This window comes from Equus caballus, chromosome 12 (genome assembly GCF_041296265.1).
Source record: "Equus caballus isolate H_3958 breed thoroughbred chromosome 12, TB-T2T, whole genome shotgun sequence".
Classification (NCBI taxonomy): domain Eukaryota; kingdom Metazoa; phylum Chordata; class Mammalia; order Perissodactyla; family Equidae; genus Equus; species Equus caballus.
In genome coordinates, this window is record NC_091695.1 from 37,824,296 (window position 1) to 37,894,263 (window position 69,968).

General features: G+C 53.0%; 2 protein-coding genes across 7 annotated transcripts; one reads left to right on the forward strand and one right to left on the reverse strand.

Moving 5' to 3' along the window:
- Window positions 1-2,426: 2,426 nt before the first annotated feature.
- Window positions 2,427-24,704, forward strand: CD5 (CD5 molecule). The gene is made up of 11 exons (XM_005598215.4): window positions 2,427-2,583; window positions 14,312-14,350; window positions 16,885-17,208; window positions 17,702-17,764; window positions 18,034-18,366; window positions 20,464-20,754; window positions 21,411-21,536; window positions 22,374-22,427; window positions 23,044-23,163; window positions 23,709-23,800; window positions 24,225-24,704. The coding sequence occupies exons 1-10, from the start codon at window positions 2,532-2,534 to the stop codon at window positions 23,795-23,797; spliced, it is 1,491 nt and encodes a 496-aa protein (XP_005598272.2). The 5' UTR covers window positions 2,427-2,531; the 3' UTR covers window positions 23,798-23,800; window positions 24,225-24,704.
- A 3,263-nt stretch (window positions 24,705-27,967) lies between these two features.
- On the reverse strand, window positions 27,968-55,386 carry VPS37C (VPS37C subunit of ESCRT-I). Of its 6 annotated transcripts, none has more exons than XM_023654151.2 (6): window positions 55,117-55,364; window positions 54,164-54,213; window positions 35,181-35,279; window positions 31,933-32,104; window positions 31,075-31,157; window positions 27,968-30,317 (listed from the first exon to the last, which is right to left on the reverse strand). In XM_023654151.2, exons 2-6 carry the CDS (start codon window positions 54,182-54,184, stop codon window positions 29,595-29,597), a joined length of 1,098 nt encoding a protein of 365 aa, XP_023509919.1. In that variant the 5' UTR covers window positions 54,185-54,213; window positions 55,117-55,364; the 3' UTR covers window positions 27,968-29,594. The 6 variants fall into 6 exon arrangements, with proteins under 6 accessions (XP_023509919.1, XP_070084871.1, XP_070084873.1 ...); XM_070228770.1 differs by having other exon boundaries at window positions 54,003-54,213; window positions 55,117-55,190; XM_070228772.1 differs by having other exon boundaries at window positions 54,063-54,213; window positions 55,117-55,181.
- Between the last annotated feature and the right edge of the window lie 14,582 nt (window positions 55,387-69,968).

The following is a 69,968-nucleotide window of genomic DNA, read 5'->3' on the forward strand; positions in this document are numbered from 1 at the left end:
CAGCGCTCAGCTCCTCCTTCCTTCCCCAAGCATCCCCGGTGGCCCCTTTGCCCCAGCGAAGAGGGCAGATCTTGGGGGCGCTGGGGAGTCACGGAGCCCAGAGGGGCTGCGGCAGCGCGGGGCTGACGGACTGACAGACACACGCGCCCCCGTGGTTACCTGGTTGCGGGCCGGGGCAGCGCAGGCAGGCGCCTCTCCGGCGGAGGCCGAGGAGGTTCTGAGCCCGGCCCTGGGGGCTGCCACCCCCTCCCCACCCCCACCTTCGGCCTCCACCCAGGCCGGGGCTGCTGGAAAACCCAGCCCGAGCTCAGGTGACTTCCTCTTGTGTCATGGAAAGTGCGCGTGAGGAGGACAGGAAACTGCCAGCAGGGATCTGGGGTCTGAGAGGGGACAGGGGCCTGGAGGCCAGGAGGGGGGAGGGGAGAGGCACCTAGTCGGGGTGGGCGGCAGGGAGGGAGGGAGGCAGCTATAGGGGTGTGGGGACCCTGTCCACTGGGATGGCGACAGTTGCCACCTGAGGCGCTGAGCTGCTTTCAATTTTCCAAAAGCTAACAGACAGAAAGGAGTCGGAACCATCCCCCTGCCTGTGACAAACACTCCGAAATCAAATAAAAAGTCCAAGTTTGGGTTTGTTTTCTCTGCTTTTGGTAAGCTGGGGGTGGGGGCAGCGGCCAGGGATGTGGAGGGAGAGAAACGCGGGTTCAAGTCTTAGTTTTGATCTCCGGAGGCCAATGGGTTCCTCTCTGAGCCTCAGTTTCCTCATCTGTGAAATGGGAAACTCCACCCACTTCCCACGATGGATGGGAAGATGAAAAGAGGCCACGCCCCTGGTGCACGGAAGTGCTTGATAAAAATCCCTTTGCCCTTTCTGGCGGAGTCTGTCAACTGAGTGTGGAGACAGGGGCCGCTTAATACACACATCTGGTGTGACTTGTAAAAGCCGTCTAAACACTGAGGCTTTAAGAGAAAAATATCCAGAGGAGACCTTGGAGTGTAAGCATGTCTGTCTCCTTCATCTCTGCATCCTTGGTGCTTGGCATGGGGCAAAGATTTTTTGAACGAATGATGGAAGGCATGAAAAGTCTGGGATTTCCGGAGTCACGGGATGGGAAGGGTGGCTGTGAGGGCAGGGGCAGGACTGTGTGGCTTCTGGGGAGGGGAGGAGCCACCCCCCGAATCTGGCATGAGCTGGTGGGTGTGCCCCCCACTCACACCTATTAGGGAGCCTTCGTTCCTTGACCCAGGCCCCATCCTTCCCTCTGGCAGATGGATTCAGGCACCCCAGGCATCCGAGGCTCAAGTCAGAGGAGACGGGGAGTTTGAATGCTGGGGAGCTAAGTGGATGCTGTTGGGCAGCTGCTGAGACAATCTGACCAGCCCAGGGAGGGACCCCCGCAGCCCTGGAGGACCTGGGCGGGGTGGGCGGTGAAGATGGGGGAGGGGTGCGGATGGGAGGCCGGGCTCAGACCCTTATCCTGCGACACGTCACACTCAGCTCTCTGCACATCCCTGAACTGCTTCAGGCTTGCCTGCAATGGCCTGGATTACTTGAAGCGCCAAGGACTGGGTTTGGGCCTCAGTTTACCCTGTGCTGGAGCACAGAGGCTGTGAGGAAGGGACTGAACCCACCCCAGGCTGCGGCCCCTGCCAAGAGCCTGGAGCCCCTCCGATGACCCAGCCTCCGCCCTCGCCTCGCCGTTGCAGGTTCCCATGGCCCTGCCTCCTCCTCCACAGGCCAGGGGTTGATCCCGTCCCCTCTGGGGGCAACATCGACAAAACGGGGCTCTCACACACCTACACGGAGATCATGCCATCGACACAGAGACCTCACACACTGACACGACATCACACACACACACACACACACACACACACACACACACACACACACGGCCACGACCCCAGCCTGCACGGAAGAGCCATCTCCTGCACTTGTCGGGAAAATATCACCTGTGCACCTCAAATTCCCACCTCACCCCCGTGAGAGCAGGTGGAGGGTGTCATTTGGCTTTTCATCACTGAGCCTGCAGCAAGAGCTGGTGTGATGCGCCCCACTTCCCACCTCTCACCGCCCCCCCACCCCACCCCCACACAGCTCAGAGCTCTCTCGGTGGGACCCCAACTTCAGGGACTTGTCCCCTGTGCCCCTCCATCCCCTCGGGCCTGCCCTCAGGGAGGCCAGGCCTGCTCCCTCCCGTCAGCCCGGCTCAGGGCTCCCCACACGGTGGCAGCCCTGTCCCAGCGTGGCGTGGTGGGGGCACTGCCCCGGCCCCGGGCACCTCAGGCAGGAAGCTGGCAGAAGCCAGGGCCGCCATTCGAACTGGGGCAGATGGTTTTACAGGGAGGAAGTTGACAGTTCAACTTCAAACACGGGTGACGCAGGCCCCACACTGCCTGCTTCCTCGTCCTGTCCCATCCCTGCCCACGCCCGCCCGCCCCGCCCCTCCTCCCCGAGAGGGAGACACGGAGCCAGACATCCTCACCCACGGGGGCCGCGCTCACTGAGACTGAGGCAGAAGGAGGCCGCGCCCATGGGGTCTCAGCAACCGCCGCTGGCTGCCCTGTACCTGCTGGGGGTGCTGGGTGAGTACCCTTCTGGGGCGGCTGCCAAGGGACCTGGGCTAGGGGTGCAAGGAAGGAGATGCCAGTTCTCCCCTTGGTCTGACTCTGGGCCTGCATGTCACCTCTCCAGAGGGTCACGAAAGGTTGGGGCCTCCAGGATCCCTGTCTGCTCCTCCAGCCCCAGCTCAGCTCTCAGCCCTGCTTGTCCCTACTTGTGCCCCAACTCTCTTCTCTTTTGCACTGCGGGAGCCTTGCTGTGCGCTTCCAGGGGAGAGCCACCCTAAAACCAGACTCTCAGCCTAGAAATCGTATCGTCCAGCTCCCCTACGACACAGGCTTCCCTCTGCAGCTTCCCCGACCCCAGGAGCATCCAGCCTTTGTTTGGATGCCTCCAGGGACGGGAAACTCACCATCTCCTGGGCAGTTGGGACAAAGCTCAGGACACAGTGGGCTGAGGCAGGGTGGGGACCACCTCTGAGATGCAGCTGAGCATGTCAAAACCACACGCCTCAGTTCCTGGTTTCTCTGCTTTCATCCCTGAGAGGCCCTGGCCAGGCTTGCCAGCCAAGGTGCGAGCCCACGCTGGGTCTCCAGGCCCGGAGCGGGGGGCTCCAGAACTTATCGTGTTTCTCCTGCCCCAGGACCACCGTGGAAATGCCCCAGGGTCTCTGGAGAAGCTGGCTGGGGATATGGTTAGGGGTGGGGTGGGTCTGGGGCCTTCGGTTTGCTGGGGAGAAGATGGTGCAAGCTGAGGGCTCTCCATCCCACGGGCCTTGGGACACTGGCTTAGGACCAGAACCCTGCTGCTGGGGCAGTCCCCGACACTGGGAAGGGGTGAGGATGCTGGGCCAGCTGGGGGCGGGGGCTGGGCACGGGGGACAGGGTGCACTGCGGCCTGAGGCCTGGGTTCTAAGCCTGGCCATGTATGACCTTGGATGCATCCCTGTGCCTCTCTGGGCCTTTATCTCCTCATTTATAAAATGCAGAGGTGGGAACTGGGTGAGATCTGACCACTTTTCGGGGTGGGGAAGGTGAGGCAGGGTGACAGAGGGCTTGCCTTCAGGGCGGGACAGGTGGGAGAAGGAGGGGGCCTGTGGCTTCCACTTTGGAAGGAAAGGACTAAGGCCTGAGCAGGGAGCCTCCGTCCCTGCCAGAGAAGCTGGTGTGTAAGTGTGAATATGAGTGTGTGAGTAGATGTGAGTGTGTGTGTAAGTCGGGGTGTGTGTGCTTTCATGGGCCGAATGTGGCCTCCAAATGTAGTCTTCCCTCCCCTGTGCATGTGAGAATGGCACTTGCACACACATGTTCACATGGCTGTTCTTAGATAGACTGCAAGAGGCACAAAATGCCTTCTGTCCCCGGAGCAGAGGCCCAGAGACGGGCCGCCGGATGCCTTCCGGGACCCTCCTGGGAGCTGCTGTGGCCTCCTTGGCTTGGGGATTCCTAGGACGAGGCCCTTCAACCCCCGACTACCCCTACCTGTGGCCTCTGACCCCACTGGCCAAGGGGGGCTGGCCAAGCTCCCAGCTGGGTGTGGGAGTGGGGATCCCGCTCTATGGGCCCCCCACCTGAATCCCAACATGGGCCGAGGCTCCCGGCAGGACTGGGCAGGTCCCATGGCCCAACAGAGCCCAGTGTCAGGAAAGGTTGGAGGCAGCGTGAGAGAACCATCTGGAACCCTGGGAGCACACGGTTTCGAGTGTGTCTGTGTGAACTGGCGGATAATAAATATTCCCATTGTTCCATGGGTCACAGCTCACCAAATACCTTTAAAGACGTTTTCCTCTGTAAGCTTCACAACAGCCTATGAAGTGAGTGGGCCCATGGCCCCATTTTACAGTGGGGAAAACTGAGGCCCGGAAAAGCCAAGTGGCAAGCCCAGGGCGTAGCAGCTAGTGAGCAGAGCCACCCCCAGCGCAGCTCTCTGCTCTCATGGAGGCCCCTCTGTGCCGTTAGCCAAAAGCAAAGACCCACCAAAGCCACACCCAAGAGTAGGAACACAGCCACAGGACACAGCTGCTGCCCGCAGACACACAGCCACCAAGGGCTGGGGGTGCCAAGGGCCGGGGCTGGGGCTGGGGGCAAACAGCACAGGCACCCTTTGAGCCATTCCAAGAAGAGATGTCTTGCTGCCAGAGTCCTGGGGACCCTGCGGCCTCCTGGCTGGCCATGGCGGCTGCGCCTGTGGCTTGGGGACCTTTGGGTCATGAAGATGCCCATGGCGTGCCTGGGGTGACAGTGACCATGGCTTCCCACAGCTGCTCCTCTCTGCCTCTGCCCTTTGCCCCTGCCTGCCTGGGGCTCATCTCCTTCCAGGTGGGATGGGGAGGCAGCCCTGACCAGCACAGCCAGGTCAAGCCCTGCTGCCTGGACTCCAGAAGCCAGTACTGTGGACTCTGCCCTTTGAACGCCTGTCTGCCACTTGCCGCTGGGTGACCTTGGACCCGTTCCGTAAGCTTCGATTTCCTCGTCTGCACAATGGGAATAATCGTCGTACCTGCCCCACTATTTGTAAGGATTAAATGAATCAATGAATTTAGAGCTTTAGTAGGAATGTTGGCATATAGTACAGTAAGTGCTCAATGAACATTAGTAATAACAGTAATAATTGAGCATCTGCTGCATGTGCAGCTCTGTGCAAAGCAGTCGAGACTAGCAGTGAACGAGGCAGGATCCCTCCCCTCGTGGATCTGGTGCTATGTGCCAGGCTAACAGGGGACCTCTTGGAGGACACAAGTGAATGAGCACGCGAAATACTTGCAAATTTCTAAATATTGTGATAAACGCAACGAAGGAGACGGCAATGCTGAGACTCAGTGACCGAGTCCACGAAGGGCTGTCCAGTGGGCTGGGCAGGCAAGGAGGGCCTCTCTGAGGAGGTGACGTCTCATCTGAGACCTGAGTGATGGAAGGAGCCAGCCAGGCAGAGGGAAGAGGGAAGAGTGTCCCATGCAGAGGGGACATCAAGGACAAAGGCAACTGGCAGGACAGGCCTGAGACAGGCTGGCGTCCACGATAGAGGAGAGGAGGGCGCTCCGGCCATCCCAGGCTGCAGAGGCTGAGGCCCTTGCTGGCTGGGGGAGTAAAGAGTCAGGCCCCCAGCAGCCCTGAGCTCTCCACCCTCGGGGGAATGGAGGCACCTGGGGGCTCAGGGCTGGCACTGGCCCTTCTGGTCGTCACTCTGTCCAGCTCCAGTAGTTTGGAGGTATTTTCCCCACAGCAACCAGGGAGGAACTTCAACTCTACCGGACAAAACTGATTGAACACTTACTCTATGTGCGTGAACGTGTGTGCACATGTGTGCATGTGCGTGAGTGAATGTGTGAGCATGTGTGTGTATGCTGTGCGCATGCATGCTGTGTGTACATGTGTGCACGTGTGTCGTGTGCATGCGTGAGCGTAGATGTGCGTGCTGTGCCTATACATCATGAGCGCATGTGTGCATGCATGATACGTGTCATGTGAGTACGTGTGTATGCTATATGCATGCGGGCTGTGCACATGTGCTGTGTGCATGTGTATGCTGTGTGTGTGACATGCGCCATGAGCGCATGTGTGTGTGTGTGTGCACATACACGCTAAGGCCTGCCGATCTGGGGTTGCTTTCTACCTGGCCACTCACAAATGACAAGATCACCTCTCTGAGACTCAGCCTTCCCCTCTATAAAGTGGGGATCCCCACAGCGCCCGGCTCAAAGGATAATTGCGATCATTAAATCTGGTTCGTTCATTCATTCAGACAGCAGGTCTTTCTTGAGCGCCTACTGTGTGCCAGGCACTGTTCTAATGCTGGAGACACAGCAGCGAACTAGCAAAACCCCTGCCCCGGTGGATCCGATGTAGCCCTTGGGGTGTGATGGGGACACAGACGAGAGACAGACTAGGCCAGGGACTATAGGTGGGGGCTAGGAGGTTGTGGGTGGGGTGGGGTGGGCCTGGGAGCGCAGTGTGCCGCGCAGTACCGACGGAAGGTGCAGTGGGTCCCGGGAGAAGACAGTATTTGAGCAAATACTTGTAGCACATGAGTGAGTGCGCCAGGCGGGACTGGGGCCAGCGCTCCAGGCAGAGGGCCGGTCAGCACACCGGCTGCTGGCGAGGGGTCCGAAGGCCTCCGTGAGGACTGGGGCTTCTTCTCTGCGGAACTCCAGCCGTGCGAGTGCCGAGCAGAGGAGAAAGTGTGCCAAGTGCCCTTGAGAGAGACGGGTAACTCAGACCTCTCCAGGCCTGTCTCTTGAACCTTGGGCCGGGCGCATTTGGGAATTGGGAAGCTTTCAGATCGTAGAAGGTGATGCTGTGTGTGTGCTGAGTGCCCATAACACGCCCGACGAGGTCTGGGGCAACGCGTTCCCATTTCTGCAGTGAAAGCCGAATTACTCGCATCTCCACTACCACCATCATCATCCTTATGTACCCGCGTTACGGGGCTTGACTCCCGCCGTCCCCACAGGGACCCTGGGACACAGCTGGGAGAGATGTGGGGGGAGCAGGACAGAAAATTGGTGGCAGTTGGCAGAAGCGACAAGTGTCCTGTGTGCTAGCACAGACTCCCACGGAGGCATCTGGAGTGAGCCCCTCCCTCTCCTCAGCCTCAGTTTCCCCCACCTGTGCGCTGCGGCGAGCAGACTCTGGGGTGTCCCCTGGGGAGTATTAGACTTCCATGGGGCCCCGCCAGGTGATGGAGATAGGGTTTCTGCCCTGACTCTACCACCAGATGGCTGTGTGACCTTGGGCAAGTCACACAGCCTCTCTGAACCTCCATTTCCTGATCTGAAAATGAGGGGTGAGCATGTTCCCTTCCTCACAGGGCTGTGGGTGGAAAGAATGAGCCCCTGTGTGTTCAAGAGCTTTGGGATATGTGAAGCTCTGAACGAAAAGGAGGGCTTGTCACGGTGACAGTGGAGACACACATGTGGCTTGAAACTCATGTGAATCCAATCAGACACACCAGGCCACCAGGGAGAGAGCAGTCACAATTGAGATAGTGAAGGCCATTCTGCCCACAGTCTGCTGGCGGTCAGCTCATTGGCCCAGGCCCTGGCTGAGCGAGATTAGAGACCTAATCAGTTCTGGCTGAGCTGTTTTTCTGGAGGCCCCATTCCCCAGGCCTCTCCTGCCTCCTTTGTCGGTCCTCCATGATTCTCTTCTTGTTTCGCACATAAACTATTCATAAACTACTATTCATAACTACTACTATTCATAAACTAACCACGTCATCTGGTGCTTGCAACCCGAGAAGCAGAATTTGGGGCCTTTCGTGATCTTTGTTTCCCTGAAGCCCTGATACAGATTCAGGTTGGAGACACGGCTCCACGGATGAGTGTCATTTCAGAAAAGAAGGGTTTCTTTTCTTTCTTTCTTTCTTTTTTTGGTGAGGAAGATTGGCCCTGAGCTAACATCTGTTGCCAATCTTCCTCTTTGTTGTTTTTTCTCCCCAAAGCCCCAGCACATAGTCATATATCCTAGTTGTAGGTCATGCTAGTTCTTCTATGTGGGATGCTACCACAGCATGGCTTGATGAGTGGGGTGTGGGTCTGTGCTTGGGATGCGAATCAGTGAACCCCGTGCCACTGAACTGGAGCGCACGAACTTAACCACTTGGCCACAGGGCTGGCCCTGAAAAGAAGGGTTTCTGAGCTTCCCAGTAGAAGATGAGAAGAAGGAAAACCCAGAAGGCCCCCCAAGGGCAGTCAGATGTTCTCATTTACTGAGTTTGCTGTAAATCGATGAGAAGTGTTAGAGGGAATCATTGTTTATGGAAAAAATGGACTATCTGACTTCCAAACCACACTAAATCAGCCCATTGGTTTCCTGACCTGGGAAACATTGATGAGAGGCCCCTCCACTGAGGCTGTTGGGAAGAAATGGGGTCGCCCGTGAAAAACCTTCGCCTGGGGCTTTGCACAGGTTAAGAGCTTCACACGTGTTTGCGATCACTGGTATTATCATCAGTGATGTCCAGGCCCATCCCTGGGATCCCCAGGACCCCCTGGACCCTCAGCAGGCCACACGGTTGCCTCCATTTCCCAGTGCACAGGGGCTGCCAGTGCAGATGCTCACGGGTCCAGGCAGGGCCCGTGAGTGAGGCAGAGGTGGGCAGCCTGGACCAAATTCTGGCTCCGCTGAGTACTGTAAAGTGGACCCACAGACAGGTCCACAGACATTTATCTGCAATTCCCAAACCAGGAAAACGTTTGTAAATTTCTGGCAAACGCATTCGGTGCAAATCCAGACCTGAACGAATAGGAGGCTCTTTAAAATCGCCACCCAAAATAGAGTGAAAATTCATCGATTTTGCTGCAGAAACCATCCTGTGTTTGAAGCTGGGGCTTCCAGACACAGGGTGACAGCAGGGTGCCTGAGGGATGCTGGCAAACCAGAACAGACAGGCCTCTGCCTGAGGTTCATGGTGATGCAGCCTGGTGTGGCCGGAGCATCCCATTTTTCCAAAACACCTGGATCTTGGGGTTTTTTAAAAAGCGAAACAGAACCAAAAGAAACTTTTAAAAAAGTGGCTGCCTCCCAGACTTTAAACAGTGTGCAGAGCAAATAGAACTCATCCGTGGCCTGATGTGGCCTACGGGGTTGCCGGACAGAGAGCCAAAGGAAGAATCATCTGGAATGTTGGGGGGACGAGGATATAAATGACTCAGAGCTGCCTCCAGGAATTCATTTGCTCCTTGCTGAGACCTCATCAGGACAGGCAAGGTCAAAATGATCGAATCTCTGCAAATGTGGAGAAAAAGAGAGGGGCTTGGGAGAGAGAGGGAAAGGCTCTGACTCTCTCTGGCCTTTTTGGCCTTGAGCTTTGCCCAGGCGCGGCCAGTCTAAGCCCTGAACTGTAGGAGCTCCGAGGGGAGGTTGGCTGGGGAAGGAAGGGGCCTTGGGAGAATTTTCGGTCCCTGCCCCAGCTGCTTGGGGTGTGGTGTGGATGAAGGGTTGGGAAATGGCATGATGCTTCCGTGCCTCATGTCCCTTGGTCTTGGGGGTCTCCAGGCTTCCAGATTCCAGGGCTGCCTGCAGGCGCCGGGCTAAGTTGTAGAGAGAGAGGTGGTGATGGAGGTGATGGTGATAGTGGTGATGGTGATGGTGGTGGTGGTGGTGATAGTGATGGTGGTGGTGATAGTGATGTTGGTGATGGTGATGGTGGTGATGGTGGTGATTATGATGATGATGATGGTGGTGACAGTGATGGTAGTGATGGTGATGGTGGTGGCAGTGGTGATGGCGATGGTAATGTTGATGGTGGTGACAGTGGTGATTATGATGGTGATGTTGATGGTGGTGATGGTGATGGTAGTGATGGTGATGGTGGTGACGGTGGTGATTATGATGGTGATAGTGATGATGGTGATGGTGGAGGGAAATTCTGTTCAACTGAGGACAGACAGGCACGCAGAGGGCAGGGGTCAGAGAGCTGCAGAGCGCAGTCTGCAGGGTGAAAGGGAAGGAGGATGTGGGTCTGACCCCTGTGAGAAGCAGCTCAAAGAAGGAAAATAAGTGGTGGACAATCAAAAACTGAACATACCCCTGGAAGATGGTAAGAATAAGCACCTAGGAAACCTCCCTGTCAGGTGTGCATCTGCCCCCCGCCAGCCGCTGAGAGACATCAGGAACTGAAAATTATAGATCACAGAAGTTTGAACCAAGAGTAAGGTGAAGGATTGATCGGGGAATCTAACTTCCTCATTTTCCAGAAGAGGAAACCGAACCCAGAGAGGTTTAGTGACTTGCCAAGATCACACAGGAAGGTCATGGAAAAGTCTTCCCACGCCGTGTTCCACTGCCTGAATGGAATCCCAAGTTTGTTCCCTTTCATCAGATTTGCATGCCAGGAACATGCAGGAATCCGTGAAACACAGGGCAAGTCGTCACAGCCTTCCCTCTGAAGGGAAGCTTAGGCGGCGGGGCCCAGTAGAAGGCACAGACTCTGTGCCAGATGGCCTAGCTTAGAGTCCCAGCTCCAGCACTTGCCAGCTGCTTGGGCAAGTTATTCAATCTCTCTCAGTTTCCTTTGCTATAATAAGGGGCTCGAAATACTAGGACCCACTTCACAGAGCTGTGGTGAGGGTTGAGAGAGTTAATGTATAAAAATGCCAGAGGAAGAGTGAAAACTATAAGAGGTTGATGACAGTGATGGTGATGGCAATGGCGATGACCATGGTGTTGGCTATGATGGTAGTGATGGTGATGGTGATAGTGACGATGGTGGTGATGATGATGGTGGTGGTGATGGCATTGATGGTGATGATGGTGGTGGTGATGGTGGTGGTGATGATGTTGGTGATGGTGGTGGTGGTGATGATGGTGGTGGTGATGGTGGTGGTGATGATGGTGGTGGTGGTGATGATGGTGGTGGTGATGGCATTGAGGGTGATGGTGGTGGTGGTGATGGTAGTGATGATGGTGATGGCGGCAATGATGGTGGAGGGTAACGCTGCTCAGCTGAGGACAGACAGGCACCTAGAGCGAGGCGAAGCCCTAGAATGCCTAGACGCCTCTTCTCAACACAGCGTTTTCCTTTTTAGAACTTTTCTTGGTTCTCCGGCTGGTTCAATCTTTCCTGAGAAGGTTCTCTGAGCAGGGCCTGGGCCGTTCTGTGTGAGATCTGGAAGGAGGCTCATGCCCAGTCCCTGCCCCCAGGGCCCTCAGGGTCTGGCTGCTCGAGCACCTCGGGATACGGGTCTAAGTCGTGTTCATCTCCGCAGCCCCAAAGTTGGCACATTGGAGGCACAATTGGGTGGCAGAGAGCTTGGGTTCGGAAGTCTGACTCGTGGTTCAAATCTGGGCCCTGAAGTTGCTGGCAGTGTCACCCTGGACAGGACACCTGCACTCTCCCGACATCTCTACCATGAATACACTCAACTCACATTGTGGGGCCACGTGGGAGATTAACGATGACCTCTGTAAGGAAGCTCCCCGCGTGCTGAGTACACAGTAGGCGCTCTATAATTGGCAGCTGCTGTTAGGAACAAATGTTGATTGTGGTGACTTTGGGGATACGAGGGTCCCCAGTGGGAAAGGGACATGATGGCCCTTATGATCTGGCTCTCCCAGCATCCCGGAGGGGGATTCCTCCCGCGGGAAAGCTCCGGGCTGGCCTGCGGTCCTGCCCACACCTGCCCCAGGAACAGCCAGCGCCACACCAGGACCACCAGCTCTGAGAAGTGAACACGGGCCAGGAAGGCAGCGGGCTAAGTCCTTCCCATAGATCATTTCGTCTCCTCCTCACAGTGTCACTATAACGCTGGTCCCATTCTTGTCCGCATGCTGCGGATGAGGAAACAGAGGCTCCGAGCGGCTAAGAGACTTGCTTCCCAGGGCCCACAGGTAGGAAGTGGCAGAGCTGGTCTCAGACCCAGAGAACGTTGTCAGTAGCTGAAAACCCATCCTGCGTCGTCTAGCACCAAAAGGTGGATCTTTGCGTCCTCTTTCTCCATAAGTGCCCCTTCCAGCTGCCTCAGCTTTCATGGCTTAGCCAAAGAAATGACTCCCTAATGGTGGACAGCCCCATTCACAATGGGGAGCTGGGACCAAAGGGAGGTGGGAGCGAGAGGTCAGGGGTGAGAGGTGAGGGCAGGACAAAGTGCCTGCTGCCTCCTCATTCTCCATGCTAGCTTGGGCATCTCCACCATGTCCTTCTGAGGCTGCCCTGCCCACTGCAATAGATCTGTTGCCTAATAGCTGGTCGACCTCCTCCCCCGCTAGGCCAGAGCTCTGGCGACTGCTCTGGGCCCGACACGCCCTCTGTATGAGAAATATCTGCCCCTCTGAGGCCTGTGACTCCCAGGGCAACAGTGATGGGCTCTTACCAAGATGGAGGGAACATCTGGGGCTGGCCTGATTGCATAGTGGTTGGGTTCCTGCACTCTGCTTCGGTGGCCCAGGGTTTGCGGGTTCAGATCCTGGGCACGGACCTAGCACTGCTCATCAAGCCATGCTGGGACAGTGTCCCACATACAAAGTGGAGGAGGACTGGCATAGATGTTAGCTCAGTGACAATCTTCTTTAAGCAAAAAAGAGGAAGATTGGCAACAGATGTTAGCTCAGGGCCAATCTTCCTCACCAAAAAAAAAAAAAAAAAAAGATGAAGGGAACATCACAGGGCCTCGACAACTTCTTACAAGGAATCTTGATTGCGGGGAGAGGGAAGGCTGGCAGGGGCACATCTTCCCTTAAAGTTCTACCACCAGTTCAGAACACTCAAGGAAGAACAAGCTTTTAAAAACACACCTCTTTTTTAACACCCAGCAACAATTTCTCAAAAGCAACTTAAACACAACTGCTTGCTATGTAAAGTGGTCTCCCCAACCCAGAGTGTTGCCAGCTCCCCGTCGAGAAGTCCGTCCAGGAGTCAGACAGTTGGCAATCAGACCACCAGCTCCGGGATGGACAAAGCTGGCCGGCGAACGAGGAGGGTGGGCTCTGAGGACACACGGACCCGCCAGCCCATCCCATCCCCACCTAAACCCAACCTCTGCCCCGGCCACGGATGAGTTACCCAGGCTGCTCTGCCACGAGCCCCCGCTCTGCAGTCACACGGGCCTGGGACGAGTCGGAACTTCCCCAATGGCCCACATTCTATCAAATGGGCCTGGGCAGCAGCCGTGCCAGAGGGCAGGCCAGTTCCTACAGACCCACATCCACAGGGCCCGTGGGCTTGGCTGCCTTGCCCACTGGCTGCCCCACCTTGGCAAGGCCCTTTGAATTGAAGTCTCTTTGAGCTTCGATTTCCTCCTCTGGAAACAGGGAGCTGGTAAGGATAAATGTTGTCATTCTTTTGTCCTGCCTTGGGAATACCAAAAAGGAGCAAACCTTGTCTTCCGTTTGTTTTTGTTTTTCTGTTTTTTAAGGTATGCTTTTTTTGGTAAGGAAGATTGGCCCTGAGCTAACATCTCTTGCCAATCTTCTTTTTTTTTTCCTCTCCAAAGCCCCAGTACCTAGTTGTATATCCTAGTTGTAAGTGCTGCTTGTCCTTCTATGTAGGACACCACAACAGCATGGCTTGATGAGCGGTGTATAATTCTTCACCCAGGATCCGAGCCCGCAAACCCCAGGCCGCAAAGCACAGAGCGTGAACTTAACTGCTTGGCCCCGGGGCCAGTCGCCTGTCTTGGGTTCTTTTCCTGGCTCATTTCTTGGTTCTCTAGAACTACGGAGTTCAAACTTTTTTTATTGAAAGCAACACACAGGACATTTTTACGTTGCAACCCAACGCACAAAAAATGACCCTTATCCTCACAACGCATGGTACATTCGGACATTCTCTACTCTAGTCCATTTCAGTTTTTAAAAAAATGGTGGTCGCATGACTACACATTGTTTTAAAATCGATGGATGCTGTCCTGAGTATTACTACAAAGCGACAGCGTGAGGAAATTTTGGGGGGCGATGGAATTATCGTATACCTTGATCGCAGTGGTGATTACACAGATCTATGTCTGAGTTACTCATAGAATTGTGCACTGAAGGAAAACGAATTTTACTGCATGTTCATTTCGAAGGTAAAGTTTTCAAACAAGAAAAAGATTGATTGTTGCAACCCACTAAATGGATTTCATGACCCATCTAGGGGTTTCTACATTTGGTATGAAAATCCTTGCCCCTGAACCCCGCGATGTGGGGGAGGCCGAAAAGGCGCTTGTTGGGGCTGTGGGTGGATGTGAGCGGGCGGCGGGGGTGGGCGTGGGGGAGGGGAGAAGGGAGCTGGAGGGAGACTTCACTTCCTGACCCTCCTCTCTCCTCTCTGCAGTCACTTCCTGCCTCGGAGGGCTCAACTGGGAGGACCCAGGTAAGGACGAACCACAGGGAGGCCCGGGGACGGGGAGAACAGGGCTGCAAGTCCATCCCGCAGGGGGACCTGCCCATTAAGGAGCTGTCACCTTAGCCAGAGTGAATCCCACCCCACAGAGAGAGAGCCCACACACACACACACACACACGCATGCACTCACACACACACATGCACCCATGCACACACACTAAGATGCCCAATTGCAGGCGGATGCTCTCCATGGCCATAAAAAGATGCCCCGATGCCCTCGACAGCCAGCAACACGCAAATGCTAGTTCTCCTGACAATGAGTATTAGGACCCACTCACCACGCACAGAAAACACACTGGCCCATAAAGGCACCTCGCCAAGTCCTGTTTCCTACCGGGTCTTGCCAGATGCTCCCTGGTCAAAGACATTTGTGGCTGAGGCTGCAGTGAGAGGCTGCCCAGGATTGTAAAGTGGGTCAAGTTTCCTACCTGCAAGGTTGGCCTTTAATCCTAGAGGTTAGTGTTTCCTAAAAAGGGTTCCACAGAACCTGTTGGATGAATGGTGGGCCACACCGCATCACCCACTGGAGACTGACAGTGTGCACTGGCCTGGTAAAGGCTCTGAGAAGTCCTGCAGCAAAGAAACCTGTTAAACGTTTTTTTAATTCAGCAGTTCCCGGACTTACATCACCACAGATCTCTCTTCTTCACATTTCCTGAGAGAAAATGATGCTGAATGTATTTTGGGAGAACTGTGGCTGAAGGTTCTCATAAACCCACTGTGCAACCAGGACCTGGAACCCTACAATGGCATCCTAGCTCCGAGCTCTAGCAAGTTGCTTGGCCTCTCTGAGCCCTGTCTCCCCACTTGTAAAACGGGGAGAAAGTCTCCCTGGTGAGGATTCAGTGAGTCAGCTTGCTGGAGGGGAAAATCTATAAAGGTTCCGCCAGTGCCAGGTGTTGGACCAGCCCACTTTCCTCTGACTGGCCAAGTGACCTTGGCAAGCGCCAGCCCTGTGCTCTGGGCCTCAACTGTCCCCATCTGTGGGAAGAAAAATGCAGCCCGACACCAGTTCCCAACCAGAGAAAACCTCTGCTCAGAGTCACTTAGAAGAGCCTCTCATTTCTTTTTTTTAAAATTTCTTGACTAGGTAACACAATTGCCTGGCTCAAAACTTAAAAAATATGCAAAGATCTGGGGCCGGCCCCATGGCTGAGTGGTTAAGTTCATGCACTCTGCTTTGGTGGCCTGGGGTTCACTAGTTCGGATCCTGGGCTTGCACCTACCATGCTCACCAAGCCATGCTGAGGTGGTGTCCCACGTAGAAGAACTAGAAGGACCTACAACTATATACTGGGGCTGTGGGGAGAAAAAAAGAAGAAGATTGGCAACAGATGTTAGCTTAGGGCCAATCTTCCTCACCAAAAAAAAATGAAGAAGAATTTTTTAAAAAGTGAAAAAAGTATATAAAAAGATCTACAGTGAAGACTCTCATTTCCATTGCTGTCTTCCATCTGTCCAGTCCTTCCTCAGGCCCCAAAACCCAGGTCATAACCGCATCCATTCATTTCTTCCATATCCTTCCAGAATCTCTTTATGAAAATACAAATATATATTTTTATTTTTCCCTTCATGGAGCTTTATAAAATCGTGCAAGCCACATCCCTACCTATGACCCAGCAATGCCACTCCTTGGTATTTACCCCAGAGAAACGAGAACACGTGCCCACACAGAGATGAAGATGGGTCCACGAACGTTCATAGTGGCCAAAACCTGGAAACAGCCCACACGGTGAATGGATAAACAAATTGTGACACATCCACACAATGAAACATGATTCAGCAATCAAAAGGAATGAACGACTGAGACAGGGCACGACAGGAGACACCTCAAACACAGCTGAACGAAAAGACCAGACCATGAAACAGGCCACTGGGTTCCACTTATGTGACATTTGAGAACAGGCCAAACGAATCTCTCGCGACAGAAAGCAGATCGGTGGTTGCCTGAGGCTGGATTCAGGGAAATCGAGGGAACTTTCTGGATGATGGAAATGTCCTATATCTAGTACGTGGGGGTGGCGACAGGCATGTACACATTTGTCAAATTCCATTAAATAAGTCCCCTTAAAATGAGTACAGTGCACTGTATGTCCATTGGACCTCAATAAAATTGATTTTAAAAGTTAGAGAGAGAGAAAGAAAAAACAAACAGGTGCCAGGCCCTCCCTCGGATCTACTGAAACAGAATTTCTGGGAGTGGGCGATTCTGCTGGATAGTGGGTGCTGGGGACTCCTCGCCCACGGCTCCAAGTTGCACTCGGCTCTGAGATCTTCAGCTCCATCCTCCCGGGCCCAGCCTCTGGGGGCCGCCTGGGTCAGGAGCAGCCCCCGCCTCAGTTTCTGGGAAGTCTCTGCAGTGCCCCAGAGGGACAGAGCTCAGGAGCAAGAGAGGCAGCCCGGGGGCAGAAGGGAGCCTGGTGGGCATGGGGGCCCAGGTAGGGAGGGCCCCTGGGGAGCACCCCTCCCAGGCTCATCCGTCCCCATCTCTTCGACCCCTAGGGTTCCAGGTGAGGCTGGGAGCCTCCAACTCACAGTGCCAGGGCCAGCTGGAGGTGGAAGTCATGGGCACGTGGCGCACGGTGCACAGCCAGAGCTGGGGCCGCAGCTGGGGCCGTAGCAGGATCCAGAGCCAGTTCCACTGGGAGGACCTCCAGCAAGCCTCGAAGCTCTGCCGGAAGCTACTCTGTGAGGAGGCTTTAGTTCTGGCCCACATCCCTTCTTTCAACAAACCCAACAGACAGATCACCTGCGTGGGACGGCTGGGATCTTTCTCCAACTGCAGCGAAGCAAACCAGAGGGAACCTCTGGGCCTGATCTGCTCGGGTGGGTAACTAGCTGGCCACACGGGTACCCTGGGCCTGGGCACCAGCCCCGAGGAGGCTGTCCAGGGCCTGTGAGCTGGGGCCTGGGCAGGCAGGTGGAAGGGGATCCCTGACTTACAGCTACCACCAGGCCCCAGCAACATCCCCCGGTGGGGAACTGGAAGGGGAGGGCTGAGGGTTGCTGGCACCCTGCCGGAAGGATGGAAAAGGTCCAGAATTTGGGTCTGCTGATTGCTAACTTCATTGTCCCCTTCAAACCTCCATTTTCCCAACTGTAAAATGGGCTGGTACTGACCACTTCACAGGAGGCTTAGAGACAACCTGTGGGTCAAGTGGGCCTAATGGATCTCTTGCTACTTACATTATGGGTTCTAGTTCTTTCTTAACAAGGCCAGTTGCCACCAGCCCTCCCCGCACCCCCCGTTCTTCCCTTCTCCCCTCTCTTCCCTCCCTCCCAGGGTCCCCTGCCCCCTCTCACCAGAGTGTCATTGCAGAGCCACGGAAGACGACACCTCGGCCCACGAGCCCCCCGCCCACAACCACCCCGGAGCCCACAGGTAAGGAGATTCTGAGGCCCCTGGGGGTAGGGTGTCAGCTTTAGCAAATAGAAATACAGGATGCCCAGGTACAACTGAATTTCAGATAAACGTGAAAAGGTTTAATATAAGTGTGTCCTCTGCAATATTTGGGACCTCACCACCTCCCAAGGCCTCGGCCAAGGATTCATTTGTCCACATGTTGGGGCCAAAGAGCCAGGAGTAAGGAAGGCCCCACTACCGGGCTGTCAGCACTCAGGCCTGCCCCTGCCCTCTCTCTCTCCCCGCAGCTCCTCCCAGGGTGCAGCTGGTGGCAGGGCCCGGGGGCCTGCGGTGTGCGGGCATGGTGGAGTTCTACAGCGGCAGCCTGGGTGGCACCATTGGCTATGAGGCCCAGGACAAGATCCAGGGCCTGGGGACCCGCATCTGTGACGCCCTCCAGTGTGGATCCTTCCTAAAGCATCTGCCGGAAGTGGAAGTAGCCACGACACAAGACCCGGGGGAGAGCAGACCCTTGCCAATTCGTTGGGAGATCCAGAATGCGAGCTGTGACTCCCTGGAGGGGTGCTTCAGAAAAGTCCAGCCCCGGATGGGCGGCCAGGCTCTCGCCCTCGTCTGTTCTGGTGAGTGAGCCCTGGCCAAGACCCACGGGGTGTCCGCAGATGGTCTGTCAACACACGTGCCTGGACACCCCTGCGTGTGGCACAGGGCCCCTAGGCATGATGGAGAATGAGAGGGACATGGAGGCTGATCACTGGCCTCTAAGATGTAGGGTGGCAGCAGGGTGGGCAGGCTGCCCTCACACCCGTGCCTTGGGAATCTCTGCAAAGTAACACTGCCCAGCCCAAATGAGCCACTGGCTGGGCTGCCACACAGTGAGGTGGCATCAGCAAGACTCCCAGGAGGAGGCGAGGTCTCCCGGCAGGTTTTGAAGGAGGAGAGAAGCGCGGGTTTGGTGGAACAAAGGAGAAGAGGATTTTTAGGTGGGACTTGTGGCCTTGGATGGGGCGAGCCTGGCAGGAGGGGAGCTTGTAAATCTCAGCGACAGACGAGATCGGAATGATGGCGCGAGGTGGGAAGTCCCCAAGGCCCAGCAGGTGGAGAGAGAGACCAGAGCAGGTCCCCAGGGGGCTTCCGGCAGAGGCTCCGAGCCACAGCATGAGCAGACTGGTGACGCTGGTGTGGTTGATGGCGGGAGGCCGATGAGGCCAGTCTGTGGGACCCCAAAACCAGGACCAATGGGGAAGCTGAAGGGTAATGAGCCCAGAGCCCAGAGTTCAAAATAAGGAGGCATACTCATAGCATCCTGGGGAGCAGTGGGCTCCCGTCACCGGGAGGGTTCTGGTGGAGTCCAGACTTGAAGAATCATACTTTCTGAGTGCTTCCGTTGTGCCAAGGAACATTCCAGGGCATTCTTCCATTTTCACAGCCACCTTAGGAGGTGGGTTCTATTATTACACCCACTTTGCAGATGAGGAAACTGAGGCTCAGAGACACTTTGCTCAGTTTCTTGCCCAATATCATAGACCGCTAGCTGGGCTTTCCACTCCAGAGCCTGTTTCCTAAGCCTTCGCTACTCAAAGCGAGGTCCTGGACCAGCAGCATCAGTTTCATCAGCGGCTGGTTAGAAATGTAGGTTCTCAGGCCCCACCCAGAGCTACTGAGTCAGGATCTGCATTTCAGCAAGGAACCAGGGACTCCTGTGCATAAAGCTAGGGAGCAATGCCCTGGGTCACTGGGCGACCCTGCAGGAGGGGCTGTCCCCAGCCCCCTGGATACCTGGTGCGAGTTAGTAAAGTGCAGCCCCCTGTAGGCAGAAGCAGCCCCCAGGGTCTCTTGGCCTGGTGAAGGAAAAGGAGCTGGCTCTCAGGGCCCCACTCGCCCCTTGGCTAAGAGCTCTCCTGCAGGCTACAACCTGCAGAACCAGACCCCATTTTTTCTCAATGCAAGATTTATTAGGGCTTTGAAGGTGGACGTTGCTATGGAAACTGACCAACACTGGCCGGATCACAGCTCTGCTCTAACTGGAGCACATACAGGCTTCAGCTGTGGATCCCAGCTATGGACCGATCACCCCGCCCCCCCACAGGCCCCACCCTGATGAGCAGAAATGGATTCAGTCTCTGTTGGACCAGGTCCCAGTCGTGAAATCTTGCCCCTCAGGGCGCCGGGCCTGGCCAGCTGGGTTTCTGGGTTCTGCCCCACCTGTGAACTACCAGGACTCAAAGGAGGAGGCAGTTTCCATCCTTGAGCCTCAGTTTCCCCTTTCTGAAAACTCTTCTGCCTTCTAAGGAGCAGCAAGAGAATGAGAGAATGTCTAAGAGGAAAGGGGACCCAGGAGGAGCCCGTTTCCCACTGCTGTTCCCTTAGCACCACCTGGGGGTGGGGGGGTGACTCCCTGCTGGTGTCTGCCCAGCGGCATCCAGGCATCGCCACCCTGCTGGCTTCTTCTCTGAAGGTGCCCATGCTGTGGCATCTCACGATGGGTGCCAGCAGCTGCCCAGAGGTGCCAGGGGCAGAGCGTGATGGGGGAAGCGCTAGAGAGGGTGCCAGAAGGAGGGACAGAAGGGAAGGTGGTCCCACAGGGTACCTAACCCTCGCGAGCTGGGCCCCGCGAGCTTTGCCAGTGGCACGAGGCCCCAGTGCCTGGGCATGCAGGCTTGGGGCCGAGAGAGCTGCCTCCAACCTGTCACCTCACCCCCATTGCTTCCCCTCCCCAGAGTTCCAGCCCAAGGTGCAGAGCCGCCTGGTGGGGGGCAGCAGCCTATGCGAAGGCTCCGTGGAGGTCCGCCAGGGCAAGCAGTGGAAGGCCCTGTGCGACATCCCCTCACCCAAGGGTGCAGTGCGGTGGGAGGAGGTGTGCCAGGAGCAGCAGTGCGGCAAGGTCAACTCCTACGTGCACGAGGCCCCCGAGAAGACCTCCCAGGGGTTCTTCTGTTCCCAGGAGAAGCTGTCCCAGTGCCACCAGCTTCAGGAGAAAAACAGCTACTGCAGGAGAGTGTTTGTCTCATGTGAGTTGGCCACAGCCCACGGCGGGCGGAGGACGGCTCTGGATTTTTCCCTCTAGGAGCCAGTGAGCATGTTTCTGAAGAACTGGCCCCAGGAGCTAGACGGAGAGCCCGAGAACCCTAGAAAAGGATGGAGAGACAGCAAACGGAGGGAACGGGGGCAGGGTGCTCAGACAGCAGTGGGCATGAACCGTAAAGAGGGGACTGGCCATGATGACTAGGCAGCTAATGAATGATAGAACGAACTCTGCTCTTCCAGACTGGAAGATAGAAAAGTGAGATAGAAGATACATATTGGCTAACTAATGGTAACTGAAATACACATAATAGAGAGAAAGGGATGGATGGACGGCTATTAGTATATGATGGCAAGGTGATCACGTATAAGTAATTGGCCAATGGTAGAAAGTTAAATAGTTGATAACGAGAGCGGCAAGTGATAGCTGGATAGTCAATTGTTAGATGGTAAACGGTGGATGGATGAGTGGGTAGCAGAGAATTCCACCAGAGATGGGTGGAGAGACAGCTGGAAAACAGCCTTCTGCACATGCTGGGGAATTGCTGGGGCGAGCCGGCCAGCCAGCAGCTTCCCTCTGAATGGACAGTTTTGATGGTATCCGGGGGCCAGGACTGACGGGATTCCTCTGCCCCCACCCCAGGCCAGGATCCAAACCCAGCGGGCCTGGCCGCAGGCACTGTGATAAGCATCATCCTGGCCCTGGTGCTCCTGGCGGTGCTGCTGGTCGTGTGCGGCCCTCTCGTCTACAAGAAGCTGGTGAAGAGATGTAAGTGCTGGTGCCTGGAACCACCTCCCTTTCAAGCCTCCACCGCGGAGAGGAGATGGCTGCACTCCAGCCTCACGGAGGAGGGTCCCGCCCCCAGAGAGCCAGCTGAGGACCCCTCTGCCTCACCACCCAGCCCCTACCCTCTCCTGCCCACTAGCCTTTCTCTGCCCAAAGTAGCAGAATCATAAAGTCAGGAACATAGGGTTTGCTGATTCGCCCACATCTGGGGCCCAGCTGAGACCCACTCCAAGCCCAAGGGAGGGTGTGGCCATCCTTTAGACTGTGGGGAGCCCAGAGGGTCGTCAACACGGCCTCTGACCTCAGGAGACACACGTTCCAGGTCGGGTTCCGCCACTCACCAGCTGCAGGAGATGCTGACTGAGCACTTCCTCTCTGAGCCTCGGTCTCCTCATCCCCCAAATGGGCAACTGTGCACCTTGTGGATGGAGGAGGGTGGGACCCTTGCCTTGCAGAACTCGGGGAACATTATTCAGAGACAAGGAAGTGAGACAAGACAGGCTGAAAAGAGAAGGCCCAGCAGTGGGCGGTGTCAGATGGGTCCCTAGCACCCTCCCAGGTCTTAATTTTGGTTCTGAGCACCTGCGGTCCTTTCTCCTGGTGAGCCAGCCTCCTCAGCCCGCGCACCCTTTAGCACTAGGTGGTGAGGACCCTTCAGAGCAAGTCAGAAAACTGAGGCCCCAAAAGACTTCAGGGGGCGGAGTCCAGCAGTCCCTCCTTTGGCCACGCCCGCCACCTCCTCCCTCCCTCCCCGGCTCCCTCACCCTCCGTCTACCCCCTCCACGCCCTGCCCTGATGTGCCTTTCCTGTGTTGCCCAGTCCGCCAGAAGAAGCAGCGCCAATGGATTGGCCCCACGGGAATGAACCAGAACAGTAAGTGTCCCCGGAGGCAGGGTCCTCCCTTGGCCTCAGCCGAGTGTTATCATGGAACAACTTTAAAAGGCCAATGTTATAACATTTTGATGCAGCCGGCCCGACCCCCAGCCCCAGGCTTCATCCTCTCTCCTTCAGTCCACAGCCAGGGCCACCCTCATGGATGAAACCACAGCTCTCCCCCTGCCTCCCTCTCTACATTCTTCCCCCTTTACAAGCAAGGGCTGAATCCTTCCAGAAGGCTCTGTGATGTTGAGCCTTTTTTCACAAAATAAAGGCCCTCAGCTCCAGGGCGGCAGGGAGTATATCTGCCCTATCAAATGTATTCCAATTCCCTGCTGAATACCTGCTTGATGACTGACTAACTGACCCACAGAAGGCCCACCCCGCCAATCGGCTTCCTGGCCAACCCAAAGCTGCTCCAAAAGTCTGACCCCTGGTAGTATGAAATGCCCCAGGAAGAAAGGAAAAGAGGGCTGTGTTGAAGGAGCTGTGGGTGCCTCTGCCTCTCCCCCATTACACGATGGGAACAGGAAATTAAGGTTCTGGGCTGGTTGGGAAGGAGGAGGAAGACAGAGCAGCAAGTCTAATGACACCATCTCCTGCACCTGCTCAGTGTCTTTCCATCGCAACCACACGGCGACCGTCCGGTCCCAGGTTGAGAACCGGCCAGCCTCACACGTGGAGAACGAATACAGCCAGCCTCCCAGGAACTCCCACATCTCGGCTTATCCAGGTAAGCCCCTAGGATCCTGGGGATGGTGCAGGGCTGGAGCGGAGGTCACGTGATTGCCCAAAGCGAGAAAGGAGGCGGCAGGGGAGAGGGGGATCAAACTGCCCCTTTGACAGCCGGGCACAGCAGGATGGAAAGGATACAGCCTTCAGAGGCCACTCAACTAGACAGAAGAATGTGCTGGGATGCCATTAACTCCAGCATTGCTGTGACCTAACGGGCTGTTTCTCTGCAGGGCCTTGTGGGCAGGATGGTAAATGAGGCCCCTCAGATTCCTTCGAGGCAGAACAGAGCCATCCGGTGGCCTGCAGGAGCCCTGTATTGAATGCTCCCTGACTGGCGCTGACAATTAAGCCACAGGGAGCCTGGCGTTCAGCCTCATTAGTGGACACTGGCTGATTTGATCAAAACAGCTATGGGCTATCGAGCCACCAGCTCATAAAGCCCCTGTGATCTTCCGACCCCGCGGGGCTCTCGGCTCTGAGGGGCTCTCTCTGTGTCCCCTGGAGGAATAACCCCACTTCAAATGGCCTCCTTTCTTTCCGCAGCTCTGGAAGGGGCCCTGCATCGCGTTTCCACCCAGCCTGATAACTCCTCTGATAGCGACTATGATCTGCACGGGGCTCAGAGGCTGTAAGAGGTGAGCCCCCGGGACCCGTGCACAGCCCTGGGGATGAGCACCAGCCTCTGGGTGGCTCCCTTCCTGCCGCCCTGCCCATCCGTGAATGGGGATTGGGGTATCTTGACACATATAAAGGGAAAGAATAAGCATCAGCGATCTAGGGGATGGCAGGTGATTTGGCCTTCAGAGCAGAGGAATCATCAACCTTAAAAGCATCTCTTAAACTCCATCCCAGAAGACCACCCCAAAGGGCCCCCAAGAGTTTCCTGATGGACTACATCCCTCCCTACAAGCTGCCCACAGAGACGAGAAGCCCCTGACCCAGAGGGACAGCGCTGTCTCTGACATTGAGCCCAGGGCTGGGGGCCCATCCCCCACCTCCCTGAACCATCTCCAGGGTGTGTGGTTTCCTCCTCTGACACGTGTCCTTCTCACCCCGCAGATCCGGGAACCAGGGACGGAACATCAAGGCCGGATCTTTGATCCTGACAATATTCTGTGTCCGTTGCTTGGAAATGATGTCCTGATTCCTGCCCCAGCCAGAACGTGGACAGAGGCGAGACGCCCTTCAAATGTGTCCTCCTGCTCAGCATCACAGCCAGCTCTGCCGTCTCCCCGCGGGCGCCTGGCCCAGGTGAAGACGCCCAGCATAGCTCGGCAGCCTCTCCGAGGGTGGCAGCTGTGAAGGGGCAGAGCCCACAAACAAGGAGCCCTCCCAAGCTGAGACCTGTGGGGGCCAGCCCCCGCCAGCCCCTCCCCTGTCTGTGGGAAGCAGCAGCCAAGTGGAATCGGCTCTCAATTCAGACTCTGACCCTAGTGAGGACAGACAAGGAAGCTGACCCCTAGGGTTGGGGGGTGGGGGGTATTTCTCTAGTGTATTTTTCATATGTTCTTTGTAAATAATGCTTTTTCTCCTTCCTGAGGGCTAGAGTGGCTGGCCTCCTCAATCCAGGGTCCACCTGCTGGATCCCTCTGGAGATGCTCACAGGAGGGGGTGCCTGCGGGAGCCACTCTGCAGCCCTGTGGTGAGAGGGCTGCACATCTGACACAGAGACAGCTTAGCACATCACAGCAGCTGCCAGCAAAGGGCCGTGTGGGTGCCCAGGATTCAGTTGGCTGCCTCACTCAGAGCCCCATCACCTCCCCTCCATCCTTTGACCCCCCACAGCCCCTCAATGAAAGATAGCTTCATACCAGAGAGCAGGGGCTGCTGGCTGTCAAGCCCAAGGGCACCGGTGCCACCCCAGGGCCCTGCACAAAGAGCGTGTCTAGTGAATCCCAGCCCATTTGCGTTTTTGTTTCGCACAGCTGTTAAAGGTCAAAACTAAAGGAGTTGCAGCCAGTTACGGTTAACCTTCTAACTCAAGAGTCAGAGAATGCGGCCGAACATTCTTTTGGGTTAAATAATTGCCTCAGTGGAAATAGTCTCTTCTCCTCCTCGGAGAGCTAGACACATGCTAGTCCTGGGCGCCTGGGTTTCCTAGCGACGAGCAAGAGGAGAGCATCTACCTAGGAACTCAGGGGGCTGGGGGTGGAAGAGGCTGTGCCAGGCCCCACCGAGCCCGTAGGCATCAGACAGGTCTGGAAGGAGATGAAGAAGCAGGGTAACATGTCTTGGTGTGGAGACTCTCTCCACACGATTTGTCACTGTATCTGCTGGGAGCGACAGAGCTCAATGGTCCAAGCCACAGAAGCCAACTCTGGAAGAGCAAAAGGAAGTTACTAGAAGGATATAGCAGGCGAGAGGGTGGCTCTAGCACGTCAGAAGAGTCTGGTCAGCACTCTGCCCCAGCCAACACCCTCCAGTCGGGCCTCTGCCCTCCCCTTGTTCAGGATCAGAGTTCCGAGGGAGCCCTGACCCCCCTGGGAATCCAGAAAAGGGACACCCGGTCACCCACCTATGTGTGGCAGGGGGAGGGGCTCCTCAAAGGAACTGAGCGGCTGGCCTCAGGGAGGAGCCACAGATGTGAGGCACCAAGCTCTCCCACCAGCACCTTTCTTGATCAAAGCTATTTAATCTCTAGCTGAGCCACCATAGCGTGGCCTCAAAGCCACCATGGCCTCCTTGAACAACAAACGTCCCCCCAAAATGAGCTGCCTTGAGGCAGAAAGTCTCTTTAGAAAACTGTTTTCCAAGTGGTGGCAGGCTTGGGTGATGCGTTTCTGGAAAGTTCCGTGTGGTTAACCAACTGAATAGGAAGCATCTCAGCCTTGGAGGTGCCTTTGTAAAGTTCCAGCCTTGGCGGGTAGACACAGCCCACGGGCCGTGGGGTCAGCGCTGTTCCTCCTAAAGCAACTCCCGCAGCCTCTCCCTCAGCTGCAGAGGGTGCCCCTGGGCCACCTCCGAGTCCACATTCCTGCCAGAGCTGAGCAGGGCCACCCTTCAACCAGAGAGGGCTAGACTCACCTGTGTATCCCCCACACCCCAGTTCACTCCCCTAAATCATGTTACCCATCTGACCCTCCACCTTTGGAGGCATTTGAGTGTGCAACCTGATTCTAGCACATTCTTCTCATGTCAAGGAAACTGAGGACACAAAAGGAAAGCTCACTTTGACTACCGAGCACCAAGTCTAGCTTCGAGGTGGTCACGCTTCTCGAATCTGAGAGTGCCGAGTGGAACTAACCTGGCAGCTGAAAGGACATTTCAAATGGCCTCGCCCACGAGCACAGCTGAGTGTCCTCACCGAGCTAGGAATCTCTTTGAGGCTCTAAATGTGATACTTGGGGGTCTGTCCCCGTCTGTGCAGCCAGCTCTGCAGCCAGAGGCCCACTGTGGTCTGGCAAAGGGCACCCAGTGATTTCATGTGGCAGATGCTGGATGAGGAGGGGGGCTGGGGGCTGCCTATGAGCCCGAATGTGCTAGATCTAAGGAGTGGAGGGCCTGGGGAGAAGGGAGAGCAGGGAGCAGGGGCACTATGCACTGAGGGACCAGCTGAGGCAGCTCTGGACCAAGCCCTTTCTTAGCAAGTGATGCCTCGTCTCTTCAGCCCTTCGGTGCACCCCGCCACCACTCTGGGACCAACCCAAAGCAGGTGACTTGATTGCTCCTGCTCTGCCCCCCCACCCCCCACCCCCCACCCCCCACCCCCCACGGTGAGAATTTTAGCTTCTTCCTCTAAAACCAAGTCGTCTTCTAGCTCCCCCTGGTGGCCTGAGTCCTCAGCCCCGCACACTTGCAAAGCAGGGCTAGAATTCAGGAGGGGGCAAAGGGCAGTAAGCGTTTGACGGGAGCCCAGGGGACTGTCAGCCGTGGGCTTAGATTTCCCAAGCTTTTCTCGGGACTGTGACCCCGTGAAGCCTGACCACTTCTGGTGCCACAAAGGCATCCCCGAGGGGCCCCTGCAGCCAGGTCTGACAGAGCCGGGGGCGAGCCCCACCCCTCCAGGCTGTGCAACCTGGTCACTGGACCACCCACCCTGCAGTCTCCTCCACTTGTTTAAACTTGGGGATCAAACGTTGTTGAGAGGACCCCACGAGATAATGTACATCAAAGGTTAACAGGGGGTGTGGCCCTGTTGACTATCCAATACTGGAGATTCTCTGCATTGTCCACAGGCAGCCTGCCCTTGTCACCTTGCAGAGAAGGAAAAGCAGAAGGGCCGACTTGAGGGTCCCCGGGTTCTGCTGAAAGCAGAAGACACCCTCCGAGGCCTCCTGAAAACCAATTGAGCTCAGGGGGAGTTGGAGGGGGCGGCAGGCTGGGCAAAGGCAGATCAATGGCTCCACAGCCAGGTGGGTGGCCCGCTGCCCCTCCATCCCAGTTTACAAATTGGGTGGACTCCAGCTGGGGTCCTGATGGGCAGACAGCAGGCGGTCCTGTCAGCCCAGCAGGTGGCAGGAATGTGCACCCCTCCCAAGCCAGGCTGAGGCCCGCACGCGCCCCCTAGTGGCCTTGTGGCCTAGGGACCCCATGGCCTTGTATGACTCGAGCGCTCCACCCAGGACAAGGCGATCCTGGCGTGCACACGATGGAAAACCAGTGCAGCTGAGGAAGGGGAAATTCTGGAAGCGCCAGGCCCCAGGGGAAGCAGCTCAAGAGATGACACCCAGATAGATGAGGCTCTGTGGACACGAATCCAAGAGGCCTTTCGTTAGAGCGGATCCTAAAGGCTGTGCAGGAAACCAACGCCCCCCAAGCAGCCGCATCTTCACGTCTCAAACCCACCGGAGGCACAACACGACTTGTAACTCATCAAAGTTTATTATGGCAATTAATTATACAAACAGACGGGCGATCCTTCATCCAGTTCAAAAGCGCTCGAGCCAGTAGAGTCCATTAGTGATTTCTCTTTATAAATAACTTACGAGAAGCAACACAATTGGCAAGGAACCGACAGCGCTAATGGAGCATCTTGTCACGCGCACACACACCCACTGATGGCACACGGGCCGGGGAGGGGGCAGGCACCAGAAGGTCGAGTTTCCTCGTTGGCCCCCAACACCCCAGGCCCACCTGGTGCTGGGTACTCAAATAGTGGACATTTCAAGGCACATATGACTTCTAACCAATAGCAGCTCCAGGGTCTGCCCTTGAGACCTGGTTCACGCCTGGAACCACCTAGTTAATGCTTCGCTCATCACACCCCCTTTGGTCTATTGTCATTTTTATAAGTGAACACGCTTAACCCCCCAACGTGCTGGGGGCTACACGTGTCATGGAGTCACAATCCCTGCCCTTTACATTCTGAAGACAAGAGAGATGCAAAGAAATGGACTCCAACAGAGTGATGGTGTTCTGGAAAGCACCACTGGGAGGTCACTGTTAGGGCATCTTTAGATGTCTGTCTTAGGAGAGACACTGGGGGCAGGGAGAGTTACATCAAGGGAGCCAGAGGAAGGGGATGAGGGAGGGGACTGCTGTGAATGAGACACAAGGCACTAAAGGAGTGGACGGAGGGGGCTGGCCTCAAAGAAGTCAACCGGAAGCGGAGGGCCCCAGAGAAGAGGGGGTGGCAGGGAGGTGACTGCCCTCCGCTCCTAAATGAGCCCCAGTGTGGCCACAATCTCCTGGGCCAGAGTTGCTCCCTCCTCTCCAGCCAGAGGGTCCTCAGTGGCCCCCCGGATTCTCCAACTGGCGCCAGCCAGGTGTGGGGCCCACCTTCTCAGTCCCCGCCTTCTCCCTGTGCTGGCTCTGCTGCTCTCGTTCAAACCAGCACACAGGACAAGTTTATCCGACAGCAGCCTATGAGAGTTCAATTATGGCTTTACGTGACTTCGAAGTCATTAAGTGTTTTTCCTAACTCTGCTTTCTCCCTTTGATCCAACCCCAGCCATGGCGTGCGGGGCAGGCCACCCCTGAATGGACCCGATAGACACGAAGGGCTGCATTCCTTGGCATGGGCACCATGCGGAATCTGCCAAATCCTGGGGAGAGAGAGGGGTGAGCAGGACCCGGAGACCCGGCCACCGTACCGCGGAGACAATGCTACATTTGGCTCAGATGCCCGTGAGCGCAGGCACGAGATGTCCACAAACACACATACTGGCTCGCTCACACCCACGGGAGGTCCCGGACGCCGCGCCTGGCCAGCACTGGAAAGGCAAAAGCCAGTCACTGAAAGGAGGCATTCCCTTCCCGGGGGAGGCCAGTATGGGCCGTGACATCTGGTGCAGCCGAGCCAGTCACACTGCCCGGGGCCTTTCTGGGCCTGCGTGCTCCCAGCCAGGTCCTCCCAAGGCCCCCGTATGCCGACACAAGTCCACAGCGAGGGCCAACTCCACTTCCAATTTAACCTCGAATCTCAGCAGTGGGCGAGCCAAACCTTGTGGTACAGGTGGAAGTGTGGAGGGGCCCAGGGCCAGGACCTGCCTAGTACCCAGGCCAGGCAGGACCCTGAGGTGGGGGGAACCCATAGGGAGGGGCGGGCCCGGGGGGATAGGGCGGCTGAGAGGGGCCTGAGGGCCGGGGCTGGCCTGGGAAGCTCGGGAGTGGGGGCTGCGTTGGGTAAGGAGGTCTCCCTCCTGTTGAGAGGTAGGGGGTCTGTTGAGGATAACCAGGACTGGGGACCTGGCTCCCCGCCACCGGGTACCCGGGGCCAGCGGCACCAGAGGGGCCCACGGGATACCCTGGCCGGGGCGGCGTGCTCCTCTGTGGGGACCAGGAGTAGCCGGCAGCAGCCCTGGGTCCTGGCTGGGCTGATGGGTATGGGGGCACACTGAAGGAGAAGGAGGGCTGCGACACCACAGGGAAGGGGGCCGGCGGGAGCGCGCCTTGGGCGGTGGGGCCCCCGGGCAGGCCAGGAGACGGGCTGTAGGGCAAAGGGTAGGGAGGCACGGCAGATGGCTGCAGCGGCGGTGGCAGGTGCTCTTCGGCCAGAGGGGGTGTCGCCTGGGGGACGGGGCGAGGTGGGGGTGGCGGGCGGGGAGGAGGGGCGTCCCCAGCGGGCTCCTGGGAAGCTCTGGGCTTCCTCAACACTTCCTGGAGCTTCTCCACGCGAACCCGGCGCAGATGAGACAGCATCCTCATGGATGAAAAGTTCTCCAGGAACGTTTCCAGGGGCACCTCGCCCTCCAGGAACTTCTCAGCCATGGCCTGGAAGACATAAGGTCCGGTGACACCAGGGGCCTGCTAGGATCAAGGCCACCCATGTCCCCTGGATCAAAGATCAGCTGCGCCCTCCCCCATCCTCTCGCCTCAGGTGCTCCCTGCCTTCTCTGGCCCCCATTTGGGAACTTCTCTTTGCAGCCTGTATTACTGCTGACATATACAGGCTCGTTTATTTATTCTGTCTCCCTCACCAGAACGTCAGCTCCTGCAGGGCAGGCACTGTCTGTCATGGTCACTGCTGTCCCCCACCCCTGGCATCGGGCCAGGCCCACCGGGGCTACTGCACGCACGTGCTGAATAACCGGAGGAGCGCAGGCCAGCCCAGGGCTGGGATGACCTGCACGTTTCTTCCACCCAGAGCACAGAGAAGTAGAGAGGGCCAGTCTGTCCAGAGACCGAGGAGATGCCCAGAGGGAAGCAGGAAAGATCCCAGGCAGTCCCAGGAGCGGAGGGGGCTGGGGGCTGGCTTCAGGCCTCGAGGGCTGCCACACTGCCCTGCACCCAGGTCTGCCAGCTGCCTGTAGCCATGCCCTCAGCTGTTGATTTCTGCTTTAGCTGGTAAGACCGGCTTCCGGTCATCTGCTTCCCAAAGGGCCTCCCATGGGACTAAAAGCGTCATTCATCTCTGCCATTTCCCAAAGTGCCCTTGTCTCACACTTCGTGACACACAGTGCTCACGACAGGCTCCTGCTGCAGCGGCTGACACTACTCCAAGAAGAGGGCATGTCAACGGCTGTCTCACCTCCGACTCTTCTTCAATCTTCATGCCCTCGATCTGCAGAAGGTCCAACAAGGTCGCCGGCTGCAGTGCTGACGAAAATTTCTCTGGAAGGGAGGCCAGAAAGGGGGACATTTCACAAGTGCCTCTCAACTCAGGGCTGGGGGCCGAGGTCTCACCCAAGGCTCTCGGGGGGTCCTCTGTGCACTGAGGCCCTGGGGGCTGCTGCAGAGCCCCCTTTGGCCTAGTTCCCTCAGGTTGCCTTCCTGAGCAGACAGGAGCGAAGCCCAGGCCTTGGCTAACCCGTCTGCCCGACAGCGGCCTGGGAGGCTGAAGAGGACTCAGGCTTCGGAGCCCACAGACCAACCCCGACCCTGTTCTGCCTCACGGGGAAAGTTACTTCCCTAGTCAGAGCATCAAGTTCTCACCGTCAAGACCAGGACAGCCCTCCCACCTCCACAGACGGCCGGTCCCGGACACAGAGGGCCCAGAGTAGCTCTGTCAAGAGCAGAAGCCGAGCTGGCCGAGGTGACACGAGGCTCTTGGATTCAGATCCCAGCTCCACCTCCATCTAGCTGTGTAACCCGGGCCAAGTTCTTGAATCTCTCTGAGCCTCACTTTTCTCATCCATGAAATGAGATGAGCAACAGTGTGCCAACCCTTATCTGTCTGTTGTGAAAAAATGTACATAGAGCACTTAGCACAGGGCTGGGGACAAGGTGACCCTCAGGAACTGCTGGCCCTGTCCTGTCCCGGGGAATGGAGAGGGAATCTGTCCTTCCATGCCGTTCCAGCAGCTCTCCCAAGTCCAACCTTGAATGCAGACCCTGACTGAACAGAGGAACCCCTCAGAGCACGCTCCCGGGGGCCGGCCAGCCCTACCTAGCTTTGCCTTCTGCTCCTGGCACCGCTGCACGAGCTTCCGGAGCTCCTGGTACTTGTCCGAGAGGTTTGAGCGGCTGATCTCCAGGGGACCCTGGAACTCCAGGTTCTGCTCGGCCAGGCTCCGGTTGGTGGCCAGTGCCATCTCTCGTTCCAGCTGCAGGTCCTGGACCTAAAAGAGCAGGACACTTACTGTAAGAACCACCTCATGGCAGGCTGGACCAGGGGCTTCTGGGACTCATAGCTCCCCATAGTGGGACCAGGTAATACTCAGCCTCAGCTGGAGTCAGATAGACCTGCATTCAAACTCTGAGCAAAGCCCTCTAACCCAGGCACCCCCCCAAATCAGTCCAACAGCCTGTGTGGTTCACAGGTTGCCCGAGGCCACATGATGAACAGGGGCCGGGCCCACCAGGGGCTGTGCAGAGAATCAGATGCTGTCTAGGAGAAAAGTGACCAAAAGCCCCAACCACTTCTCCCCAAGACTCAGAGTTGTGAGGCCTACCCTGAGGTGGACTAAGGCAGCCCAGCCAGACCACAGGCCAGACGCACAGTGAGGCGCCAAACAAAGTTACTCTGAGTGGGGAGAAAGCCAGGGACCAGATCGTGAGGCTGACTCGGGAGAGACGTGCCCCTGCCTCCCAGGCCACATGTGTGTCCTGCAGAGAAGCTGTGCAGATGAGCTAACAGAGGGGCCCCCAAGAACTGGAGGGCAGTCCCCACAGTTGGCAGAGGACTCCCAGCAACACAGGCGATCTGTGGGCACCAGAAGCCCTAATGCCAGCCCTCACGCCTGGACACACCCACGGAAAGCACCTCCCCCAGCTGAGCAGCACTTTGCCCTCAGCTGGGTCCTTTGTTGTCATCACTGGTGCGGCGGCAGCCACGGGAATCCTTCCCCACCTGCTAGGACCTGAAGGCCCATCCACGTGCCAGGGAGGGTCACACCCACCACCCTGAGACAGTGGGGACACTACACCAACAGCACCATGTGGCAGAGGAGAGGACCCAGCAGCCACGGCAGGGCATGGGGCATAGCCCAGCATGACCAGCTTCCACGCAGGAGCCACCAGGCAGCCTCTCCACCATGGGCAGCACGTGACGACTGGCTTGTCCCTAACTAGACGCAGACTGGGCATCCCGGAGGAAGGGGCTTCGGGGAGGCCTGCCCCAGTGCAGATCCCCAGTCACAGGGTCCCGAGCCTGCACTTCATGCTCCAGGCTGGGAAGACGGATGCCCCAGCTACCTCCTCCCCAGACAGAGCTGCTGGCCACACACACCCTCTGCAGCCACTCAGCAAGCACACTGACTCAGGGATGTCAACACCGGGGACTCTCGATCTCATGTTTATTAGCAAGAAAGCTCTTCTTCTCTCATGTGGCTGCCACAGAGTGGGAGGTCTGAGGGCCTCAGCTGCCCCTTGGGGGCCCCACGGCTCCCCAGTGGGCGTAGCCTCTTCATACACCCACTGCCTTTTCCCTGGGTCTTAACCAATAAACCTACGCTCTTTCACTTTCCCCTACACCTTGTCCTACCCATTTCTGCTCCATCTCCCGACAGCCTCCCCAGTCTTTCTCCACTAGGGCCTCACTATGAAGCCATCCATCAGTCATTTACAAGAGGTCCACAAGAGAGTTCTAACACCCCACCTGCCTGCCTCGACCCCCCATCCACTCTCCTACATGGAGAGATGTTCCCACTAACTCTTTCCTCCAAAGAATGCCCACATCCCAAACTAATGAGCTCCCATCCTGCCTCGGAGTCCCGCAAAGACTTGATGCCTCCCAGCCACAGGGGACCCTTGTCCACGGGGTTCTAGGTCTAAGCAGCTCGCCCTACTTCACTTCGTCTGGTCCCAGGCGTGTTTTTCCCCTCAGAGAACTCAAATCCATCAGTCAGGCACAGCTGCTCAGCACAGAATTCAAGCTGCCTTTTGCCCGAGCGGTCGTTCCTGCTTACGTTTCCCAAAATCCTGTGCTTTGCCACAGATCCGATCAGCCTGCTATGCTTGGAAGTCCACTAACTAAATTATGTCAAGGCTTGCTTCTGCAAAGTGTTGTGCACTCAAGAGCAGACCTTGGAAGATTCAAGAAGCACTCGGTGCTTCCTACGTGACAGATGCAGAACGGAAGATGAAGGAGCGAGGACGTGTGCTGAGCCAGGCCCCGGCAGGGCTCAAGGCCTAATTAACCATTTCAGTCGGCCTTAGAGCTTAACCAAGACAAGCTTTGCGTCATGTCCTTGCTGAACGAGCTCAGGGCGGCAGGACAGGCCACACTGAGTCCCTGGGCCTCCCTCACGCCCTGCCCCACGCTCCGTCTCCCACAGCCCCAGCACAGACTGCTCATTTGGGCGGAGGGACGGCGCGGGGCAGAGAGAACACGAGCAGGGGAGTGCATGCACGCTGTGCATGCCCGTCACAGAGAGGGACGTGCTCTGGGAAGCAGGAGGAACTGGGTGGGGTGGCCTCCTTTTTTTGGTAGCATATTGTAAATGCACAAAAGAGACACATCATAGCTGTTCGTCAGCAGAAATAAAAACATATTCCAAATGGGAATCAAATGAGCTTGGCATTATTTGGGTTTGAGTCTCTCCCTAGCCTAGGGGCCGCAGGCAGCAGCTTCCAGGGCAGTGGCCACGTGGCAGCCACTCAAGGCGTGACTGTGGGTCCAGCCAGCTCTGTGGCCACATCCAGTTTCCTGACCTCTCCTAGCTCGCAGGGGAGTCGCAGTTTGAGGAGACGTGGAGGCAGGGAAAGCCCTTTATAGTAAAGCTCTGTACGTTCAGGAGGGTTATACCACTCCAGGAGGACTATGATGAGGAGCTGAGATGATCAGGGGCCAGTTATGATGGGAAACGGGATCAAACAGGAGATGAGCCTGTATCCCAGCCCAAGAATGGCCCTCCTGGAGATGCAGGGCCAGATGAGGCCCCTGGGGACAGTACCAGTGCTTTTAGGAAGGGCCTCCAGATTCAAGCCGGGACAACTCATGGGGGCTCCCTGGGAGGCACCAGGAGCCTGAGTTCATGTGGGGGCACAGACGCTCTAGCACTGCCCCCTGGAACTCCCAGAGGGCCCAGGAACTGGACTGAGACCTCGGGGATTCCTCTGGCTGGATCCAGGGTGAAGGCCACAGAAAAAGGAGATGAAGTTGGCCCCAAGTCCCAACAAGCCAGTGTCCTTAAGAAGGGCATCTTCAGTCCCATCTGCTGGCCTTTCTTTGGCCCAATGACAGCCTTCCTCTACCTCTGGGGACTCCTGGGCCAGCCGGTCAATGGCCTCCGGGTCATTCTGCATCTCCTCCAGCTCCTCCAGGGTCTTATCTTTCAGCGTCTCCATCTTTCCCTGTGAACAGAGAATGACACTGAGGTGAGGAGGAGGCAGCTCGGCGGGGAGGGACCCCCAAGTCCAAATATTCTATCTGTCAAAGACAAACTTGAGTTTTCTGTCGATGCTTCCACCCCACAGGGAGGCTCAAGGAGGGACAAGAGTCCCACTGAGCACATTCCGGCCACCCCACCCATGCCCTGTCCCCAGGGAGACCAAGGAGCGGCTCCTTCTCCCCAAACCACGAAAGCAGGATATGTGAAAGCACTTGACAGCCAGAGGCAAAACCGAGATCCCTTGCGGTGCTAGATGAAGCTCCCCAAGGAGCAGACAGGAAAGGGCAGGAGGCGAGTGCCAGGCCCAGGGACAGAGACTAAGTCTGGCCCGAGGCCGCCTCCCAGCTCTGATGCCAGCACACCCTCTGGAAGGCATCTATTTCTGTCTGAACCAGAAATACACCCGAGCTTCGCACACGGGCTCTGCGGCTTCAACATCCCAGGCTCAAGCGTGTCGCCGATTGCTATGTTTAGTGCACTGACCACTGCGGGTTTCCCTTAAGAATTCTCTGCACCGTAGTCCTCTCCACAGGCCACAAACACGGACTGTCACATGCACGGCTCCTTGCCAGAGAACAAAAAAAAATCACCAAACTGGCCCTTCAGGCGATCAGAAGAAATTGACTGACCCGAATAGAAGGTCTGGTCTGACAGAAGAGCTGGTTTCAGCATTCCTTTCCCTGTCACCCTGCCCAGAGGGACATCGATCCATCATCTGCGTGACAGAAGGGTCACAGCCAGGCCCCAGGAGGCAGCCCCAGGGACCGAGAAGAGGCAGCACAAACATACCCAGGACTCACTTCCTTTCTGCTGGCAGGATGCAATGTTTTTATCTTTTCTAGATGTGCGTTTTACAGCCTTAATGTAGGTTTTTCTCATTATCAAGGTCACGTTAGTTCTTAAAAGATTCCAACACTACAGAAATCTGGAGTACCCTATGCTCCCCGCATCAGTGCTCTGCTTGAGTGAGCTGGCACCAATGACTCAGCCAAGATGGCACTGTGGAATCAAGGACCAGGGTTAGAGCTGTGTGGCCAGAAGCAACCTTCTCCGGGTCTCCGTTTCCCCATCTGTAATCAAAAGGGAAGGGCATCTCCTAGAGTCATCAGAAAGATGAAAAGAGAACGGATAAATAGTGACCACAAGCCCCCATTTTCCAGGAAAGTCCTAGTTTACTCCTCAGGTCCCAGTGTGGCTACTAATGGTGCCCCTTTTCATGCTCAAAAGTGTCCCAGTTCAGGGGTCTGCCTGGTAGCACAGCGGTTAAGCTCGAATGTTCCACTTCGGCAGCATGGGTTTCGCTGGTTCGGATCCCTGGTGCAGACCTGTGCACCACTTGTCTAGCCATGCTGTGGTAGGCAGCCCACATAAAAAGCAGAGGAAGATGGGCACGGATGTTGGCTCAGGGCCAGTGTTCCTCAGCAAAAAGAGGAAGATCGGTGGCAGATGTTAGCTCAGGGCTAATCTTCCTCGAAAAAAAAAAAAAAAGAAGAAAAGTGTCCCAGTTCAGGCAAGAAATTATATGGTCCCCTTACTGATAAAGAACTGTCCAAACAGGGTCACCACCACTATCTGTTATTTTCTGAGGGTTGAATGTACCCCCAACCTCTAAGGCTAGGAATGTCCAGGTCTGGTATGCGCCGGGGGGGGGGCCCATGTGCTGAAAACGCAGGTGCCCCAACCCCACTCATAGAGCTCTGCGGCAGGGAGCCAGGGTGTGGCCCAGAAATCCACAGTCTCCTGCAGACGCTGATGCAGCTGATCTGGGCCAGATGCTGAGAAAGATGACAGCTCCTTGTTAGTCCCATGCTTGAGCATGGCAGCGTGTGTTTTACACGTGCTGTCTGTCCTAATCCTGCAGGGGGACCACGATCTGGGGATCAGAAAGGTTAGCAAATGGCAATCAAAATTCAAACCTGCACTCTGTCCACACCTCACCCTGCTGCGGCTGGGGAAGAGCAGACTGCACAGGCCCTGGGAAGGAGAAGAACCCCAGAGGCAAATCAAGTGAGTTGGTCACGAGCCGACGAGCAGCAGGAACACAGCAACACTCTGAAGATGTAAAACATGTTAGGGCATGCACTCGGTCAGAAAGACCTAGTCTGAGCCCCCAGCCCTACCACTTACCAGCTCTGGGACCTCACACAAGTGGAACCTCCCTGAGCCTCAGGCTCTTCATCTATGAAACGGGTTGGTGCAAGCTTCAATGAGATAACGCAGGCCAAGCATTGGCTTAGCTTGAGGCCTGGCCCAGAACAAACGCTGGCAGAAAACTCCAACACCACAGAAATTCCTTGTTACTAAGGCCTCCAGTACAGCTCAGCTGAGAACTTGCTGGGCCTCAGCAGTAGCAGTGCCCAGCCCGGCTGCGCCCAGGGAGGGACCTGCCACAGAGCAGGGTGCCTGCTCGCTCCTGCGTTAGGGCTGTACACAGAGATACCCCTGGGCTGAGGATGGACGGTCCAGCGTGGGCAGCTGGCTGACTATGCACAAACAGCACGGTTGGCAGTGCCATCTGCGAAGGCCCCGGCAGGTCCAGATGTGCCTCTCACTCGGGAGGTTTCCCTGCACCCCCCGGGAGAGCCCTGAGCTGATCCCCGATCCCCTATGACGGGCACCACCTCTCTGCACAACGACTCACCAGGGGTGGCATCGCGCTCCATGCTCCACCAGTACCCTGTTGGAGGCAGCACAGCCTCGAGAGCAGGTGGCAGGGATTTTGGGCTCAGGACACCTTTCACTCCTAACATTACTGACGACCCCAAAGAGTTTTCCCTTATGTGGATGTTAGCTATCGCTATTTACCGTATTAGAAATTAAAGTGGGAAATTTTTAAAACACAAGAATAACCAAGCACAAGCACTAGCCTCCAGAATGATGTGCTTTGTAGCCTCTGAAAACTCCCTGGGACACTCGTTCGAGAAAGAGTCAAAAAGGAAAATAATGTGCTAGATTGTGAAAATCGTTCTGACCTCAGCGATGGCCTGAAAGGGTCTCAGACACCCCCAGGGGTCCCTGGAACGCACTTTGAGAGTCACTGGCCTAGATGTTAGGAGAATGGACTCTGGGGCTGGACTGCCTGGGTTTGAATCCTGGCTCTGCCACTTACTGGCTGTGTTAGTTAATCTCTTTGTGCCTCAGTTTCTCCATCTATAAAACAAAACACTACGTATTTGCCGTGATGAAGACCCTCACAACTACCTTACACAGGGTCGCTATTGTCCCACCTCACAGAGGAGGCTGAGAGAGGCGCCAAGGTCACGGGCTAGGAGGTGGCAGTGCCTTAACCAGTCCAGGGGCTTTCTCACTGCATGCACCAGAATCACTGGAGTCCTTGTTCAAAGCCAGGGTCCTACATCCTCCTCCAGATCCAGAACTTCAGTCTCCAGGGTTCTTCGTGTAACTTCTAATGAAGCTTCATTTTAACCAAGCTACCGGGGTCAGGCTAGCTTGGCACCTATTCTCTTACTCTGCCCTTCCTCCTGCACGCTGGGGCAATTCAGGTGGGCGTGGCCTCATCAGAAAGAGGAAAAGCAAAGACCCCAGGAGAGGAAAGGATCTGACAACCAGTGCTTGCAGAGGCAGCATTAGAGTGCAGGGGCTCTACGCCCTAGTGTGGTCCCCACTGAGTGAGTCACTGCCAGGACCCTGAATGTATGTCCCTCTGGATGCCTATGGCTTGGCTTGTGTAGGCACAGTGGGACAGAGGTCTTTCTCTCCCCGATTCAAGCTCCAGATCTGCAGCCCCACATCAATGCGCACGACCAAGTGAGGCAGCGTCAGAGGTGGCCAGCACAGTGACAAGACCAAACAGCAGAACATCGAGCCTACAGCTCCGGAGAAGACAGCCCAAGCCCAGGCCAAGGCCACGGGGAGATTGACACGAAGGGCATGAATGCTACGTCAGCCTTCTAACAGGCCAGGAGGCCCACACGCCACAAGACAGACGGAGCCAGGGTCAGGCTGAGGGTCAGCCCCGCGGCCCAGAAGGCACTGGGAGCTTACCTGAGCAGGACCCACCCTACAGGCAACTGAGACAGCTTCCCTAACAGGCTTGCCCTCACCGCCCACTTTTTTTTTCCCTAAAAAGGGAAACTTTTTGATTACAGGAAATTCACCAGGAGAAAATCTTTGTGAAACATTCATGTAGTTTACGACACTCTGAATCGTCGTCCCGCTGGGGCTGACAAAGGGTACTGCTGACACCTCTGTGGACCTCGTGTGCATGTCCATCTTTCTTGAACTTGTAGTGAATGTGGGTGTTCAATGGATGAGTCTGTGAAAGCCAAGTTGCCCCGGCCCCTCCCCACGGACATGAAAGCCCCAGGTCACACAGAGCGGGGGCCGATGTTGCTAAAAGCTGCATGAGGCGGCTGCTGCTTTCCCAGGGGACAGGGACAGCAGCACACCAAGGAGGTAAAGGTAACTTGGGTAACTTGCCATCAAAGTTTGGTAATAAGGGACTGTAGATATTTAGCAAGAAAGGAGACTTTCCTGTGTTTCATAAAGAATGGCAGCCAATCAAAATGCAAATAAGCAAGTGAGCTCCCCAGATAACTCTAGGGTGCACTGAAGCGTGTGGCCCCACTGCACCATCACACAAGGCCTCCTCAGATCCGTTCCCCTCCAACCGTTCTCCCAAACGATGACCTCCCTCTGGATCCTAAAGCCCCACACCTGGCTCTGTCTGATGGCCTTGAACTCCCTGTGGCAAAAATCCCTGTAATATCTCCTTGGTGACCCAAATAATCACACTGTCTTCTAGACAGCAAGAATTTTCCCCAAAGTGGCCAATGAATGAATCACACAGCTCTCCTAATTAGACCCCCTCTCCCTGGCATCAGGCCCCCAGAACACGGTCCTGGCTGGGGCACAGGATTCCATTCTTCGTGGGAACGTGCAGGCCAGTCTTGGGCGGCATGTGCTTAGGTGCTGAGGTCACCCCCCAACCTCCCTCGGAGGCCTGGCACCCACGAAAGTCTTCTGGAACACGGGAGATGGAAGGGACAGGAAGAGGGAATATTAGCTCCCATCAGTAATCACTATCACGACCACCCCCTGATTGGGAAAGATGACCACTCCAAAATTCAGAAGAGAAACATCTCGGCCGCGTGGGCCCTCTCCTGTGTCAGTTCCCTTTCACTGCAGACTTCAGAAGAGGTCAGGCGTATTTTAAATGCCTCGAGAGCTTCAGGTAACGAAACACCTCCACGTCATAGACACGTCAGCCATCAGAGTGAGCTCTCAGGTTGCCTGCGTACATATGCGGATGCCCTCAATAACACTGGGAAGGGGCCTCTTTTCACGCAGCAAGTTTTGAGCTGAAATGTAATTGGCCACGGTGAGCTGTGGGCTGTGGCATTTTTCTTCTAACTCTACCTTTTCCGGTTTCTAATTCAACATCCCTCTCAGTTCTACCATGCCCACTGCACAGGTGGTGAAGTTAAGGCACAGTGGCATGTAACTTGCCTCTGGGGACAGAAGATGGGCCCAGACCCAGGAGCCCCAACCCCGGCCTGCTGCTCCTTCCACCAGGCTCCACCCACCCAGCCGCCCAGCCGCCTCCTCTCACGCCTTCACAAGGAGCTACTGGCCCACGTAAGGGCCACACGTGTCCGTTTCTTCCAGAACGAGGTGTGCTCAGGATCCCACCCCAAATGTGCTGAACATTCTTTTGAGGGACTCAATTTTCCTAACCTGTAAAATGGGTAAACAATCTCTAATGGTCACATGGCTTCTTTCTTCTGCGATGAAAGCCCTTTGCAAACTCTCCCATTAATTTACATAATCACTCTAGTAAGTAAAGTGAACACAGGGCTTAATTACCCCTATTGCAGAGATGAAATGAAGCCCAGAAAGAAACAGCAAGGGTATTGCCCAAGGGCCTGTAAGCTGTTGGGGTCAAACCCCAGAGGCCTGAGTCCCTTCTCATCTCTGCTGATTTAATTTCACCAGCACCTCTGGCCCACCTGCTCTGCCCAGCACCAGGGAGCGATGAGCGTGGGTCAGTCATGAGGTTGTCCAGATGCAGAGATTGTGAGCCCACACAAGCAAGAGGATCGTCCCAGTCCCTTGGTCCCTGGCTCCCCGCTGGATGTGGCTCACATCCTCACCCTTGGACATCTCAGGCCGGGGCCAGCAAGTGCTGTCTTGTGAGATTTATCACGGCATCACCCACCCCTGGAAGTTACTATTGCCTTCCTTTCAGAAGTCACGGAGATGTCACCTGATCCAGAGCCACCCAGTGAGGCTGAAAACAAGCACTTCTCTGGGTCCGTAATTTGGAAAAGGAGGGGAGAACAGGACAATACTGTGCCCAAGGCCCACAAAGCAGGTGCCCCCGAAGTCTGGGCATCTGCCACCATCACTGTTCTGTCTCCCGGTCACCTGGTGAGGCAGAAAAATCCAAACCAGCGCTTCTCAAAGTGGTCACAACCACCAGGGACGTCACACTGCAGACAACTGGGGATCAATGAGAAGTCATTTGGGGACTCCGAGTCCATGGACTTTGTTTCTGGAAGGCCTGAGAAGTCCAATGTCTCACCTCTCAGCACCTGGGCCCCAACCCAGACCCCCTTCCTCTTACCAAGATGCCCAGGAGGATGCTGGGTATGTCTGGGGGGTGTCTGCTGTTCGTGGGGAGGGGACAGGAGAGAAGAGCTGAGGTGAGAAAAGTAGGCCCCTTGAAGGCCAGGAGCATGTCTTGTCCCCCACATACTCTGGCACGCAGACAGCTCACAGGAATGTTGGTGGAAAATGGACAAAGGCGGGAGGGAAAGAAGCAGGCAGCCAGCTGAGGACAAGTCATCAAGCCACAGGAATGTGAGAAAAGGGCTTCCTCCACGTCTCCACGCCTCCATTCACTTCTTCACACCTTCACTGAAGACATGTTTCATGAACAACGACTACATGCCAAGAACTGAACCAGGCCCCAGATAAAGGGAGGGAGATAAATGGGGGCAGAGGGGATAAATAAATATTCACTGAGTTCTCACTATGTGCCAGACAGAGCCTTATCATATAAAAACGGATGTTAAATGTCTAGGAACTCTGGTTTTAAAAGGCAAAAAACTTCACAAATCATGGTGAAGACAGATGAGAGGGGCTGTAACAGAGCTGGGGACAGGGGAGTAAGGATGGGGAGGTGGACAGCTGTGGGAGCAAGGCTTGCTCGTGCTGGGACAAGTCAGAGGGCCTGGGGCAGGTGATAGCAGGGCCCGCATGGAGCCACTGCGTTATCGGTGGCTGAAGACGGGAGGGGAAGGCTGGCAGGCAGGCACCTGCACAGCATTCACAGGTACAGCCAGACAACACCTCTTTTTGGGGGCAATACCATCAACTCACAGGAGATCAGACAAGGTGGGAAGGCAGCGCATGCGCTAATCATGTTCCCCCCATCAAGACGAGTGTGTCACAGCTTCCATGCTAACAACCCCTAAAAGGGAAAAGGCTTTCCGTCTTGTTGTTTTCTCGTCTTGTCTCCTCTGCAGCTTTCACCTCCACCACAGGTGACAAACTCCGAAGCCTTCAAGGGCCAAGCAGGTGCATCAGAGCCCCAGCTGCTGGTCATCCAAGGGAGTGTGTCCTCCAGTGCAGCTCCTGCACTTCCTGGAGGTAGGAGGGCCGCCCAGCTTTGCCGCACCTGCCAGGTCTCCAAGGAAGGCTAGAAGTCCAGATCGATGTGCCATCGCCCCATCTTTACATTTTGGTAGTCAATTCAAAGTTGGAAAGAACACTGGGCGGGCTGTGGTTTGTAACCTGAAATCAATACTGCATCCTCCACGAGAGACGCGTGCTGTGCGACAGGACAGATGCCACAGGAAAGGCTGGAGGGCAGAGGGGAGAGGTGACAAAGACACTTTACAGGAGCCCTGGAGCCCACCTTCTGCCACAGAGCACTGAGCGTGGGGGCTGACAGAGCTGGCACAGCACCAACCAGACCCAAGAAAGCAGGTTTCCGTGTGGCCCCCGGGCCTTTGCAATCTACATAATATGGTGCTGGGAAAAGGAGGCCTCGGGCCACTGGCCCCTGCTGCTTGCATCTCTAGGTCTCAACTTGTTTCCACTACTTTCTATCTTGATCTTGATGAAATCGATCTCACATGCCTGAAACACGGGGAACAAGATCTAGCGGGAGATAGTGAGGCCGAAAGGCAAGGCAACCGCTCTCCACCCCGGTGGGTTTAGGTCAGAGGCGCTGCCCTTTCCCGCCACTCCCCAGGGGGAGGCTGCAGAATGTCACCGGGGAGAGGGGACATCAGGAAGGGCTCCAACTTAGAGCAGCCCTCACATGGGTCCTTAATCAGAAAAAAAAAATTTTTTTCAAAAAGCAACATATCGATGGCTCTTATTCAATGAGAATCTCTGCCAGGACGGTTCAGCCCCAAAACAGTTTCCACTGACACCAGCTCCTTTGCAAGGATAAACTTGGAAAAAAAAAAAAAAAAAGAAAAGAGAGCAAAATGCAGCATTTTCTAAGCATGAGGGGGCTCAGATCAGAGTAAGGCATGCTGGTCTTAGAGACGGCCTGTGGCGCCCCTCGGCCCCTGCCTTCGTCTGAATAGTTAATGCCAGCTCTCTCCCACAGGGCACAGAGGAGAAAAGCACAGTCTGGGGACAGATGCCCCGGGTTTGCACTTTGGCTCCACAGCTCTTTAGCTTGTGACTTTGATCACAACCTGTCTTAACCTGTCTCCTTATCTGGAAAATGGGCTGATAATCCCACCTTGGGGATTGTGGGCCTCTCAGAGAGGGCTTTGCAAGCTCCTGAGCACTGAGCAAATATTAATTATTCTGCCTGTTGGAGGGTAATCATATGATTACAGGTGACTCTTGACACCCCTGGGGCTCAATATTGAGTTAAGCAAAATACATGCTGCTGTCATTGAATCATAACAGGGAACTGTTAGGGACCGGGCAGGCTGCTTCCATCACTCCCCTCACCGTTACCAGCCAACACTGCCTTGGCAGCTACTTCACGCCTGAAATCACACGGCAAGAAGAGTCTTAAAGGCCTTCAGTTTCCTACATCCACCTATGATAGCATAAGCAGTTGTTACCATAGCAACCTGCACGCGTTATGTGGAACTCCATCCCACCCCTCCTGTTGCCTTAGAAACTTTCCTAACCCTGCTGCTTAATGAGGAAATATTTGCTGACTTGATTGAATTTTCTTTTCCCAGAATGATTCTGGCAGTGCAACCAAGTCATCAGCCTGTTCCATCACCTGACTTGCCCCAGGAGTTAATGAAAACAAATCAAAGCATCATGCATTTCTCGCCTGGCCCAGAACAGCAAACTACCTGTCCCACAACTTGAAAAGTCAGTGTGTAAGCCCCAGAAGGGGCACTATTTTAGTTTCCATTCTTTCTCAGGAATTTCTGGGGTTGGGTGGAGATCCCTGCGGAGCCCCAAAGGTAGCAGAAAGAGTTCACAGCTTTAGAGCCAAATGCTCCTGGATTCAAATCCCAGTTTGACCTTTTCCTAGCTATAGGACCTTGGGGAAATTATGCAGCCTTTCTGATTCTGTTTCTTATTGGTAAAATGGCAATAATACTACCCACATCATGGGGGTGTGTAAGGATTTAATGAGAATTCAACAAGATAACCTCTGGAGGTGATAGAAAAACGCACACACTCACACCTTATTGCGGGAAAATGCTGCCTGGCAACCTCGCCAGGCCCCCAGCGAGGCTCTGTGTGGGTGCGCTCTGCAAGTGCAGGTCCCGGAGGGATGCAAAGGGGTGGCCTTCTGCAACAGGCTCCAAACCCATCTGAACAAGGCCCTCAAATATTAGGACGCCCATATATCTATAGAAGGAATGTGCAACCTCTCAGGACAAGGCTTTTTGAAGGAAATTGTCATCTTTACATAAATATTTACTTCACGACTGAATGCTCCTCCAGTCCACTGAATAACTCCATCTCACCCCTCTTCGCCCAGAGGCAGGCCCCCAAATGAGACGACCCAGGAACGGGAGCCCATTTACTCTGCCAAAGGCAGGAGGCACGCTCATCACCTATTTTTCTCCCCAAACTAGATGACCCTCCCAAACCCCATTTCCAACAGCACCCTGAGCTTCCACCCTCCTTTCTAATCCTCCAGGCCATCTCGGATGTGTGGGTCTCCCTCATCTCTGATGTCCAACCACCAGGTTTTATCTAGTCATTTCTCCAAAGTCTTTTCTTTCACATTTACAGGGTACTATTGTTATTATTTCCTATATTTTGCGTATATTTTGAAACTTGTTTACAGTGAGAATATGTTTTAAATTATTTTATTGAGGTCGCATTGGTTTATAACACTGTGTAAATTTCAGGTGTATATCATCATATTTCGGCTTCTGTACGGATTGCATCGTGTTCACCCCCGAAAGTCTAGTTTCCATCTGTCACCCCAAAGTCTTTTCAGTGCGTCCATCCCTGTCCTTCTACAGACTCCCAATGGGTCTTCCCACCTCCAGTGTCTCTTCCTTACAACCATCTGGATTAAATTTTTTTTAAACACTGTTGCCCACTCCCTCCGCCTTCCCTCAACTAGTCATCTCTCCCCCACTCGTCCCTCCCTCCCTGTCCCCTTATCTCCCTGCAGCCAACTACGTGCTGTCAGGACATGCCGGCCCCCACCCTCTCGTCGTACTAGCCTGCGGTGCCTGCCTCTGTTGTTTTCCTACACCTTTTCAGCTTTTTTTTTAAAGGAGAACATTTTTGGGTTTTTTCCAAATGAAACATTGCCCCAAACCCCCAGTGCACAGAACAGAGCACAGAGGCCATGCTCTGGGCGCAGGGGCACAGGAAGAGAGATCTGCTCTCATAGCTCAGCCTCCCCCAGGCCTCAAGCGGCCCCCCAGGCACCTTCCAGGAACACAGTTGAACACCACAGCCCTAACCCCTCACCTCGGCTGATCCCAACCCCTCCGCCCCGCCAGCCCCCTCCTCCACTCTCTTTCAGCTGCGACAGGGCCCAGAGGGAGGGAGGGCTCTGCGGGGTAACTGCTACATGGCACTCAGAGCGCACACGGGAGGGCAGGATGAAGCCTTCGGGAGAAGGAGGAAGGAAAGCGGCACAGAGGAGCTGACATTTGAAGGATGGAGAAGATACAGGAAGAGAATTCCGGGCAGAGGCAGGGGCAGTAGAGCTGGGGAGTGCTTGAGGGCAGGGGGAACCGGGCTTTCCCACCTACCGCTCAGTTCCCTGCTAAGCCTCACTGTCCCGCTGGTACGCTGGTACGAGAGGGGTGATGATAGTCACCACGGCTAACATGGAGAGCATGTTCTAGGCACTCCTCCTGCAGCAGCTCAGCCCATGTTCACAGGGGCCTTCGCCGCTGTAGAGCCTCCACCTTTCTTGAGTTTACAGCCAAGAAAACTGGGTGGAGGAGAAGCCTGGTGCCAGCCCATAGTCTCCTTGCAAGGAAATGGCACAGTCTGAGTTTCACCCGAGGTGTCCAGCCTTGGGGTCACGCTCTTCACCACGGCACCACGCTGCCGCTCAGTCAAGGCCACGGCCAGGAAACACAGTGCCTCACTCCGGATACAAACTTACTAAGTGGTCGTTATCACTGATATCTTTCAAGCAGACTCCTAAAGAATAGGGCCTTTTTATGTTCAGAAGCCAGCATAACACTGTCCTAGACACTCTCCTTTACCAGCCCTCAGGAGAAAGGACATGCTCCTCGGCTGTGCGCATACGGACCTGGAGCCCCAGGTCTCCCCATGGCACCAGGAACAGTGCCTCCTTCCGATTCTGCCCTGCAGGAGAAGCCCAAGGATCACAGGCTCAGAGTCTGGAAGGCAGACAGCCCTGAGCTCTCGGTCGCCACTGGCTAGGGAGCAGGTGACGATCTCTCCATACCTCGGTTTCTTCTATAACACAGGGCTTTCGCAAGGATGAAATGAGTTAGTGCCCAGAAAATCTAATGCCTGGCTCTCAGGGCGGGCTCAATAAATGGTCATGATTTTCCTCACGCACTCAGTCCACTCCTCCCTCTGCGACTCAAGCACTTCCCATGGGGACACTAAGGGGAGGGAACGGAGATTCCTTCTCAGACCACACGAGTCAACAGAGCGACACAACTCCAAGGGCTGGACGTAACTCAGATCAATAGCTTTCAGCTTCCAATTGACATGATGGCCAAGAAACAGGTTACTTAATAAGCAGACCATTTTTGAAACTTCCTGACAGTAAAACACACCCAGCCTGTTAGCGAAGCCTCTTCCTTCTCTGGTCCATGGCTCTGACTTGAAAACCATGCTAAGCTACTTCACACCAAACTTTCATTTGTTTCTCCTTTGTCCCAACTGTTGCAATGATGGGAGGGATCTCTGGGGCGGGCCCGGTGACACAGCGGTTAAGTTAGCATGCTCCACTTCAGTGGCCCTGGGTTCGCTGGTTTGGATGCTGGGTGCAGACCTACACACCACTCATCAAGCCATGCTGTGTGGCGTCCCACATAGAAGAATTAAAATGACCTACAACCAGGATATACAACCATATCCTGGGTCTTTGGGGAGGAAAACAACAACAAAAAGGAAAGGATCTCTATCTGCAGCTGACAGCCCCAACCCCCACCCCACACCTTCTAATCTGCCCTGAGCAAGCTGAGCTGGCAGCTTCAACCATCCCTTTAGGAAGGATCAAGATTAAGGTCAAGGCCAAGACTCACTCAGGACAAATATCCAGGAGTCTGTCTGGGGTCACTCAAGGTGTATCTATTCAAAGTCCAAAGGATGGGACTCAGTGTTCTCGCTGATGTGGAGCTATCCTAGGCTGGTACGTGGTGGGGTAGCTGTAGACCCTACTCCTGCCAGTGATGTCTGACCCCATGCACTTCAGGGTCCAGTAGACGCAGGCAGGTGTGTTGAGGGCAACAGCATACCACAGCAAAAGAGAAATCAGGCCAGAGGCTTCTCCAGTCTGCTCTTGACTCAGGCAGGAACCCACGAAGGCCATTATCAACCAGGTAGAAGGTGGCAGCGCTGTTATCAGCAGCTGCACTGAGCTCTGGACTCATTTTCACGCTGCTGTACAATGTCTGCTCTGAATCAGCCTCTCCAGCAGCTGCCCACCTCATTCCAACCCTCTTCCACACAGCCCAGTAATCTCTAGAGAACACAGTCAGAGCTCGCACGTCCCTGCTTAAAACTTTCCATAGCTCCCCAGTGCTTTGGTATAACATTCAAAATCTTGCGTTTCTTGCCTTGGCATTCAAGGCCCTGTACCAGCTGACCCCAAACCTCCCTTTCCAGCTAGATCTCCCTCCGCTCCCCCATGAGCTGTTCACTCTACCCTGATGCTTTCTGTTCTAACTACTATTCCCAGAACAAACACACTTCTGATCACTTGGCAAATTCTCCGCATCTATGTAAAGATCAACACGACAGGGATCCTGCCCTCAAGGAGGCCCCAGCTCTGCTGCTCTGCCTTTGCTCTTGCTGTTCCCTCTGCCCAGAATACTCTTCCCTACGCCTTCTCCAGCTTGAAAAAGCCAGCCTGTCCTGCAATTACCAGCTCCTCTGGGAAGCGTCCCCTGCTCCTTCTCTCAAAGAATTCATCCTGCCCTCCCCTGGCGCTCTGTAAGCACCCCTAGCATGTACTATGTAGGAATCACATGTACCTCTGGCAAGGACGTGAGCTCCTCAAGGGCACAGCACACACCCAGCTGAGTCTGCACCCCAGCACCCAGGTCAGTGCCCAGCACACACAAGGCACTCAATGAGCATCCCGACAGTGACTTCTGCTCCCAGCCAACACAGAGAAGCAGGGCCCAGATTTACTCTCCTGCCTCAACCAACCAAAGATCCAGACAAAATAAATGAAACAACAGTTTCAGACATCAGACAGCACAGGAGAGATTCCTGAGGAGGGGAACAAACACGGTAAGCTCTATAATTGCCCCAGAATACTGCCCAGAGGGAGCTTCCAGGCCATGGCACAGGCAAGGGGTAAGCAGGCGGAGGCCGACAGCCTCCCCAAGTTGGGGAGAGCGAGTCGGGAGGCCAAGGCAGCCAGAGTTCATAGGGCCAAACACCAGAGAGGAGAGAGCCACACAAAGAGAGAATGCTGGAAATCTGCAGAGGGCCCCCTCCCATTTTCAGCTGAGAGTTGACAGTACTGATCAGGAGTAGAGACACAATCCTTGGACCTCAAATTGAACCAAGAACAATTTGTGTCTCCACTAGGCAGAGCAGAAAAGCCTCATAATTCACAGGACATCAGGAGAGCAGTGAAGAGGGTATTGCCTTACAAGCGGGGAAAAATTAACCCTGGTCTAAAAGCTGTTCTGATCCCAACTAACAAAGCTTAAGGGCGAGCCTTTAAAGGATCAAATTGTTTCCAAGTAACTTAACAGTGTCCCAAAACAATGCTAAGAATATTTACAGAAATACAAAATATCCAGCACCCAACAGGGAAAAATTTGCAACATCTGACGTCCTATCAAAAATTATCAGACACACAAAGAAGCAAGAAAATATGACCCATTATGAGGAAGAAAACCAATCCACAAAAACAGACTCAGAAATATAGATAAGAGAATTAGCAGGCAATGACATTAAAATGGTTACTACAACCATATTCCATGTATTCAAGAAGCTAAAGGAAAGACTGAGCATGGAAAATAGAGACATGGAAAACATAAAAAAATACCCCAATCATCGAGAAATGAGTGGATGTGGAACAACTTCAAGCATCCTAATATATGTGTAATGGAGTCCCCAAAGAAGAGAGAAAACATCTGAAGAATTACTTGCTGAAAAATTTCCAAATTTGATGACAGCTATAAACCCAGAGAACTCAATTAACCCAAGCACAAGAAACACAAAGAAAACTACATCAGGCACATCATAATTAAATTGTTTGAAACCAGTGATAAAAGCAGCCATAAGGAAAAAAGACACTTTACAAACAGAAGAACAAAAGTGACAGCAGATGACTTGAATGAAACAATGTAAGCCAGAAGACACTGGAACCACATCCTAAATAGTTGAAAGAAAAATTAGTCAACCTAGAATTCGACAGCCAGGGAAAATACCTTTCAAAAACAAAGGCACAACAGACTTTCTCAGACATTCAAAAGCTGAAAGAATTCATCGCCAACAGACTAGCACTACAAGAAATGTTAAAAAGAAAAAAAAAAGTCCTCAAGGCAGAAAGAGCACAAAACAAAGTGGAAATCTGGATCCACATGGAGGAATGAAGAGCACCACAAATGGGAAACACGTAAGTAAATAGAAAACATCTTTTCTTTTCTTTTCAATCTCTACACAAAATAATTGACTAATTAAAGCAAAAATAACAACAATGCATTATGGGATCTATAACATACGTAGAAGTGAAATGTGTGACAACACACAAAGGCCAGGAGGGAGGAAATGAAAATATACTATTATTAGGTTCTTATACTATATCTAAAGTGGTATAATATCACTTGGTGACAGACTTTGACAAGTTAAAGATACATACTATGAATCTTAAAGCAACCACTAAAAAAAAAATGAGTTATAGCTAGTAAACTAAGAAAAGAAACAAAACGGAATCATAAAAATTAGTCAGTCCCAAAGAAATGAGGAAAAAATGGAAATGGGAAGAAAGAACATGGTACAGATTGAAAATAAACTGCAAGATGACAGAGTTAAACCCAGCTGCAGTCACGCACTGCATAAGGTGTTCTGGTCAACAACAAACCACAGATACAACAGTGGTCCCACACAATTAGTACCACACAGCCTAGGTGTGTGGTAGGCTATACCATCTAGGTTTGTGTAAGTGCACTCTATGATGTTCACACAACAACAAAACCACCTATTTCTAAGAACATATCCCCGCTGTTAAGTGACGCATGACTGTACACTCATAATCATATTAAACGTAAATGGTCTAAACATCACAATTAAAAGGCAGAGATTAGAGGACTGAACTTTACAAAATGCAAAACCCATCTATATGCTACCTATAAGAAATCCACTTTAAATATAAACACACAAATAGTTTAAAAGAATGTAAAAAGATACACCATGCTAATGCTAATTTTTTAAATCCCTATCCATTTTTTTAATTGTAGTATGAGGCAAACATACATAAAATTTACCATTTTAACCATTGTTAAGTGTACAGTTTTGTGACATTAAGCATATTTACACTGTTGTACAACCATCACCACTGTCCACCTCCAGAATTTTCTTATCATCCCAAAATGAAACTCTGTACCCATTAAACATTAACTCCCCACTCCTCCCTACCCCCAGCCCCTGGCAATCACCATTCTTCTTCCTGTGTCTATGAATTTAACTACTCTAGGAAGCTTATATAAAAGGAATCATGCAATACTTGTCCTCTTGAGGCTGGCTTGTTTCACTTAGCATTATTTCTTCAATTTTCATCCATGTTGTAGCATATGTCAAAATTTTCTTCCTTTTAAAGCTAAATACTCTATAGCATGTATGTACCACATTTTGTTTATCCATTCATCCATCAATGGACACTTGGGTTGCTTTCACCTTTTGGCTCTTGCGAATAATGCTGCCATGAACATGGGTGTACAAATACATGTTTGAGTCTTTGCTTATACTTCTTCAGGGCATATACTCAGAAGTGGAATTCCTGGATCATACGGTGATTCTACGTTTAATTTTTGGAGGAACTGCCATACTGTTTTCCACAGCAGCTGTGCATTTTACTTCCAACAGTTCTAATTTCCACACATTCTTGCCAGCACTTCTGGTTTTTTCCATAATGGCCATCCTAACAGGTGTGAAGTGGAATCTCATTGTCATTTTGATTCACACTTCCCCAATGACTAGCCATGCTGAATATCTTCACGTGCTGATTGGTCATTTGTGTATCTTCTCTGCAGAAATGTCTAGTCAAGTCCTTTGGCCATTTTAATCATGTTGTTTTTTGTTATTGAGTTGTAAGAGTTCTTTATATATTCTGGCTAACAATCCACTAACACTAATTTTTTACAAGTTGGATTGGCTATATTAATATGAGACAAAGCAGATTTCAGAGCAAAACATATTACCAGGGATTAAAAGGGTCATTTCATGGTAAAGAAGGTCAATTTATCCTAAGAACATAACACTCCAAAATGCTTATGTATTAATAACAGAGCTTCAAAACACATAAAGCAAAACCTGATAAAACTACAAGGAGAAGTGGACAAATCCACAATTATAGTCAGAAGTTTCAATGCCCCTCTTTCAATTACTGATGGAACAAGTAGATAGAAAAGCAGTAAGGACACAGAAGACTCGAACAGCACTGCCAACCAACTTGACCTGATTGACATTTACAGAACTCTCCACTCAACAACAGCAGAAAACATTATTCTCAGGGGCTCACAGAACATTCACCAAGGTAGACCGTATCCTGGGCCATAAAACAATTCTCAGTAAATTAAAACAATTCAAAGCACACAAAGTACACCTTCTGTTTACAAAGAGATTAAATTAGAAACCAATCTTTACTGGACAGAAAGAGAATAAAGTCATACTATATTGCTGACTTGGCCTCTTTTACTACTTGTAATCCTGCTGAGGGGGGAGCAGATAAACTAGCAGTGGTTCCGAGAGTACTTATATGTCTTCAGTGCTTGGCATTACCTGCTGCAGGTTGTCTGTTTGATGTTCATGTCTGAGTCTCCTTCTCTCTCCTCTCTGGCCCATCCTAAGCCCCAGGGGCTCCACTTGCCAGCCCCAGCTAAATCATGACAAACCTGTTTGGTATTTGCTCAAGTCTTTCACATAAACTAGTCAAGGGGAGAGAAATGCAATGGAGGGAGCACCTGCTAAGTCAACATGACTTTAAAGCTCCCCAAACCTCAAGAATAGTTGCCATTACAGAGATCTCTCTGTTATGGGGCAACTATCCAGGCACAATCTGGAACCTTCTGAAAACTCCAGACTCTGAGCAGAAACGACCAGAATTTCTGAACAACAGAGATCTAATTGGATTAAAATCAGGTCTCCAATGACTTGATTATGTCAGTCTGGAAAAACCCAGCTAGTACTGGCCAACAGCGTCCATCGATGATTCACATGGCTAGTTACCCCTGTGCCCTTTTAATGGCAGATTTATGTCAGATTAGCATATTTCACAGCAACAAGCAAAAAGAAAATAAGAATCCGCGGAAATAATCTCACTTCCAAGCTCAGGAAATCCACAAATTCCTAAGGCAGTGCTTCCCAAACTTGCCCTACAATAAGAATCACTCAGGGCACGTGTTAAAAACACAGATCCCTGGGACCCCACCAGGCAGTCTAAGCAAAACTCTCCAGAGGTGTGGGTCAGCATCACAGATGATTCTTAAGGTCCAGCAAGTACATGAGCTTTGAAATGAGACTACTGGGTTAAAAATCCCGACTCGGCCACTCCCTGGCCATGTGACCCTAGCCAAATTATCTAACATCTCTACCACTATCTTTTCACCTGTGAAACGGGATCCCCATCTACCTTGACATGTTCTCTGATTTCAGTATGTTCACTAAGCCCCTTGCACACGGCAGCCAAACAAGAAATCAGAGCCATCGCTCCCCCAAAAACAGCCACCAGAAGCTGCCCAGAAGAAGTCTACAGCGAAAATTTTCTACCTAATGGAAGTTACAAAGGCACCAAGCCAGATTCCTGAGATAATCTAGGAAAAAAGCTTTTCTGGGCACTCTGACTGTCAAGGACAAAGATTCTCACTTCAGGGTCCAGTACTTCACCCCACGTCCTCACTTCCATCCAGACACAAAGAGTTTGGACCTGTGCAGAGTTCAGCTTTGGACAAGAGCCAAAGAAAAGTCTTTCCTTCCGGAATCCCTCAGTCACCACCACCTCCAGCTCTAGGGCCGATGGTCACAGACCTGAGAGTCAGGTGGCAGCATCTTGGGTGCACCAGTAGGAACCGGAACTCCTGGATGAGAGGCAGGGAGGCAATGAAGGGGGTGGAAAAGGCCTGAGTCAGCAAGAGGATTACTGGGATACTGCTGAAGCAACGGGAAGGGAGTCTGTGAAGTTTCCAGAGCTAAAGGTGGACATTTCTAGGGTGAGTGAGCCCTGACACTGTGGAGCTGAAAAAACACTGAGGTGTTTACAGTCAATTCTTCCAGAAATTCACAGCATAGCCCCAGGTAACTCCTTCCCCCAGCCATAAAGAGGGGAAATAAGCACCTCACCAGCTGCGGGGAGGAAATGAGAAGGACGGGGCATATACAGGACACATATCTATACACACATGTCACACACACACCCCAATGCCCTTTGTACCCAGCAGGTCCAGGGATAGGGAACGCTCAGTGATACTGGGCAGCCCAAGCCTGGGTTCAGTAAAAAGGATAAGAACAGAGCCAAGGCTGACAGCCCCATCCTCTCACTGCCTGGGGAAAGGGCACAGGCCAGGGACTCAAGACCAGAGTCTCTGCAACATTCCTCTGCTACCAGCCCCCTGTGCCCCTTGCAAGACAGCGTCCATTCTTAAGCCAGTTTCCCCATCTGTACAACGTGCAAACGGGCTCTAACGTCATTCGAACTGTGACCAGCAGGACACTCAGGTGCTGGAGGTTGGAGGGTGGCGGTGAGGGGTGAGGCGTGGCTGGAGTCGAGCCCGGCGGGGCGGCCCCGCCAGCGCCTCGCGCCCTCCGCTCCCTCCCTCCCTCCCACCACCAGCGGCAGGGGCGCCGGCCCCAGACGGGAGTCACGCGCCCCTCGCGCCCAATCACCGGCCTCCGCCGGGGGGAGGCGGGCAGGAGGGGGCGCGCCGGGAGCCCGCGCCAGCGCCACCCCGGCCCGGCCTCGCCCCTCCCCGGGCCCCGCTCACCTGCCCGGGCCGCCGCCGCCGCCACCTCGCCGCGGGCTCAACCACAGCCCGCGCCCACACTTCCGGGTCCGCGAGGCCCGCCCCCTCCCGCCGGATGTGACCCCCTCCAACGTCCGGGCGCGAGGCGAGGCCCGCCCCACGCGGGGCGCCCCGCGGGCCTGAGTCACCACGACACCGACCACCCCCGCAACACACACGCTCGCGGCCTCCTGGGACCACACCCGCGGGAGGGCCCACGGGACCCCTCCCGCGCTGTGGACGCCCGGCCCCGCCCCCAGGCCTCTGGCCCCGCCCCCTGGAGGGCACCGCCCACTGGGCGGAGACCACGCCTCCCGGGCGAGTGCGCCTGCGCGGGCATCCCGCCGCTTCCCTGGAGGTCAATAACAGCGGCCCAGAAGGGACCCGAGAGGATGCGAATGGGATCCCAGCATCTAGGGGCCGCCCTAGATGGTCTGAACTCAGGCTGCAGCCCCCGCCCCCTTGCCAACCAAACACTCACTTCCATGACACCGTTTGGCCCCTGGACTGGCGTGACCCAGACCTAAGTGTCTGCTGGCAAAGAGCAGTGCCTGTCAGTCTGGAAGTGACTGGCAGGCTCCTCCAAACCACTCCGAGTAGTTTCTCCGAAAGTACCCTGTTTCCCAAGACCCTAGATTACACTTTAGTTCATTCGGTGTGGGTGGTGCTTTGTAAATTACAGACGGCCTTATAGGTCCTCACTTGTCCGGAATCTTGAGGTTGATGACAGATGAAGCAGAGCCCCGGTTCTCGCCTTCTCTGGGGAGCATTTCGTGGACAACCGGGCCTGGAGGTGAATCCCATTCCCTGCTTTGCCTCTCAGCAGAGACCCTAATTGTAGCTTTGCAAAAATGAGACCTGAGGAGGAGAGCATCTTAGACGGAGGAAACCGTGCCGCCCAAGACGCAAAACCCTATCAGACGTTGAATTAAGACCATTGTTGCTAGCGACAGAAACCCAATCAAAGTAACTTCTGCAAAATGGGAACTACTGGGACACGTAGCCATAAAGTCCAGGGACGGTGGTAGTGTCATGCACAGCCGTATTCAAGGTCTCATCCTCCTTAGTTGACTCTGTTCTTTCTCTTTTGTGTTAGTAGCCTTTCCTTTTGGTAGAGAGTCTCAAATTTTCTATTTCAAATTCTAGAGAGAATGGATCTGATTGGCTGAATAATGACCGTTGCCCCTATCGGACAGAGCTTACTCTTTCTTGCCACCTCATAGGCTGCCAGGCTGCCTATGGATTAACAACCTTTGGGTCAGGTGATCGCCATTCTCCAATCAGCAGCCACCCCTTGGAGCACTGCGGCATCAATGAGTAAGGCGGTCTCAGCTACTGACTCTCCCAAGACACCAACGTCTAACTTGAGGGTGCTGTGGTTGGTTTTGCAAACGTTTCGCTTTGAACACAATGACAGAATGGCTCCCATTGACAGCAGCTTCCAGAAAGCTGGGTTAAAACTGTTTCTGATAGATGGGGAGGGCTAGGGCACATGACCTTACAGTTTTGTCATAAGCCCTTTTGTGCTATATAATTTTTAATCCTGTGCATGTATTACTTTGGGAGTAAAAAATTAGAAAACACTACTGGTGGATTTGCTTTGAGTTTACCTTTACTAATTCTTTCACTCATTGGTGCTGTGTGGGAACGTAGAATGTGGGCGTGATGGCTGGAGCTAGAGTAGTCATCTGGAACTGTGAGGTGACCATGTGAATGGAGGCCATACCTGGCAGCACAACAAAACAGAAGGAGCCTGAGTCCTGACACCGTGGGGCGCGGTGATACTGCTGGATGCCCACCTCTGGACTTTCACAGGAGAGGGAAATAAACCACCTAGTGTAAGCCCCTGTTGTTTTGGGTTTTCTGTCACTCACACCCTTTAGGTCTCAGACTTCACTTCTGGAAAGTCCCTTTTGTACCCACAAGACTGGGTAAGTGTCCCCCTTGCCTGTTCTTCAAACACCCCACACTGTTTCCTTTCTTGGCACTTAGTACATTTTTCTGTAATTGACCATTCAGCGCCCCCACCATGATAACATCTGTAAGGACAGGCAGACGCTATTTTATGCATCATTTTACACAGACGCTGGAAACCTAAAACAATGACGATAGGAACTTGCGAATGTGACAGACTCAATGATTCCACCGAGGGTGTTGAGGGGAAATGACAAACTGCTATGTACTCTCTGCACTAACTGGGTCATTGCCAAGTCATCTTGGGGTCCAGGGCAGGCTGGCCCTTCTGATTTAGGGCAAAGGAGGGCAGGAGAGAAAGTGGCAGGAAATTTGAGTCATCTGAGGCAGGTGGCATTGGGAAAGGGTGCTCTCCCTACCTTGTTTCCGTCTATTTTCCACTTCTGGCTCTTTTCCACCTCCCCCCACCCCACACCCCCGCTCTTGCCCCACTCCCTTGGGTCCTGGTCCCCTGTTACTTGCAACTATGTCCCCACGTCCCATGCCTCAATTGTACCCAACTTCATTCCTATTCAGACTGTGCCTGATCCATGCAAAAAAAAAGAGAGAAAGAGAAAGAGAGAGAGAAGGCAGCTACTTAACTCTTCTCTTGTTCATTCCTTCCACCTGCATTCACTAAATCCTGTACCGCTGAGACCGGTGGACACAAAGATGAGCAGACCCCATCTCCAGCCTCAGGGAGGTCCATTCTCCATTGGGATTTGAGAAGAAAGAGGACATCTCCCTATTCCAAGACATCTCAGTCCTTCAGATGACCTTGATCAGGAGCAAACGGTATTAAAGTAGAAATAGTCCTTGTGTTTCCTTTCTACCGGCTTCTAAAAATTGTGTGTGTGTTGAGTTCCTCAGCACTGGACCTTTTTATACTGGTCAACCAGATGGAGAAGTGATGGAAACAGAAGTGAGGAGGGCCAGACAGGAGGTCAGAGTTTGAGGTAACAAAGGCAAGATGTTTGAAAAGCTGAGATATTGAAAGAGCTTTGGGAAATGGGTTGGAAAAGCAATTTTTAAAGGAAGCTTTGCCATGTGGTCTATGTAATTCCCAATTCGGTCTTCAAAAGATCTTCTGTGAAAACTTTGTCCTTTTTTGCTCTTTCTGGGGTTGGAAGTCCGATCTGTCTGGCTGGTTTCTCACTCCTGCTCCTTCTCCTGGTTCCCACACTGTGCACAACAGTTTAGTTTACACAATCCAGAAAGGCAGTGTGCCTCTGAGGCAGGGACTGGTAGCTACCTATCCATTCTCTGCTTTTCCTTAAAACGAGAGTCTATTTTATGATATAGCAATATGCCTAGTGCTAAAAGGCTGCATTTCCCAACTTCCTTTGCTGTTACTTATGACTGAGTGATTTTGTGATTGAAGTATTGAGAGGAATTTCCTGGAAGGCTGCTTTAAAGGAGCTGATTCAGCAGGAAGGTGAGTCTTTTTGCCTTCCCCACTCTTCTTAACTTCTATCTAGATTTCACATGTGATGGCTGGAACTCCTGCAGTCATATTGGACCAGGAGGTGAACTTGGAAATGGAAACCATTCAAACTCAGGATGGCCTATGTCCAGATTTGTCTTAAGTGGGAGAAAAAAATTAAGTTTTAACTTATTTAAGTTATGATTCTTTTAGGGTTTTTGTCATGTACACCCAAACTTGAAACTACTATGTGGTTAATATGGTACAGCCTTATTATTATTATTTTGGTGAGTTTGGTCAATGAATTTATATTAAAGAAAATTTCTTTCCTTTATTATTTTGTTAAATTTACGCATAAACCACACATACACATACTCCTGCATAAATGCAAAATTGTGATTGTAAACATGCCTTCTTAAAGTATAGGTTTGGGGTTTTTTTATTCTTTTTCATCTGTTTTTGCTTAGTTTCACCACTAATGAATAGCCTGGTATATGTCCTCTCATATAATCTCATCCCAATCGGTATCTACTGGCTGAAAGAGGTTGAGGGGCAGGGTGGGGAGGACGAAAGACGAGTAAAGTGCAGGCATGTGAAGGGAGGGTGGTGGCCATTGTTGTTTGTCGTAATATTCTGTAGCAAAATCACACATCCCCCCGCCATGCGCCTCCACCCTAGGTTTGCCATGACCTTGGAATTTACTCGGTCACTGGAATGTGAGGTCTCTTCCAGGTGGAAGGCTTTCAGAGCCAGAGTTCAGTTTGCCACATCCTCTTCCCCTGCATCAAGAGGGAGCTTCCATCAGCTTTTCTCCCTGAGTCACAGTGATGAGCGGGAGTCCCTGCCCACCCATGCTGGATGCGAATGAGCAATAAACCTTAGTTGTGCTGAACCGTTGAGGTTTGGGGGTTTTATGTCTTCACAGTGTGACAGCTGATCTTCACTGAAACAGGAGGGTATAACAAGGACTGCTAATTGTCTCCTTCCTCCTTTAGTAACCAAACTGCTAGTTTAAGGCCACCCAGCTAAAGGGTACATTCCCAGCCTCTCTTCCCACCTAAAAGTGCCCCTGAGACTTTCTTATAGCCAATGAGATATGAGTGGAAGAAATATTTACAATTTCTGGTTATGCCCCCGCAGGAAAGGGGCATATCCTGCTTCCCCTTCTCTATTTCCTGCTAGGTGGAATGCAGATGTAATGGCAGGAGCTGGAGCAGCCACCTTTGACCAGGAGATGAAGATCACATGTTGAAGACGGCAAGGCAATCAGACAGAGTTTGGGTCTCCATCATGGTGGAGCCACCCAGACAGTTACATGAAAGAGAAATGAAATTGTGTTTTGTTTAAGCCTTTTATTTGGATTTTGGTTATATCCGTTGAATCAGAGGGCTTGTAACCTGAATGAGAGGGCTTTCCTACGTGTTAACCTTGTTTTGACAATTAGAGTATGGTGGATAGAGACCACATCTACTTCCGTGGACTTATGAATGAGTCAGGTAAGATCCCTGCCCTTTGGAACATGTGGTCTAGCAGGGGTTTCAGAAAATCCTCAAGGGCAAAGCCACATGGCAGGGAAAGCTTCAAGGTGCTCCAGGAACACTTGGGAGGGGAACCTAAACCATCCAGGTGCCAGAAGAGGGGCACCATCTTAGGTCAGAAGTAGCCTGTGAGATGAGGTTTTATGTGTAAGTGATTGATTTCAAAGTTGCTCCCAGAGAAACCAGTGAGGGAGCAGAGGAAGGACAAGGCATGGGGACGAAGCCAAGCCTGGGTGTGACTTCCTGCAAGTCCTGCAGAAGGAAGCCCCGGCCTGCTCCCATGGGGAATATAAGTTGTGCCTCGAAAGTGCCCCAAGCCAAGAGGAGGGGGCGGGGCTTTCAGCGACATCAGCTAAGGGCCACCCGTGCCCATGGGCCATTGTATTAGATGCTCAAAAGACAAGTCACAGGTTGCACGGGAAGCAAAAGCACACCAAAGGCAGGGAAAATGCGAGCCCAGATCACGCTGAGGTGTTCCACACCCTCTGCTCTCTCCAGCATCATCTCAGGAGTCCCCCCAGGGAGAAGAGCCCCTTCCAGCCTCTAAGTAAGCCACTTCTGAGGAACCGGGGAGGAGCCACCAGCTGGAGCAGGAGTACATTTCCCCACAGCATTTAGACCCCCACTCCTCTCACACACACACTTTTTTTTTTTTTTTTTTTTGGTGAGGAAGATTGGCCCTGAGCTAACTCTGTTGCCAATCTTCCTCTTTTTGCTTGAGGAAGATTCTCGCTGAGCTAACCCCTGTGCCAGTCTTCCTCTATTTTGTATGTGGGATGCCTTCACAGCATGGCTTGATAAGCCACGTATAGGTCCATACCCAGGATCTGAACCAGTGAACCCCAGGCCGCTGAAGTGGAGTGTATAAACTTAACCACTACGCCACCAGGCCAGCCCTCACACATACATATTTTAAGAGCAAGACGCAGGGAGTGGTGTGATTGTTGATAAAGTGCTCAGCTAAGACAGGTCAGGCTCCATCTCTCCCTGAGAGCTCCATTTGGGCTCCCAGGGACTTTGAGCCTTTGGTGTGACACTGCAGCTCCCACACGTTCATCCTCACTGGCCTTGGTGTCTGCATTAATAAGGCCCCAGGAAGTCAGACAAACCTCCCCCAACCCTCGGGCCAACTGGACGTCATAGGAAAGGCCAGCCTCTCCTCCAGGTGGGCGGCAGCCCCCGGACCAGCTGCAGGTCAGACAGCCCCTGGTTCTCCCGCGCAGGCCCAAGGCCCCCAAGGCACCCATTCATCCCCCAGCTGGACAGCCCCACACAGCCAAGGCCACCCAGCTAGTGAGAGACTGACTCAGGACTCAAACTGGGGGCTCTCCCACTCTTGACTTCCAGTCCCTGTCTTGTCACTAAGTTACCTGGGTCCAGGGCAACCTTAGCCAAGCCCCTTCTGCACTCTGGGCCTCGATTCCCCATCTGTAAAGCCAGAGACAGGACCAGATGGTCCCTTAAGTCATTATGTTACACTAACAGGCAGCTCCCTCTTAACCCCTAAATCATGGACACACTCCTCCCATACGGCAGGAATACCAGGTGTGAATTTGGGTGCAAAACACATGATTGATTTTATATAATATTTAGAGCACTTACCACGAGTCTAAGCACCCTACACATATCAACTCATTGGGTTCCGTTATTATTCTCCATTTGAAGATGGGGAACATGAGGCACAGAGAGGATAAGTAACTCATCCAAAGTCACACAGCGAGTAAATGGCCAAGCTAGGATTTGAACCCAGCACTTTGTTCTTAAGTGCCGTGCTACACTCCCTCTCATTTTGTAAGCAATGTCACATACCTGTATTTCTTTAACTCAAGTTTAATCTCTCCCCTCCAGGCCAGAGAGAACCTATACCCCACCTTTCTTCCCCCTCCGTAGAATCCTGAGAGGAGAACCACCCTGAGCCACACGTGGAGCCCACCACAGCTCTGTCCCCCAGGGAGGAACTTCCTCTTTCTTTCCTGGCTGGCGCTTGCTCATCTTCCCACCTCCCCACTTGTGAATGCTCTCATTTAACTTCCCCTTCACACACTGGCTGGGGGGGGAGTGTCCCTCAGCCTGAACACCACAGGTGTCCAGTAGTTCCAGGACACCACCAAGCTGGTAACTACCACCTCTCATCCCAGCCTAGACTACGACCGTTTCATCCTTTCTCTCCTGTGGCTGGAGAACAGGAAGGAAAGGAGCATTTGCAAATAGTCCACACACGCACCTGTGTCTGCAAATAATTCAGATCACAATAGTGAGTGGATAACAGAAGTTGTTATCAAATGCAGGCTCAGTCGGCCTTCCTACCATTCCTAACCTTTGCCCCTGTTCAACTCTGGAAACTCGCTATGGAGGAAGTCTGGTCCCTTGCTTTTGTGAAAATCATCTAGAGATTTGAGGGTGGTCCTTATGCCCCACTGAAGTCTGGATTCTCCAGTGTAAACAGCCCCCCACAATGTCAGTCCGCTCTCTGTCTTCCCCATCACCCCCCGACACACACACACTCTCCCTCTTTCCAGTGAAAGGGAGGATTGGAAGCTGGAGAGCCTGACGTTCACTTGGTGCCCAATGACCCCTCCCCATTTCTTCAGCTTCCCTCTCTCTGTTTCATGTCCTCCCTTCCTCTTACCTTCTTTCATCTCTTGCATCCTTGTCATGTTTTAGCCTCATTTTCCTTTTTTCTCCTCCGTTCTCCACAGTCTAGCATCTCACTCACCCACTCCAAGCCCCACATCACCCGCAGGATCAATTCCACGCTCTTGACCATGACGTTCAAGGTCGACCCGTGACCCGCTCCTTGCCCTCCTTTTCCACATCATCCCGAGTATCATTCATGCTGTTCTTCAGATTTTTCTAGTCTTCATTCTAAACTCAGGCTGGGTTATACTACCATTCTCCCTTGAAATTCAGTGTGGCCATGCCACTTGTTTGGACCAATGAAATGTGAGCAGTGTGAGACGTGTCACCCTTGGCAAACACTTTGATAGCCCGTGCATGAGCTGGTGTGTGTCCTTCCCCTGCCACGGCAACAGTGACATTGCAGCTGGTGAAGACTCCATCAGTCTGCATCCCCGAGTGAGGATGCCTCCAGTCAGAGCCCCAGATGACCTGCAAGGGACAGACAAGAAGAGCAAGAGAGAAACCTCGTTATGTTTAATTTGGGTGTTGCTTGTTACTGGCCGTACTGCCCATTCTGACTAACACAATGTGTCACTTAGGCCCACGTCCCTTGCAATCTAACCTTGCCAGGCAACTCCCAGTCCTTCGAGTCCATTAAGACACCAGTGCTGCCCTTTTTGACGGACATTCTCTCCTCCCCATGCCCACTCAGCAAAGTCTTCCCATCAGCAGTGATTCAGCACAGTTGCCACCTCCACTAGGAAGCCTTCCTAACGTTCCACCCACAGCAGCATTAGGCAGCCCCTCCCCAGGATGCCTGGAGCATGCCTCCGTTACAGCCCAGTACACTTCTTTGCTGACTTTTTGTTTCCTGGACTACAGGGCCACTGCTGGCCCGTTGGGACAAAGCTGGCCCCTCCACGGGGATGAGCTCCCCAGCGGCCTGGCTCAGCACTGGATCATGGAACAGACCTGAGGCCCCCATCCCCCTGGCCTGGCAGCTGTGCTCTGGGCACAGACTGCACACTGTCCCCACCCACCAGGCTCTCCTCCACACAGCAAGCATTTTGCAGAATTGGCTTAGAGCATCTTCAAGAAGTGTTCCCTGAAAGAATGAATATTTTCTAGTAGATGAGACTCCCTTCTCTGTTATCCCCTCCATCTCCCGTCCCCTCCTCTCCTCTGCATCGTTTCCTGGTCCCCCAAGCCCAGCACTAACCAGCAGCAGAGTGGTCAAGGCTTGGAATTTGCAGTCAGACAGACCTGAGTTCAAATCTTGGCTCTATCCCTCTCCAGCCACATGCCCTCGAGGGACTTATGTGACTCCTCCAAGCCTCCGTTTCCTCATCTGGAAATTGGAGACGCTCTCAACTTCACGGGGCTCCCATGAAAAGCACATGGAAAAATCATTCACCATCTATAAATGATGGGAGACCAGAGTGGCCAGGGAAAGCCTCACTGAGGAAGGGACAATTGAGATGATAGCTGAACATGGAGAAGGAGCCAACCATGCAAAGAGCTCGAAGAACATTCCAGACGAGAAGAATAGAAATTGCAAAGATCCAACGTAACCAAGCTCAAAAAATGGCTGCTTTTCCACCTCTGGTCTTCCTTCCCCACTTGGACACACCACCGTCCACCAGGGGACATCTAGGCCACAAGTCACCTCCCATGATCTCTCACACAGTTCGCTTGTGAGTTGCTGGCAATGAGCCATCACCCTCCTTTCCAGAATGACAACCCCGGGGCTGCGTGCAATGTGAGGCAGGAAGAACAGGCCTGTCAATAGAGCTGGGTTTGTTCTGGGCCCCAGGCTGTGTGAATAAGCTGGTTATCACCAGCGGCACCGGGTCCCGGGAGCACAGTGGACGTCACTGCCACCACCAATGACTCTGACCCTCCTGGGTTGCTTGTCCTCCTGGGTGGAACCTCCAGCATACCGATAGGGCCAACAGGAAAGTAAGCAAACACACTTGTCTAATCTTCCCCTCTGGGATCAGGAGGCCCCCGGAGGTGGCAACTCCCTCTGCAGGATCTAGTTCCTCCATTCCTTCTCAAAAGGCGGCCATGGGGCATCAGCATCGGCACCTGACCCTGCGGCCTGGTGGCTGGAACCCAACTTGCAATCAGTTGGGACCCAGGGAATGCCCAGCTTTTCCCCATGGGTCTGCCTTTGTCTGCCCTTTTTCTCCACCCAGATCCACATAGCAAAGTCCCCATAGAGCATGAGTGGTTTTACCCCCCATCAGGGCCTTCAAAGCTCCAAGGTCTTTCTTGAGCATCAAAGAGGCAACAAGTCCATTGAATCCAGGCTCGTCTGAGCCTCTTGACTCAGCCAGGTATTCCCTGAAGAACAGATATTACATTGTGTCTAAGGGCCAAAGGCTGAGCAGAGAAAACTCATTGCTCTAAATGCAGGCCGGTGCCATGCAATCCCATGAGGGTCCGTGTCGTAGGAATGAGGAGGGGGAGCCGTGGGGCTGCTGAGCTGGGCACAAGTCAAGCACTATCTGTACAACTACCTCCTGCCTCCTGGTGCCGCTCCAGCTGGGGCTGCCCCCGCTGTGCCTGGCACCTGGGAGAGCCAGCTCTCAATCTTGCTTTCCTGCTGCCACGAGATGGCAGGTCTGGCAAGAGAAGTGGGCCAGACCGGAGGAGGGAGGGGAAAGGACTTCAGCTCTGGCACCTGTGGCCTCTGAGTGTTGCCTGTGGAAGCTGGCCGCGGTGCATACAATTGAGCCTTCGCCAACCTTTCCCTTCTCAGAGCTCTCCCAGCCTGAGAACCAGAGGCCCCAGCTCCCAGCACTTCAGTAACTTACCAGGAACCATGGTGAGTTACACGGCCCAGCCCTCAGTTTCCCCCTCTCTAGGATGGAGAGACTGGACTTCTTCAAGAATAGCACTCATTGCAGAATGAGAGGCAATGACAATTAGTGGAACAAGGGGCCAAGGGGTGCATTGTTGATCAGGATGCTGAAGCCACGTCTGGTGATCACAGGTGCCGTGATTGCTTGGCGATGTCTGCCCTGGACTCACAATGGGGAGTGGCAGACCAGGTGTCACATAACTGCCATCCATGAGCTGGAGGACCTTTGGGCCTTTCCAGTGGAACATTCTACCACGCGGGTTCACCGGGCTGAGGTCAGGTAATTATAAGGCAGAAGTTACTCATCAGGAAGGTTGTGGATTCTTCACTCTCCTGAAGGAACGATGACCAGCGAAAGGAATCTGGGTACAAGATGTGCCAGGAAGGTTAGATCAATTAGGCAATATTTTAAGTGATTTGGAGGACTTGCCTTTTGCTGTCCAACTTGAGATCATGCCAACAGCTAGAGCGTTACCAGAGGGCCACGGGATATGGCCGTCCCTCTTTGCCATGGCTCACCAGCAGCGCGTATCAGCTCCATGCCAGGAGCAGAAATTCCAGCAGGAAGGATGCAACCTCCAGCGCAGTTTACCAGAAGACCCAGTTGGGACTGGAGCCCTGGTAGGTACCTCGTTTCCCAGGGCGTCTTCCACATCCTACATCCTGGATCCTACACAGGGTGCCCTCGTTTCTATTACTCTGTTGTGAATTCCTCTTCCCTTCCTTTCAGAATATCCCCGTCGCCTCACTCTTTGCTCCCTCCCCATCCAGGCCCTGCACCTTGCTCTGTAGATGGCACTAAAGAGGAAGCCAGGGAGGGGGTCCCCAGTTTGTTTTTCCTAAAATTGCCCCTTCCACCCCCAGGCCCTGACATGGCTCCTCAACGTCTCAAGATGGATGGTCAAGCAGCCGTGGGGTGTGAAGAGGGCAGTTTGCCACAGAAGAGCTAGAATAACGAGGAGGAGAGGCTCCAGTGACTCAGCCAGTGGGGGTCTACCCAAATCTGCTTTTCTTGGACACCTCGGGGTATCGCTAAGGGCAGAAAGTTCAAAATGAAAGTTTTTAAAACTACTTATTACAAAAAAATCTCAAACATCACAAAAGTAGGAAAGAATAGTATCATGAACCCTGTATTCCATCACTCAACAACAAGAGGTCAACTGAGGAAAAATCCACTACGATTCAAACAGTAAATATTTCTTTGGGAAATTAGAATTACAATTCAGGAGACACAGATTCAGGTAGAAACCCAAAATGTGTTCTGAGGAAGACAAAGGAGGCAGAGGTTTATAAAAGCAAAAGATGCAGGCCCATAAAGGTTGACATTGAATAGCTAATAATTGGTTCTGGCGGGTTGAGTTGACTTGTCAGTTGGTCTTTGGGTGGCATTCAAGCAGATTGTCCTTGGAATGAGGAAATGTGTCAAGATGTGACCTCTACTGTCAGCTAGTGTTGAAAAGTTCAGATAACATCTGACGGTGGACGTGGAGTGCTTGCAGAAGCCCCACTTCCTTAACGGCCTCCCGTCTTCATAGTGGAAGCCTTGACATATGTTACTGCATTTTGTTATTGCTCTCCACAAAGATTTACAACATTATCATCTTAGTTGGCCCAGGTTGCCATAGACTGGAAGTCCAAGATCAAGGTGCCGGTCGATTCAGTTCCTGGCTTGCAGACAGCTGTCTTCTCACTGTGTCCTCACATGGCAGAGAGAGAGAGAGACAGACAGACAGACAGAGTTTTCTGGTGGCTTTTCTTATAAAGGCACTAATTCTATCATGTCAGCCCCATCCTCATGATCTTATCTAAACCTAATTACCTCCCAATAGCCCCATCTCCAAATATCATCATATTGGGGATTAGGGTTCCAAGCAGGAATTTTGAAGGGAACATAATTCACTTCAAAACAATTACACAAATCTTTGTTTTATCTAGATCCTCGTTTTTAAAACTTTTATTATTTATTTGTTTTTGCTGGAGTATTTTAAGACAGAGATTACCATTTCACGTTAACACTTATTGTACATCTCTAGGAGAGAAGGATGTTTACAATGTATATAACCACAATGCTGTTTCATTCCAAACAAAATTAACAATAACTTTAATATCTTGTAATATCCAATCCATGTTCAAATATCCCTGATTCTCTCAAAAATTTCTTTTTAGTAGTTTATTTGAATCAGGAATCAAGATCCAGAGAAGGTATACGTATATTGCATTCCGCTGTTGTCTCTCAAGACTTTTAACAAATAACAGTCCCCCCTTCTTTTTATGTCATTTATTTGTTTAAAAAGTGGGAGGGGTCATTTGTCCTCTAGAATGGCTCAAGTATTGGCTTTGGGTGGTTGCTTCCTTATTCCTTTATCTACGCAGTTTCTGAAAACTGGTAGTTAGATCTAGACTTGAGTTCAAATTTTTATTGGAATACCTTCTAGGTACTTCCACGTATTTCTTATCGCATCACTTCAAGAAGCACATAATTTCCTTTTGCCCCACTTTTATGGATGCTAAGATTGGTCAGTGGGTCCTGATGTTGTCAGCCTCATCCATCCATTATGAACCTCCCCTCCCACCTTTCACCTTATGGTTTTAGCATCCATTGACGATTTTCGCCTAGCTCCATTGTTTCTCTAGGAGTTGCAAAACAGTGATTTCCTAATTTTGACATTCCTTCTGAATTTCATTGTTGGAATTCTTTCAAAAGGAACTTTCCTTCATCAACTATGTATAATTACCTGAAATATATGTCAGACAGAAAGAAATGGCATAAATATTGATGATTATTTCCCCTTCTCTCTCAACGATTAGAATAATGAGTTGGTGCTCCAGCCATCTCCCATGGTGACAAATTGGATGTTGTATAATATCATATGGAACACATGGATTTTTATACATTTAATTTGTTTCAATCAATTTGATGTGAGGCTCAAACTCTCTCACTTTTGGCCGGTGGAGGCCTCTTCATATTGATTCCTCGTTCTTGATTCCTTTTCTCAGCCCCCCAGTGGTCTTTGAAGACCCTCAACTGCCTAGTCCCTCAGGATGTCCCGGGCTCATCTTGTGCATTTCTTGGCCCAGCCCTGGAATCAGCTATCTCTTCAAGAATCTCTCAATCCTCTAGTGGGAAATGGTATTTAGAGGCCACAAGCTAGGCCTCAGGGTGTTCAGTGTTGTCACGTTAGCATTGCTTCTAGGCTTTTCAGCGCCCAGAGCTGGAAAATACTTATTTTCTTAGAAAAAGAAAACTAATTAATTCATGCAAACTTATACTTCCAATTCAAGTTTTAAGATTGCAGGGTTTAAACTTATAGAAAAAGAGATCAGACTTACGGTTACTGGAGGCAGAGGGTGGGGGCGGCGGGGCAGCCAGAGGAAGGTAGCTGAAACACACAAACTTGCAGTTATAAGATAGAAAGGTCCTGGGGATGTAACGTACAACACGATGACCATAGTTGACTCTGCTTGACAATATATGTGAAAGGTGTTAAGAGAGTAAATCTTAAGAGTTATCACAAGGAGAACATTTTTCTTTCCTTTTTCTTCTTTCTTTTCCTTTTAGTGTATCTACGTGAGGAGATGGATGTTAGCTGAACCTATTGTGATGATCATTTCACCTTATATGTGAATCAATCCAGCATACCATACACCTTAACATATACGGTGATGTATGTCAATTATTTCTCAATAAACCTGGAAAATGAAAGATTGCAGGGTTTTACTTAAGCTTTTTCATTTTATACTTACATCTCTTTTCCACTGAAAGTCTTGCTTCATAACAACATTAGCATAATTACTTACTTGCTTTTACCCATAACATACACATAATAGTCTCAAAATAATAGTGGCAGTATCACCAACGTAAAGTTATTGGATTCAGCTTCCAATTTCTTTTTTTCTTTTCTTTTTTTGTGCCTAGAAAATGTCCCATGTGTGAATGTAGAGGCAGAATTCTGCATTTTATAGTCACTTAAACTAACGCTTTGTGCCGTGTGACTTTGTCACCAGCTTGATGCAATTTAGACTCATTTGTTTTAGTTTATTCTCAATTTTGAGAGATGTGTTTATTTTTTTTTTTTTAATTCTGTCAAACATTTACATGGTCGCAAAGTCAAATGACAAAGCAAGAAAAATCTCACTTCCATCCCTGCCCTTCCCTCATAAATAACTATTTTTATTAGTTTTTGGTTTATTCTTCCACTGTTTCTTTTTGCAAATATACACAGAAGTGTATGGAAAAGCAGCAAACTATCAACACTACTCCCTCTTTTTTTTTTTTAAAGAATTTGTTCATGTATTTTTTTTTTTTTTTGAGGAAGATTAGCCCTGAGCTAACTACTGCCAGTCCTCCTCTTTTTGCTGAGGAAGCCTGGCCCTGAGCTAACATCGTGCCCATCTTTCTCTACTTTTTTTATATGTGGGACACCTACCACAGCAT

Excerpts from the sequence above, each read along its gene's own strand:
- CD5 (XM_005598215.4), top strand. The coding sequence starts at position 2,532 with ATGGGGTCTCAGCAACCGCCGCTGGCTGCCCTGTACCTGCTGGGGGTG. Across the intron at positions 2,584-14,311 it reads GTACCTGCTGGGGGTGCTGG|TCACTTCCTGCCTCGGAGGG; the intron begins GTGAGTACCCTT and ends TCCTCTCTGCAG. Across the intron at positions 22,428-23,043 it reads CACGGGAATGAACCAGAACA|TGTCTTTCCATCGCAACCAC; the intron begins GTAAGTGTCCCC and ends GCACCTGCTCAG.
- VPS37C (XM_070228770.1), bottom strand. The coding sequence starts at position 54,041 with ATGGAAGTGAGGACGTGGGGTGAAGTACTGGACCCTGAA. Across the intron at positions 32,105-35,180 it reads TGGCCCAGGAGTCCCCAGAG|GTCCAGGACCTGCAGCTGGA; the intron begins GTAGAGGAAGGC and ends CTGCTCTTTTAG. Across the intron at positions 30,318-31,074 it reads AGATTGAAGAAGAGTCGGAG|GCCATGGCTGAGAAGTTCCT; the intron begins GTGAGACAGCCG and ends TATGTCTTCCAG.